Genomic DNA, 72,089 nt, shown 5'->3' on the forward strand with positions numbered 1-72,089 from the left:
ACATTCCTCACCCGTTATCTAGACATGCATGAAAACATTTGAAAACAAAACTTACTGCCATGTAGGTTAATATTTGATAACTGTTTTGCTACTAATTATATTTTACATAATGAATACACACACTCGAAAGTGAAAGTAGGCCTACTATGCGCTCCGTGTCTGTATCTGTCTGTTCACGTCCGCAATCGATTACAACGTTCCTCAAATGGAAAACACATCCATGTTCTCTCGCGTTATAGGCTGTCATGCTTCTGTGTTCGCAAAATTCCTGACGGTTCCTGATCGCTAAACGTTTGTTTTCCTTTCCTGTCGATCGCGGTTGATGTGGAAGCACCTAGGCTATAATTTGACTTCAGCAGTGAGAGAGAGGGAGAGAGAGAGGCAGAGAGAGAGGCACCCGCAAAGTGGTCCTGCGCGTGCGTGTGTGTGCATAGGGTTCAATTGAAGTCAGAGTTGGTCCATCCAGTCAATAGTCAAGCTTTCAGTCCGCTCCATTGTTGGATTAATGTTATCAGACAGCGCTGTAACATGTGTGGGAATTTATGATGGAGTTGGGACTTTTATTATTATGCTCAATACTTAATAACCTATGCGCAATACCCGCAATCCCGCACTGAAATCCCGCACTGAGTTTTTAAATGCGCATATTTTTTTCTCTCGCTCTCTCGGAGGTGGCCAGCCGAGTATTTCTTCTGCTGCCAGCTTGTGCCAATATATCGTCCAAAATGCTTGCTTGCATTGCATTCTCCACATTTTTAGCTAAATTTTCATGTACCACATCAGCATTTTTGTTCAGTGAATCTTTTGTAAATTGCTTTACAATTAGCGCGGGCACTCGTCAGCAGCCTTCGGATTGCCTCTTGCCGCTATTCACTCCTTCGTCTTCATTAACATTCTCAATATTTTTGGCCTCTATGTGTACAGTTACATCTGTCTGTTCTTGGTCTTGGATTTTGTGAAATAAATTTCTAAATATCACCTGCTTGCTGCAGCTTTGGTCTGCACGTCCTATTAAAACCGGTCTGTGCACGTCTTTTTAAAACCGCATCTTTTTCTCTCTCGTGGGCATTTAATCTGCTGCTGGCTTGTCACTCCACATCGCCCAAAATGCTTGATTGTATTGCATTCTCTACATTTTTAGCTAAATATTCATGTACCACATCAACATTTTTGTTCAGTGAATCTTTTGTAAATTGCTTTACTATTACTGTTGGGCCTATAGGCTGATCGCCTGGTTTGCGCTTTGGTCACGTCCTTTTAAAACCGTCTATTTCTCTCTCGTGAGCATTTAATCTGCTGCCAGCTTGTGACTCCACATTGCCCAAAATGCTTGATTGCATTGCATTCTCGACATTGTTAGCTAAATTTTCATGTACTATATCAGCGTTTTTGTTCAGTGAATCTTTTGTAAATTGCTTTACAATTACCTTCGGGCCTATAGGTCTCTGCCTGGCTTGCTTCGGTCACGTCCTTTTAAAACCATCTTTTTCTCTCTCATGAACATTTAATCTGCTGCCAGCTTGTGACTCCACATTGCCCAAAATGCTTGATTGCATTGTATTCTCCACATTTTAGCTAAATGTTGGTGTTCCACATGACATTTTCTTTCAGTGAATCTTTTGCTTTACAATTAGACCTTCCGGCCCTCCTCTTGGCTGCCTTCACTCCTTCGTCTTCATTAACATTAATCTTTTTGGCCTCAATAGTCCAGTTACATAGTCTCTGTTTTTGGTTTTTGTGAAACACATTTCTAAATAAATGCGACTTATAGTCCAGTGTGACTTATATATGATTTTTTCCTGTTCATGAAGCATTTTTTGACTAATGCGACTTATACTCCGGAGCGACTTATAGTCCGGAAAATACGGTATGTCCTTCAGATTGATGATGGTATCACCAGAAGCTCCACCTAAGGCCTGAGCGTAGGTTGTTGAATCCAACCTATACTGTAGGTGTGCCATGCCTGGACAGTCACTGGCTGTTGAGTCTCCTGAAGTCTCTCTCTGCTTCACCTTCCATTCCACTCCTGTTCTTCACTTGGTCCATCATGCCTCTCTTCTCTTTCTGTGTCTCTCTCTCTCTCTTTATTCTCCACTCCACTTCTTGTCATTCCTCTCATTCTCCTGCACTCCCCTCTTCATCCTCAAACACGTGCCTTAAATCGTAATGTTGACCCACTCGTTGCAGCTCAGCTCCCAATCCTTGGGCTCACAGCACGGACTACTGGATTTGTTGCATCGTCTCCTACATGAAGATAATCACAATCACATCAGTCTTCAGGAGCCATATCAAGAGATGTGATGCATAAATGATCATATCAATTTTTTTTTTATATATTTAAGTGATATTCATAATCTAAACCATAACTTAAATAATATTGGTGTTCAATAATGTTGGTAATATCACTTAAACCTAATGCTTTAAAAATGCATTGATAATGCTGCCATTGCAGCAACATTCAGAAGTAATGTACAGTATGTCTGTTCTGTGTGGTCTGACTACCAATATGAAATTGGACTGAGAGATTCTGTGGTTTTTGGAGATGTGATGAACAGACTTAAGAAAATGAACACACCCACTAAATATCAGAGTGCAGTTTGGATGCTTCGAAGATGTTTGTAGTAGATGGATACCTTCCTTCGTCAAGAATCCTAATGCCCCGGCACTGGCAAAACAATAGGGGAGTTTATGAAATTTCACTGTTAACACTAGATGCATTGATGGGAGTGTTCAGGAAAAGCATTAGCATGACTTATATCTGACAGTAATGCTATATCGCCATCTAGTGGCCTTCCACCAACTGTCACCACCAACTGGCATTCAAGAGACACATTCATCATAACCCACAAGCACACAACATACACACTTACACACTTTTACTATGACAGAAAACAACACCAACACACAAAATCAAATATCAACACAGCACAGAAAGACAGACAGACAGACAGACAGAGACAGGCAGTCAGGCAGACAGAGACAGGTCTTACTGTAGTTTCTGAAGCGTGGGACAGGAGTGAATGAGGGAGATGATCCTCTTTGCCCAGGTGGCAGTCAGGAAGTTGACCGTCAGGTGCACCTCCCTCAGCCCAGACACAGAGTGCAGGGAAGACATCAGGGCATCATCATGCTCATCATGCTCTGGCTTTCTACTACACACACACACACACACACACACACACACACACACACACACACACACACACACCCTCAGTAACACTGATATCAGTGATATCAGCCTTTGTTAGGAGTTTGTTGGGCATTATATGAATTTCTTTGGGTTCTTTTGGGTTCTTACGTTTCAACCGGATATTGCAAAAAGTAACAACTTTGGAGGAACTCCTTGAGGCCAAAGCTTTTCACTAGGGACTGTGGCAGCCAGAGTGAAATACGATAGAGCGTGGATTCAGGATTCATCAGTATAATATCTTCAAAAGTTGCTCCTGAACCAAAACTGGTGCTAATTATGACATTTAACCTGGAGAAACAAATTACATGATTAGATGTTATAATCCCTTGTACCAAAATCCAAGGTAAAAAAAAACATTCAGAAGCCCCTACTCAAATTAACAACAAATGAAAAAAACTGCCAACCAATGGTCACAAACACAAGACCAATGGCCCATCCAACAGCAGTATATTGTATGCGGCATGTCATTGGGGTTATCAAGTGGGCACCCTCATTCACCGATGTTTCATTAAGTTAGGCCCACGACACCTCATGAAGGCTTGACAGTGAAACCAGCATCCTGCATCCAATTACCACATTGAAATATCCAAAATACTCTCACCCAACCTAGGCATGGTATAGGTTGGCCTGTCCCGTTGATGCGGACTGAACCATAACCATAAAAACCCTAGCCAACCACCATCAACCTAGGCACAGTCCATCACAAACACAAAACAAATAAGCCAGTTAGTTCACCTTAGCTTAGGCCCCATGTTGCCACCATATTACCACAATAAAATATCCAAATACTCTTAACCAACCTAGGCATGGTCTAGGTTGGTTAGGTTGATCCGTCCCGTTGATGTGGACTGAACCATAACCCTAAAAACCCTAACCAACCACCATCGACCTAAGCACGGTCCGTCACAAACACAAAACAAATGAGCCAGTTAGCTTACCTTAGCTTGCACCCCAGGAAGGGTAACTTCTTACCCACAACCATTCGCTTGCTCGTTCTGCTGCCAAGGACATGTTACTAACCACCTGACTTAGACTTTGTCCACAAATGCCCAATTCAGACAGCAAGCCAATAGCAGATCTGGCCACGAACCCTCGTGCACCGATTTCAATATAATAATCGTGCACTCCAACCTCACTTGGCTGCCTCATCTGCTATTTCAGTGTATTTCGCTCTCTTCAGGTCATTGGCCTCTTCCACTCTGTCATCCCAAGGAACAGTAAGTTCAATGAAGTAAACTATCTTCTCTGAATCCGACCACAGAATTAAGTCGGGTCTTAGTTTAGTACTCACTATATGTGTAGGGTACCGCCATCTGCTGGCCAAGATCAACCTTCATTTTCCAGCCTGCTCCATTTTACGGTTTTACACCTGGCCTTCGCAGAATGAGGTTTATCCCCGATGTACGAAGTTAATTTGAATCTTGAATTTCCCCTAGGGATCAATAAAGTATCTATCTATCTATCTATTTGCCTAACCCCTTTGCTAGCTGCTAATGAATTGACTTCTCTCCTTTTATCCTCAATTGCCGCTGCCACACATTTCAATACCTAGTTATGACACCACGTATACCGCCCCTGGGTGAGACTTACCTTGCACCCTGATATATGGTGGAGGCTGCCCACACTCAAGCATAGTGTGCATTTATCATCCTCACCAAACCATTGACTTAAACAGGCGCGCGGGAACCTATTTTTGACCAGGGGTGCTTTAGCGCTTTGGCTAAAAAGCGTCAGCCAAATGTAATGTAATGTAATGAATAACAAAAATAATGGATGTCCAACGATTTCTCCCCCCTGGACATGTTTGAGATTTTGACTGCTAAATACGTCATTTTAGTGCGGTGTGCGGGTGATAGCGAGAAGTTTTAGAAAAGTCCTGGGCAGCCACAAATTCCAATGTTTCGCGACAGCACTCCGAGTCCACTGCGCACTTGACATCATTAGCCTATTTCAGTATAGCTAAGGAAAATTACTTTTCTGATCGACAAAACCACACCAGAGATGTTAGGCTTTAAATATAGGCTAATAATCAGGCTGCAATGATCTCGCAAATAATTTCTGAATAGCCTAAAGTGTGACGTCTCCACAGCAAGTATGTGTCATAATAATTTCTATCTTAGAGACTAGGATAGTGAAATGATTTCACTAGCTATGCATTTATTATTTTTGCAAAACTGTAAAACACAATTAAAGTTTCTTTCAGCTTATCCATGGTTTTTTTGAACGTGTAAATCACATAGAATATGTAGGCCTATATCAACCGTAGGCCTACACACTTGATCGGTATCACATAGATGAAACCACGCTACGGTTCTTACAGTAACTGACTCACGTTCACGTTGATCTCTATAACTGTTAATTTTTAGTAGCCTATATTCAAACCTATCCATAACCCTTTTTGCTATTTGACTCCTCATTTCACATACAAAAATATAAATAATGTCAGACAGCGAATTAGTAATTATATAAAAATATAATATTCTAAAAATAAAAAAATCTATCTCCTGCCAGAAGGGGGTGCTGCAGCACCCTCAGCACCCCCCTTTCTGCGCCCTTGGACTTAAATTATAAGTAATCAAATAATAAAATAGGTCACAAACTTTATTCAGATGTTCACTTGCCTCATTATAAGGAAACAAAGCAACAAGGACAATGGACAATGTTGGAGTTCTTATGCCACTTTGTACTTTGACTGTGCTTTTGGATTGAACGTCCCCTCATGGCTGGTTTCACTGTCAAGCCTCATGAAGGCTTGACAGTGAAACCAGCATCCTGCATCCAATTACCACATTGAAATATCCAAAATACTCTCACCCAACCTAGGCATGGTATAGGTTGGCCTGTCCCGTTGATGCGGACTGAACCATAACCATAAAAACCCTAGCCAACCACCATCAACCTAGGCACAGTCCATCACAAACACAAAACAAATAAGCCAGTTAGTTCACCTTAGCTTAGGCCCCATGTTGCCACCATATTACCACAATAAAATATCCAAATACTCTTAACCAACCTAGGCATGGTCTAGGTTGGTTAGGTTGATCCGTCCCGTTGATGTGGACTGAACCATAACCCTAAAAACCCTAACCAACCACCATCGACCTAAGCACGGTCCGTCACAAACACAAAACAAATGAGCCAGTTAGCTTACCTTAGCTTGCACCCCAGGAAGGGTAACTTCTTACCCACAACCATTAAACTTGCTGGCTTCTGCTGCCAAGGACATGTTACTAACCACCTGACTTAGACTTTGTCCACAAATGCCCAATTCAGACAGCAAGCCAATAGCAGATCTGGCCCGCGAACCCTCGTGCACCGATTTCAATATAATAATCGTGCACTCCAACCTCACTTGGCTGCCTCATCTGCTATTTCAGTGTATTTAACTCTCTTCAGGTCATTGGCCTCTTCCACTCTGTCATCCCAAGGAACAGTAAGTTCAATGAAGTAAACTATCTTCTCTGAATCCGACCACAGAATTAAGTCGGGTCTTAGTTTAGTACTCACTATATGTGTAGGGTACCGCCATCTGCTGGCCAAGATCAACCTTCATTTTCCAGCCTGCTCCATTTTACGGTTTTACACCTGGCCTTCGCAGAATGAGGTTTATCCCCGATGTACGAAGTTAATTTGAATCTTGAATTTCCCCTAGGGATCAATAAAGTATCTATCTATCTATCTATTTGCCTAACCCCTTTGCTAGCTGCTAATGAATTGACTTCTCTCCTTTTATCCTCAATTGCCGCTGCCACACATTTCAATACCTAGTTATGACACCACGTATACCGCCCCTGGGTGAGACTTACCTTGCACCCTGATATATGGTGGAGGCTGCCCACACTCAAGCATAGTGTGCATTTATCATCCTCACCAAACCATTGACTTAAACAGGCGCGCGGGAACCTATTTTTGACCAGGGGTGCTTTAGCGCTTTGGCTAAAAAGCGTCAGCCAAATGTAATGTAATGTAATGAATAACAAAAAAAATGGATGTCCAACGATTTCTCCCCCCTGGACATGTTTGAGATTTTGACTGCTAAATCGTCATTTTAGTGCGGTTAATCTTGGTGATAGCGAGAAGTTTTAGAAAAGTCCTGGGCAGCCACAAATTCCAATGTTTAGCGACAGCACTCCGAGTCCACTCATGACTTGACATCATTAGCCTATTTCAGTATAGCTAAGGAAAATTACTTTTCTGATCGACAAAACCACACCAGAGATGTTAGGCTTTAAATATAGGCTAATAATCAGGCTGCAATGATCTCGCAAATAATTTCTGAATAGCCTAAAGTGTGACGTCTCCACAGCAAGTATGTGTCATAATAATTTCTATCTTAGAGACTAGGATAGTGAAATGATTTCACTAGCTATGCATTTATTATTTTTGCAAAACTGTAAAACACAATTAAAGTTTCTTTCAGCTTATCCATGGTTTTTTTGAACGTGTAAAATCACATAGAATATGTAGGCCTATATCAACCGTAGGCCTACACACTTGATCGGTATCACATAGATGAAACCACGCCACGGTTCTTACAGTAACTGACTCCACGTTCACGTTGATCTCTATAACTGTTAATTTTTTTAGTAGCCTATATTCAAACCTATCCATAACCCTTTTTTGCTATTTGACTCCTCATTTCACATACAAAAATATAAATAATGTCAGACAGCTTAATTAGTAATTATATAAAAATATAATATTCTAAAAATAAAAAAATCTATCTCCTGCCAGAAGGGGGTGCTGCAGCACCCTCAGCACCCCCCTTTCTGCGCCCTTGGACTTAAATTATAAGTAATCAAATAATAAAATAGGTCACAAACTTTATTCAGATGTTCACTTGCCTCATTATAAGGAAACAAAGCAACAAGGACAATGGACAATGTTGGAGTTCTTATGCCACTTTGTACTTTGACTGTGCTTTTGGATTGAACGTCCCCTGGATACTTCTGCCTGTATAGCCTCCCTGTGTTACTGAACTTGGACTGTGTACTTGAAGTACATTCATTGGATTTTCCCTTTGATCTGTGTCCACCATCTTGTTTTTTAAAGATAAAAAGAGGATATATTTCTATAGAAAACCTTTTTAACTTTAACAACAAACCACAACAACTTGCACATCAATCGGTTGGACTGTCTCCCCCACACCAACACCCTGGCCCTTTTTTAAAAGAGCAACAGTGGGTGTGGCCAGGCTCGGACTGGTAATCTGTACAACCGGGCATTTGGGCCGGTCCACATGTGGGCCGGTGACCTCCGGGATTTTTTATTTTTTTTAAAGTTATTTAGCCTATTAGCGGACCGTCATGTAGGCCTAGGCCTAGCCTATAAATGCAGTTGCATCCATTTGGCTTGGGGGGTGACAGGTCAATCATTTTGGCCTCTTCATGACAGGTTCAGTGTGTGTTACGATCGCGCCTCCCTGCCCCACCCCTCAAGTGTCCAAGCAGCCGCTAGTTCGAGTGCATGGTAGCCTAAGTATAAGTGCCCTCCGCTGGCTGGTGTTCACATTATTGCAGTTTAACCGTAAACAGCAATCAGAGGTCTAGTTTTATTCCATAAATATATTGTTTTTATAGACGTTAGTTGCACGTGCTACCAAGAGCTCATTTAGAGCTCAGTGTAGCACAGGTTAAAGAAAACCCATTCATTTTTGGAGCTGATCCTACTCAAAAGAAACTTCAAAGTATTTCCCATATAGTAGGCCTATCCTTATAGCTCACAACGACAGTGAAAGTGAAACTTGGAAAGTGGTTTCTCCACCGAGTGTTAAGCTACATTAGATGCACAATCAATCGCGAGTCGATGCAGGTAAAAAGTAGGCTATCAACTGGTAGGTTAGTAACGAAGGTATTGCAAAATGTGATGTAGGGCAAAAATGTTTAGTATACACTTGTGGTTATAGCCTACAGTTAATGTGAATCGCAGACTATAACCAAAGTAAAGGAGAAGATTTGCACCAAATAAAGGCTGTGTTTGTGTTTCAACAACATGTTGGCACAAAACATAATTTCTGTCAACTATGACTATGTCCATGTTCAGTAGGCTCGCCTATATTTTTCATTTAGTCAAGCAGTGACATGTGGTTTAATGCATGGGGTAGCATGACATGAGACAGACAGAAGATGAGCTTAGTAGCCTATCCCTGAATCCTGTCCCTCTCAATTTCAAATCACTTTAAAACGGTGTGATTAGCAACCAGATTTTTTTTTAAATCCCGGAGAGACACCCCCGGACCCCCGTGTTATTGTGATTAGGCTATAGGTCCAAATCTAAATGTTTGGGTGTTTGTTATTTATGGGGGGGATTTTTTTTTTTTTTTTTGGGGTCGGTCCAGTGGTGGGCCGGTCCAGGAGAAAATTGCCAGGGCCGAATTTTGCTCCCAGTCCGACCCTGGGTGTGGCCCAATTAATTCAGGTAAGGGACTGTTCCTATTTATTTAAGGGGCTACTGGAGGAGTTTGACCCTCCCTTGCCAGCAAGAAATTGACCCATGATTTTTCTATGATTGAGAAAAAACCCATGACTCTCCCCAACAATTTATTCATCTGTCAATTTGGGAGCTTGGACGCTACCACTCCTTCCTTGAAATACTTTTCTGTCGCTGTCGTTTGCACAATTCACAAATAATCACTGGGAACGAAACATGCCTGTCAACTTATTTCCGGGTTTATCACGTAGGCTATTTTAACATTTAAAAAATATATTTTTAAGAGCTGCAAGGGCGTGCGAGGCCCTGTGCGAATTTGACAGGTGTGAGGCCCTTTTCACTTGCGTGAATAAAATAATGCGATAGCCTACTTTAGACATAACCTACTGTCGGTGCATTTTAATAGTAGGCTATTAGGTTACACCAGCTTGTCTTTAAGAGGGGAAATTGTATTGCCTATAATCAGGGGTGTCAGTCTGGGGGTAAAACCCCTACTGATTATAGGGGCCCAAGGGGAGAGAGGGCCCTAGCAAAGTCTGGAATATATGTTATTTTACCTGGATATTATACTTTCCTAATTAAATTTCATAACATGGGGTTCCATCAGGACTGCCTATGCAGGGGCCCAGGATCTTGTGCTACGCCCCTGCCTATATTAGCTGAGTCAAATATTTGGCTATAAGCCGTTTATTATAGGCTATATCACGAAACCAAACTAGTGTAACAAAGGCAAACACTTTAACAGGGGGAATTAACTGGGCATGAATATTGTGCTGAACGCTATTTGTCAATGAGTGGAAACACACACAACATTCAAACTATTGATACGATTTGAACTATGGAAACTGGTCTATAGGCTAACATTGGACAAATAAATGAATTGACTCGCCATATCCCAGCTCATAAGCTGGCCCAAATCATAGGCAGCTTGCAGGTAGCCTAGCATATTTTTCAATTCATAGAAGGGCGAGCCCACCAGTCTCTCCTGTGACATGGAGGTGCGCAAATAGTTTTTAATAGCCTATTCAATGTTGAAAAGATTCGTTCACCCGATGCCAGTCACTGATCACAATTTAAAAGTTCGGGAAGGTTCGTTCAATCTTTTTAAGTTTTAAGTGCAGTAGCCTATCTGTCCCCCTTGGAATTATATTTCAAGCCTATTATGAGGTCCAGTGCGTTATGTCCTGGAATTTGGACATGCTCAAAAAGAAAAAAAACTTCGGGCTAGATTTTTATGGATGGTTATGAGGAGCAATATGAGATCATTGATCATTGTTTTGGGACGTTAAGCCTTTTCCAAAGGCATCAGTGAAGGAGACAGTGAAGAAACATGCTGTCACGTCAGGTAGCCTAAAGTTCATAGGCCTAATATGACTTCATGCTAAATTTTTTGAAGGGACCGTTCGGTATTTATGGAATGGACCACCAGAGGAAAATAGGGGAGGGTCATGTCTTTTTATTCTTTGTTGATGGGAGGGTCACCCATTTTTTTTATTCTAGGAGGGAGGGTCACCCAACTTTTGTATTCATGAAAACCGCAATATGTGGGCCGCCGCCCATGGCCTCGCGTGATGGGCCTCGCACCTGGCCAAAAATGACATTAAGCGTTTATTCTTTATTAACGCCTATTGTAGCTTAAGCAAAAAGCTTAACATGGCTTAATGTCCTAAAACAACAATCAGTGATCACCAAATTTCTCTCATATTGTTCCTCATAATCACTAGAATCTTTAGGTTACCTGCACGTGACAGCATGTTTCTTCAATCTCCTGACACATATGAAGGCTTAACGTCCCAAAACAACGATCAATGATCATCAAATTTCTTTCTCAAATTTCTCCTCATAACCATCTATAAAAATCTATCCCGAAGTTTTTTTTGTCTTTTGGAGCACATCTGAATCCCAGGACATAACGCACTAATAGGCTCGAGATATAATTCAAAAGGGGACAGATAGGCCTAGGCTACTGCACTTAAAACTTAAAAAGATGAACCTTCCCGAACTTTTAAATTGCAATCAGTGACTGGCATCGGGTGAATGAAGCTTTTCGAAGTTGAACAGGCTATTAAAAACTATTTGTGTACCTCCATGTCACAGGAGACTAGTGGGCTCGCCCTTCTATGAATTCAAAAAGACGTTAGGCTATACCTGCAAGCTGGCCTATGATTTCATGGCTGAGTTTGCGGCAAAGTAGCCTGAGCAAGAAAATGTTTTTTTACTCTGAGTCAGGATATGGCGAGTTGATGTCATTTATTTGTCAAATGTTAGCCTACAGACCAATTTCCATAGTGCACATCATATCTAAGTTTGTTTGTCGAGTGTGTTTCTGCTCATTGACAAATAGTGTCCAGCACAATGATTCATGCCCAATTAATTCCCCCTGTTAAAGTGCTTTGTTACACTAGTTTGGTTTTGTGATGTAGCCTATGATAAACGGCTTATGGCCAAATAGCCTATGTGACTCAGCTAATGTTACAGTGGGCATCGCTTTCAAATGGCCACTTCAGTCGCGCATTACGAGGCGTGAAGCTGCGTGAAGCTTTAGTACCACTTTCAGCCACTGTCGTCGGCTCTGCCACTGTACATCGCTCTGCCTGCAGCCCCCCCTTCTGAAAAAAGCTCGATTTACCTTGATTTAGGCTATTTGGGTATGGCTTAAGGCTTGACTACACGGTGGTAACGGAAATCGAAATTTGCTGTCTACATTATTGTCAGTGTTGGGTTAACGCAACTACGCAAATCAAAACAGTGGTGTGATAATTGAGCCAGTAGAGAAATAAATGTTCAGAATTAATCTGTAGCCTTGGGTAGGCTTCTGCAACGTTTTTAACAGGCTACGCTATAGAGGCTTAGACAACTATGACCCACGTTTTGGTTTCGTAAATGAATTTGCCCTACTTCTTGACTGCAATGTAGTCAATTGACTGCTTGACATGTCATTTTTATTTTTCTGTACAATAAACAAATACATCTGCTTTATGCCGTAGAATTACATTCATATTTGGAACTTACATAGTCCAATGCATCGTTATTACACTACGTTAGTGTTTCCCAAAACCATAGTAGCAACGAAGCGTTAACCCACTATCGTAAAGTTGTGTAGTTACAACTACACCTCTCGAACTGTGGTAAAATGCTAGTAGAAGCATAGTTCCAGGGATCTTAATGTCAAAGACGTCACTGACGCCAGTTATTTGTTTGCAAATTAATAATTATAAATATATTTAGGTTTCTAATTTATATTTACACTTCTAACCACCATACATCCATATTTTAAAATGCCCAAGGCAGAAAATACATAAATTAAAAGTCAATTTGCTGCCATGTGCACGTAAGTAAGTCACACACCTGCAGATAATAATAAGGTGGTGCGCACTTTTTGACGAGTCAGCTGAGAATATGTAGCCTTTGATTTTCATGGAGGGGGGTCCTTGTTAGTTCACATAAACCAAGCCAAGAAGGCTGATTCTGATTTTGATAATATGATCTGCACAAAAGATAAACTTAGGTAAACAACGATGTCAATATTGTTGTCAAAATCTTAACCCAGATTCGAACTCTTGGACAGGGGACTGGTAACTGCTGTGCAATGGCGGCTGTCATCTGCCGTATAACATAATCGCCACAGAAGTAGTAGGTGCCCGTTCACGTGCTACTAAACATCATTAACCACCTTAGTCCAGACTACTGAAGTTTGGAAACTATCATGGTCCAAATTTACAGTACTATGTAAGTACGACAGTTTTGGGAAACAGTCGTAACTTACATGTTGGTTAGTTGAACGATGCATCCTGTTAATAAAAAGCTAACCTCCGTGGTTGTGCGGGGAAAGCGCACCCCAGATCAGCTTGTAGGCCATTAGCAATCTGTTTATTTTATTTTATGAAGCCTACACAGTAGATCACATGCCACATTCTCACTTTCAATAGACAGATGCAATAGCCATTGGTCAAGTATTGAGTATAAAGCAATTAAGATAGGCTAGTACCCTATACAAAAAGTACTTCATACTATCATAAAAATTCGTTAAAACGAATAGCATTTTGCAACTTGACAAAACACTGGATTAAATATCATAGGCACAGGAGAAAACTTGTACATCTATTGGCCCGTGGGGAGATCACATGCCAGTTGCCTCTCCCTTCAGTGCTATGACTCGTTCGGCTGTGAGCTTGTTTCGCCAAAAAAAAACTATTGTCTTTGTTCATAGGTTTGGCCTCACAGCAGAGGCTTAGACAACTATGACCCACGTTTTGGTTTCATAATTTGCCCTACTTATTGACTGCAATGTAGTCAATTGACTGCTTGACAGGTTATTTTTATTTTTCTGTACAATAAACAAATACATCTGCTTTATGCCGCAGAATTACGCACTTGGCCAGCCTATAGAACGGGCACATTTTGGAGAGAATAGAGAATGTACGCACGCAAGAATCTGTAGGGTATTTGTGGCTGGTTACCAGCAAACAATGTTTAATGCTTAATGCTCAAGACGTCAAACATTTTCTAAACAGAAAGGATGCAGCAGGCAGCCAATGTAGAAGAGTCATTTCCAGTGGATGAACAAAATGCTGAATGAAGCCCAAAGATATGAAGGCATATCTGGCAAGCTGTTATTTTTTGAAGACTAAATGGTTGGGCTATAGGCCTAGTTTGCAAGAAGAAGACATAAAGCGTGAGCATGCCACACTATCCACAGCTGTGGTAGCAGGGAGTAGGAGGATTACTGTTAGCTCAGGATTTATATAAAATTCTTCAACAGAAGGCCTGCCGCGAATGCAGGCTTGCCCAAAAAAAGGCCTGTGGTTTGCGCAGCCTACAGTAAGTAGGTCTTAGTGAGTTAGGAGTCCTCTAGACTTCTTTTCAGCTGTCTCAGAGGTGGAAAGTTGCGTTCGTTGGGGGCAGGGCCGGATTAACAATTCATAGACCCTTGGGAACAAATGTCTGATGGCCCCCCCTGCCCCCCCAGCCATTGTGAATTGGGCGGTCAGTTAATAGGTCTATCGTGAAGATTTGTATTGCCATTTAAGGCACGAGCGCATCTGTGAGGCCAAGCCTCACCAAGTAGCCCGTTTGTTTACAACTAACATTAGGCCTACATTTAATTAAACTGCTTATAGGCAATGCCGAAATAGTTTCAACATTTTGAATATCAGTGTCGGGTGAATTAGGAAATGCCTTATGGCTGAAAGCTGCTTGGGATCCCCCCCTGTCAAGCAATAACCATAGAAAAAGTAAAAAACAGATGACATGATGCACGTCACTGGCATAATGCGCAAATAATATAGCCTAGATATTTCAATATATTCGAATACATGTGTTTATTTTAGAGGGGATATTCAAACGTCATTTTTGAGCAATTTGACAGCCCTAGTCCACTGTAGGCTACACCTTCCACCTAACCCCGGTGAGTGGGGGTCGCTATAATGCGTGTGAAATAGCACCATTGAGTAGCCTATGCGAAATAGCCTTAAAATCGTTCCGGTGTTGTGTGCCTTCTGGTTTCTCCACCTACTGGTTTCCTTGCGCGTGCATGCGCTGCAGCAGTTGTCAGACATTCACAATCAAGTTGTTTTAGGCGGTTTGAAGTCGCCAAGTTTCATACGCCATGAGCGCTCGGCTACATTACAGCCAAAAGACATGTAAAAAATATATGTTTTGAAAACTAGCATTAAACTGGATTCGATCCCGCAAAAGCAACACACGCGTGACTCTCTACATCCTGATTCCCTACTCTTTGAGCCAACTAATATGTTACGCAAATCAATTCACTATTGTAGGCTACCATTAATTAATAACGTAGGCAACACCCAGGTAACATGTTGTCCAGGCTATCTGAAACAAGGGGTTGCCTCTCATCTACAACAACTGGTTACCTTGGGCTGCTACAGTCGTCAGTGCACTGTGCACAGTATGCCTATGCTACTCTTTGTGGTTGATAAACTAAAAATAAAAGGTGTATTTGGTGATGACGTTATTGTAGGCCTAGTAGACCTAAATTCTAAGAAATTAAATGGTACGAGAAACTATCTACATAGCGCACCAGACCGCGATGTCTTCAAGGGTTGAATGAAGGGAGTGTATTTGTCAAGTCAATAAACATTCTTAATTTTCGAATGTCTTTGTCAGGGAACATCTGACTTTTAAAAACCATAGGCCTGGTAGTCACTCAGACAAGGAGTTATAAGATAAAGGCAATACCATTTGTGTCACCTAATGCAGTTCAGTGAATTAGCAAGATACCATCAGAAGGCAACAATCATAAAGCACAATGCGCGCGCTCTCTCCCCTGCGCATAAAGGTGTCTGCGTGTTGTAGGCTAGATTTGCGTGAGTTCTTTCTATCTGCTTTACTTTTGTGAGTTGCGACCACCTAGGCTATGTTATAGACGCTCTATGAGGTACCAGTGTTTAGCTGTGTCACAAAACAATAAGCTTTGTCAGACTACTTTTAAAATGATATTCAGGGCTATATACATTTTAAACATTCGGGGCTGAAGACCCGACAAAGCCTTGCGTTAATTCTTCAGGTGGGAAGTGTCAGGAATTTTCATACGAGAGACACTCTCATTGGTGGTTAGTATATGAAGTAGCCTAGGGAATTGACAGCAACATATCCAATCACATTATGAGAGATGCTGAATTTAACATAAACTGCGATGTTTGATTTTAAATGAATGTAAATTTAGCCGGGACTGTAAGCTGGCACACGTGGGTGCTCGATGTTTTCAGTGGGTGCCCGAGAGACGGAGCACCCACGGTATCGGCACCTATGACAAGCGTATCTCTCGGTTGCATCCATTACAAACAAACATGCAATGTGAACATCTGGGATTGGGAAGAGCACTAAATGCTCTTCTGAATAAGCACGAAGTCAAGCCTTTAAATGAAAAACACAAGAAATAAACGCTAATGAAGTAAACTTCAAAAAATAGTTTATCGCCTGTAACTCCGTGATAACAGGACGTAACAGGAAGGCATTTGGCTGAGCAACGGAGGTTAATATGCTCTATATTTTGTCCAAATGATGTCTGTCTATCATCGTTGCACTCGGAGAAAACCAGAATGTTCAAGTCCTGCGTTTCTTCTACGGTTGCAAACGGGATTCACTCGCCGTTAACCAAATATTTCTTTATTAGGGCAGGGCAGGCATATTTCTGGCTATTAAATTATTTCTAAACCAGTCTGCCAAAGTCTGTAGTGAAGTCTGTGTAGGGTTTCCAGCTCCATTTCTTTTTACGAGACACCCTGCTCACTTGAGACCTCTGCCGGTTGTTGCAGCGTCGTTGCAGCGTCCCTGGAAAAATACAAATTAAAGTCGCGTGATGCCGCGTGATCCCGCGCGCGGACCGCGAGGGAAGCTGGCCAAGTCGAAGCACTGCCCACTGTATAGGCTATACAATTCCCCCTCTTAGACAAGCTGGTGTAGCCTATAAAATGCACCGACAGGTAGGCTACGTGTACGTGATTCCATGCAAGTGAAAAGGGCCTTGCACCTCTCAAGTTCGCGACGGCCCAGCAGCTCCTCCTAAGACAGCGGAAAAAAATTCAAATACGTGATAAACCCGGTGATTAGTGATCGTTGTTTTAGGCCTTGTTAAGCTTTTTGCTAAGGCTACAATAGGCGTCAATGAAGAATAAACGCTTAATGTCATCTTTGGCAAGGTGCGAGGCCCTGTGCGACGGCCCACATTTTGCTCTTTTCATGAATACAAAAGTTGGGTGACCCTCCTAGACTAAAAAAAGTTGGGTGACCCTCCCCTCAACAAAGAATAAAAATACATGACCCTCCCCAATTTTCCTCCAGTGGTCTATTCCATAAATACCGAACGGTCCCTAACAATTAAATACCCACACCTGCAGACAGTTAGTCAGCTAATATGCTGATAGGAACATGTGCAAAAGTGCATTCAATTAAAAACAGTGTCCTAAAACAGGGAAGATGTAGTCAGCACTGCCCTGTACACCAGCACTAACAGCACCTGTTGTTGTTTGGCTATGATCATTGGTTTTGTGTGTATGGATGAACCCTTGTGTCTGTTTCCAATTTGTGTGCCAGGGCAGTATAAATCATCAAATATATTTTTCATTAGACACACAACATGGACAGCTAGCGGATTGTGAGGATAGATTCACAGAATAGGGGAATAAAAACGACTCAGAATCATTACACTTTCCCCATTAATAATGGTTGTGCCAGCTCACCCGGGGCTGATGGCATCCTTTTCCACAGACAGAGATGAGAAGCTGTCCTTAATCCTGCCAAGTACAGCACAGTCAGCGTGATCAGATCAATACTCAATCTAAACCCATGGATATTGGTACTGCAAACTATATACTTTTGGGCCCCCACCGTCGACTTCAAGGTAGCGCTGCCTGAGAGGCACTAAGGTTAGGGTTAGGTATGGCACCGCTGCCTTGAAGTCGATGTTAGGGGCCCAGAAGACCATCAAGCACTGCAAATACACACACTTATTTATGACAGACAGACAGACAGCTCTTACTCTAGTGTCTTCAGGGCGGGGCAGGTTTGGATGAGGGACAGACTCTCTGTAGCCCAGCTCACAGTCATGGTGCACACCACAAGAACCAACAACGTCAGACCAGGCACAGATTGCATGGATTCAATCACAGCATTCACATGTTCACAATCATGCCTTGAGTTGTTACAATAACGCAGACAAAAAGAAAAGCACACACAAAGATGGAGTAAACCCATGAATTTACACTCTCTCTCTCGCGCGTGCACACACACACACACACACACACACACACACACACACACACACACATACACACACAAACAAATACAAAATCAAATATACATGTCATGTTCTGTAACATTGGTTGCTAGCATTGTCTTGTCTCTTGTAAATGGTTAGGGAAAAAATCTCATTCTTACTCTTTTCCTAACAGAAAGTTCTGAAGGAATTCTTGAAAGTTGATATCTAATTCTGAGGCCAGGGGCAGAGTCGCACCTGTGGTCCCATCTCTACCTCTGACCGAGAAACTGTGCAGATAGAAGATTCATTTGTAACTTACATAGTATAGTCAAAGTGCACAGTAGACTGTTGAAATATCTAATAGTCTGTAAGAGATTCACCTGAAGTCTTTGAAGTCTTTTTTCACAGACAGTCCAGAGCACAAACCCTCTGCATCACCATCTGTCTCATTGGTGAGCTGGTTCCAATCACATTTTTCGTCAATGCTGTCAACCAGAGAATAGGCTCTGACCAGAGAACTCAGTGTGAATTCTAAAACATATTTACCTTCATCTCTTTCTCTCTCTCGCACACACACCCTTCCAGAATTCCAAAGGCAGACAAATATAAATTAAACTGCACACACACAATCTGGCACACAGTGCACTTTCTCAGTCATTTTCTCCACAAATAATTAAAGAAACACACACACGATACCATAATCAACCTGTTCTTGGGTAGTAGACATATGAGTAGGGTTATGGTTATGGTTTTTAGCAGATGCTTTTGTCCAAAGCGACATACAAATAACAACAATACAAAGTTAAATTTAACAGTAAACTATTTAAAGAATTGGTAAGACTACATTAAGGAGAATAGCAATAATAAACAACAATGTAAATTCAATCAATAGCCTAATGAAAATAAATAAATACTATACAAACTATAACACATAAGAAACGCTTAATAAAATAAGTGCATGTTGAACAGATATGCCCCCTATTTAGACCCCTCTTGAAAGACTATCACAGGAATGGAGAGCACCGGGCAACTCATTCCAACAACAACTTTATAACAGTAAATCAATGTTGCACTGCAATATGGCAGTGAAGTTACAGGAGTTTCTCACCACAGGTATTTATAGGACTGTGACATCTCTAGGATTTGGAGGAGATGTAGGCGCATGGCATCAATGTGGAGGGTGATGGTGTTCACTTGGAGGTCAACCATACCCACACATTTCTGCTTCTGTAGAGTCCTGAGGATACACTCCACACTCTCAGTTGACAGACTGCCCGTTAACCTGAAATATAAAAACGAACGTCTTTAGATTTATTTCACACACATACACACAGACACTGAGAGATAGCTGATGGAAAAGTTAATATATGAAATTACAGTTGTAGGGTCTACCACCATACCTCAGTTCCTTTATCTTCTTTCCTTCTCCCAAGGCTGAGATCAGATCACCAACATCAGAATCTGATACGTCCTCCAGACTGAGCGTTCATAGAGATCATTAGAACATGCCGTACATGGCCATCAGAAAGAAAAAAAAACAAAACATTTAAGAAAACCTGGATGAAATTATCCTTCTGCTTATGAGACAGGCGTTCTAACTTGAGAGCGCCATTAGTAACATTTCACTTGGATAGTCCACCTACAGAGACCTCACAGATGGCAGATTGAAATTCAAGTTCAGTTTTAAAAATGGTTGACTGAATTGTTACTGAACATCACCAAACCCAACTAATAACCATAAATTGTTGTTAACAGTGTCGACGGATAGTTTGTTTATACTGTAATCTGAGTCCGACATTTTTTCCCCATAATGCTTGTCTACAATTCTTTCATTTACAGGGCGTAATTAAATGTGCAAATTCTTTCATTTACAGGGTGTACTTAAATGTGCCTGATTGGCCACTCGAAAATCCAATTATAGTATAAGTATAGTATAATAATCGTTGCTAGATTACGGGGACGCTGGCGAGACACGCCGCTCCGTCTGGCATCATGTTTTTGTTTGTTTTTATGTAATGTTCGTAAATGTCATGTTTATTTTTTGTATTGATTTGTCTAGTTAAATGTTTTCTCTCTTTATTTACGCTATTTTGATTTTTTCGTTATTCTCTTAGTCCTTTTTACTGCTTTCAAGTCGGCTGATGTTGTTAACGTCTGTCCATTGGGAGCTTGCTATGGCTAGCTTTTGCCCTGGGCCTCTTACATCCTTCCCATCCATCTGTGAGCCGGTGCTGCACTTCGCTGCCTGGTCGAGGGGATTTCTCGGGACAGCAGCTGGAGCTACTCTGCGAAAGATTTGCCGAGGCCGCCAAGCTGTTTCTGACCTGTGAGCTGCCATGCCAACTGCCTGGAGTCTGGATTGAGCAGACTAACGTTAACGTTAACATTGAAGAACTCATGCTAGTAGTCCATCTCTCCAAGTATGTGGCTTAGTGCTGAAACAAATGTACTACTTCTACCACCAAACCTCTACACCCTGTATTGTGATGTTTGATATAACAATTAGGGGAAAACAGCTACATTTGAGGTAAATATTTACTTGAGGCTTCTGAAACTGAAAACAATGAATACAGCATGACTGAAAACATGCTAATGTTAAAGGGACACCAGGCAACGTTTTCGTGTTAATTACTCATCTTCTTAAGGAGGTATATGGTTAAATGACTCATTACATGGCGAATGAAGACTTTCTCGCTCGCCGCTACTGCCTGTAGGAAGAATATCCCGCTTGCATGTTCAGTGTATCGTACCCGCCGACCGAAGCAGGATCAGTTTACATCCTGCATCCACAGCACAGAGGCAGGCTAACGTAAACGCTTAGCGATTGTTGCAAACGTGTGTATAATGGCAGAGCCGGGCGTAAGAAGCAGCGAAAACCCTTGACGGAAGATGCAAAGAAAAGGAAAAGAGCTTCAGACCGAGCAAGGGGGAGTTTCGTAGAGAAAAAGCATCAGGCTTGCCTGATGTCCATTTAAACATGCTGACCAGGGGCCTCATGTACAAAAAGCATCGCGACGACAAAAAATGCTGCGCACACCATTTCTCACGCCACGTCCGAGGTACAGTACGATGACTGACTTGAACGTGAGAGAATGTGCGGTCCTCCGCAAACTTCTTTGTCTGGCGACGCGACATTTCCAATGTGTATCGCCAGTTGGCTTACACTTAGAGGCAATGCAGCTGCACAACATTAGTTGATCGCGAAGTTAGGCCTTTATTTGCACAGTATATTGTGAAATGTGGGTTATTAAAAATGATAACACTTCGAAAGTAGGCCTATTTTCTATATTTTGACATGCAACATACGCAAATTCTACTAAGTTATGCAACAACCTATCTATAATGACAACTGTAGACTTATTAGAGGATCAGAATTAAAAGGTAATGTGAAACCTAGCCTACACAGCGCCGATATTTGGTTACACGATTGTTGATGACTGGCTTATCAAACATTTCAGATTTTGAAGAGCTTTCCACAAAACCTTTGATAAATTGGGTCGGCTTCACGCATTTGCCCATGCCTTAACATTTGCTGAGTGTTTTCCCTTCATATCTTTGATAGTTTTCATTTTAAAAGAAATACATATGGGACAGGATGCATGTGAATAGATAGGCTGACTAATAAGCGCAAATGCATTGTCACACTTGTGTGCAAATATATTGACCCAGAAATCGTAATGTTGTGGCGTGTCGGCCTGGATCAACTTAGTTTATTCCATTCGGGTGCATGATGCGTGGTAGACTACTTGGACACGATTGATTTAATGATTTTTTAATAAATGCAGTTATGCTGTAATGGTCCAAATGCATTCAAACCCAGTTATGCGAACCCTGTCACCTACTTGCAGACTGGCCAATAGTTCTGCCACGGTCTCCTATAGCCTAGCCACTGCCATGCTCTGCCACTACGTTTTTTTTTGTTATTAATTACAGATGATAAAGACGTAAGCTTCTTGCCATTTCATCAGATAAGCACTTGGAATGGAATGGAATGGAATGGAAATCTATTTATTTGAATCAGGGACAATGCACAAAATAACATTTATCCTGGGATCCAGGAAAATATGTCTTGAGCCAGGTTGTAGCAGCAATTGCTAATTTGCACCTGTAGTCCCTGGTCTACCTCGCATTCGCTGGAAATAAACTTTTTTTATTCATTTGATGATTTCAATTATTAAACATTGCAACAGGTTTGAGTATGAATGGAGTTTTCATTGTTATTAATATTGTGGGATAGGCCATTTTGTCTTCGCGCAGGTCTGCGCTCTTGAATGTACTTCTAGTTAGCATATTAAAATAAGTGTGATTGAGGGAGGAGAAAGGGTGGAGTGTAATGCTCGTGCATGTGCGCTTAATTTCACGTTAATTGGGATGTACAAAGAAAAGCTGCGTGGAATGCTGTGTACGCACAGTTTCATACATCAGGATTTTTTTTGTGCGTACGCTACTTTTCAGGTTTGCGCGTACGCAATGATTTAGTATGAAATCCACACAAGTCTTTGTACATGAGGCCCCTTATCATGATAAATGAGCCAGCACATGCATTTCTTTGACACAAAACAATTCACCCAGTCAGTTTTGGTAGCCATCTTGAAATATGGCAGCTTTCTTGGATTTTCAAGTGTGCCCTAGAGCAGTGTTTCCCAAAGTCTGGGTCGCAGGAGATATTATTTGGGTCGCCAGCACAATTTATGTTGTGTTATAGGCCTAACTGATACCATTTGTCATTTGATACCAGGAAAGCTAACAGTTTTCTATTAGGATGTAGTTTGTTAACTACCACAGTCACGGTTTTGTCATAAAAGCTCATGAAACTGGCGCATGAAACTGGGGGACGAACGCATCGCAGAGGGGGTGCCAGAGCATGGATATCTACCTCTCAAAATGAAACCGTTCTGTGGGGCGCCTGCCATGTACCTCACAGTTGCAAACTACAAGGGACATTCATACAAGGGACATTCACATTCACACTATTCCTCTCGTTTTCTACCTTGCTCACTCCAAAGTAAAGGCACATTCTTTTGGCTATTGCGCAAAAGCCTCTTGTTCTGATATAACGACTATACAATATAATATAATACAACAATACAATATAACGACTTGAGTTATTTGCTGTTTAGATCGGAATTGACGTCCACAGTGTTATGGACCTCATTTGTCTGCAACGCAACGTAGCCTACAACATTTTTTTAGAAATACAGGAACAGCTTACTATGCTAACGAATGACGACTGCGCAACATGCGAGAATTACCCCAAACTCTCGGATGCGCATTAAAATCTTTTCAGTAGTCATTTCCAACTTTTCACGCTGATGGTGCTCAAAATGCGACACAACCGTGTTCAAAGCAGGATCTATCTATCTAGATCCTATAGGGTCATTCCACGTCAATTCAACCAGGGCCCACGCAGTTAGGTCTCAAAAAATTCCAAATCCAATACCCAGGAGACACACTGTAAAATTACTCTTATGTAAGATCAATACTTTCCAAGATACAGCCAGTTTTACAGGGGGAGGGGGGTGTCGATTTTGTTCGGCCTCTTTTTAAAATGGTGCAGATGGCACCATTTTAATCCAACAATCTACCAACAGTGTTGTGCAACATCTCACAGGTTTTATGATGGGCTGTCATATGATCTGCTGTCACCTCACCTGAGGCTGATGGCATCCTTTGACACAGATGTAGTAGGTGAGGACCTTCTCTTACTGATCCTGCCAAAATCAAGCACAAAGTCAGCTGGATCTGACAGCTCAATAGACATGGGTATTGTTACCGCAAATACACACACTTGTTTATGATCTAATCCAGACAAGGAGACAGAGATAGTTCTTACTGTAGTTTCTGCAGGCTGGGGCAGGTCTGTATGAGGGAGAGGCCCCTTACAGCCCAGAACACAGTAAGGAGGTGCACCCTCAGTTTAACCTCCCTCAGACCAAGCATGGGGCAAAGGGAGGAGAGCAGAGCAAATGCCAGCTCATCACTGCCGGCAGAACTAGGAAGGAAGGAAAACGTAGAGTATAAGGCAGGAATCACATTAGCCAGCGACAAGCAGCAGCGACAAGCGTAACACAATGCTCAGATCATAATAAGTTCTATATCGTTCCTATGGTAACACAAACGGTTAACCTTGAATACGCTCACATTGCACTTTGAAAGTTGAACCAAGTTCAACGCTCAGCTTCTTCAACGCTAGCGTTACGCCAGCGTTGCCACCACTGTCGAACCATAGAGAACAATAGGAAACCTGCCGCTTGCCGCTGGCTAATGTGATCCCTGCCTAAGGCACAAAAGAAATGTGCTCAACACATACATACACACACATACACAAACACACACACACACACCTCTTACCTCTCTGTCAGTTGAATGGCCATGCCTGAAGAGTCTAACATCATGTCAAAGTTTTTCGATTCCAAACTCATTTTCACATCCAGCCTGAAGAAACCTATTTCATCCAGTCTATGGAAGAAACACATACTGTACGCCTTCTTAAGATGGTTATTGGCCATTGTGTTTTGGTAAACATTCTTTTGACAAGGGTTCTAACTTGAGAGCAATCTATTTATTATTATGTTCCAAAATGCACCAAAGGATAGATCAGTTGTGTTGAATGATTAATTATTGTCTGCAATTGGTTAAGTGTACAACTTTCCCAAAACACGGTCACCTATTCAGCTAGGCTGATGTCACACTCTGCTACTATTTAAATGTGTAACAGGATGGACTGTGAGCATGGGGTGTAGTATTGGGACCAGTGCTTTGGGGGGAAGCCAATGCACTCAGACAGGAAGTGCCTAAGCCATTTGGGGAGAAGAAGATAGCCCTATAATGGTGGCAACAATGGCCCCACCCTCTCTTGTTGGTCTCCTATGTGTTCTGTGGGTAAGGTGGATGGCGTGCAGTTGGTTTTGTTTGTTTGTTAAGCTGTGTTGTTTGATTGCTGTTGTACCATGTGTTGTGCTGTCAATGTGTGACTTTAGTTCTTGGTTGATGTCTAATAATAGAACAAGTCCACCATAATAGTCTAGTAACTGTGGATGTTTAGTGTTTGCTCAGAGTTAACTTCCAGTACATGCGGTAGCCAAATGTAACAGTCTTAAAATTAGTGCTCGACTCTTGATTTTGTTTGTGTAATTAACTTTAGCCCCAGTCAGGGCAGCCGACCTGTGCTGAGACTCTGCTCGCCATCAGAGACTTTCTAATGCGGAGACACAGCACTCCAAAAAATACTCCATAGAAATGCATGGGGCTAGTTTGTCACGCCAATATGGCCGTTGTCTACACATAGCCCACCCCTTCCTCGGCAAAACGTCGACATGTAAATACATTGAGCCAATCATGTGGTGTGATGTGAATACATTGAGCCAATCATATGGTGTGTTGTGAAGACATCGTGCCAATCATGTGTTGTGATCTCGCCGCTGGAGCAAGATTGGTGTCGCGGAAGCCTTGCGCACGCGCAGTTCGACCCAAAGACTGTGCTCGATGAGTGCCCATAAAACGTTGGTATATGGCCGCCGAGTGGAGGGACTTGCCTAGCCTAAAAGGACTTAGACACGCTATCTACCTCTTCCAGGTGGCTCAGCCAGCGGTCTAGCATAGCTGAATGTATTAGACGTGTAGTAACACTGATTTTTTTTATCCATTCAATTTAAAAGTAAAAACTTGTTGTAATATTTAAATAAAGAACCATTTTATCCTATTTATTAAGCCAATGATGAGATAATCATTAAGGACCACTGGCTGTATGACTGTTTGCTTCCAGGCTTGTTCTGAGTTGCTGTGATCAGAGTGGGTTTGGATCTTGATTACCTGACTCTTTTCATGCTGGTAGTGTCTTTGTGGTGTATTCACTGTGTGCTCAAGTTCGAGTGTGCCTTAAACCCTGGAAGTGAGCAGCCACCCCCAACTCCCCCTTTGATTCTGATAACTGACAAATTCAATAAAACTGTAACTGATTAATCTCCCCCTGATTCTTCTTTGGTGTCTGGCAACTGGTTGGTCTGTAAGAACATGTTACAATCAATGTAATGCCCAGAGTATGCTTTGAATACTCTGAGAACAGTCTGTGAATGTCATGATCTGATCCAGGATCTTGTGATCCTGTCCATGTTTTCCTTGTTCCTAATTGAGTTAATTGAGTTATTACCTGCACACCTGCTCCCAGTCTACCAATCACTCTCTTTATTAAACCCTGTCTCTGCTTGTGTTCTTTGCTGGATTAATTTGAGTCTGTCAGTCATTTCACATAAGTCCTTTTTATGCTCAAGTCAAGTCTGTATCACCAGTGGTAGTTTGTGTCAAGTCTTGTTTTTCTGTGCTGACCTCTTCTTCTGGGTGTTGGGACTGTTTTTGCCCTGCCTTTTGTGAAGTTTAATCCTGCCCTGTCTGTGGTTGCTTGTTTTGAACTGCCTTTTTGAGTTTAAAGGAAAATTCCTGTTTTTAGCACTTTAAGGCCCTTTTCTGGTTTGTTTTGGATGAACTAGAGTGGTGGACACCGAAATTTTGACGATTGGTCCTGTCTCGACTTTTCTGACTCGTTTTGAATCGCCTCAGACTGCTCATGCAACTTACCGAGTGGTTAGTGGAGTTTGTTGACTATTAAAAGCAAATATATCGGTACCAGAAAAGGGCCTTAAAGTGCTAAAAAACGGAATTTTCCTTTAAACTCAAAAAATGACGGTATTTAGCACTTTGGGACCCTTTTCTGGTTTGTTTTGGATGAACTAGAGTGGTGGACACTGAAACTTTGACGATTGGTCCTGTCTCGACTTTTCTGACTCGTTTTGAATCGCCTTTGACTATTGATTATTAAAGGCAAATATATCGGCGCAATGTATGATTTCCAGCTGTCTTATTTGCTATTGTGGAACTATTTATTCAGACACCTCACAACCGCGTATAAACTTCCGCTCAATATTTGAGCCTGAAGCATAGACCGTGGCGCAGTAATATCAACGTGCAATGAGTCTTCCAAGAGAAATCAATGGGATTTTACAAAATGGCAAATAAAACACGACAGAAACTGTATTTCGCTACACTACTTGTTTTAGAACATCAACGAACACCACTAACCACTCGGTGATGCACAGTTTTGAAAACGAACGTTGTGAAGGGTTGTTTTAGGACATGTTTGAGTAGCCTACAGTATGCCTGTTGCCAGCCATTCTGAGTAGTCAAAGGCGATTCAAAACAAGTCAGAAAGGTTGAGACAGGACCAATCGTCCACCACTCTAGTTCATCCCAAACAAACCAGAAAAGGGACTCAAAGTGCTAAATACCGTAATTTTCCTTTTAAGTTTTGACATTAAAGTCCCTTTTCTTCTATTCTTGTTTTGGTCTCTGCCTACCTACAGGCATGCAATTGGGCTATGGGTTTTCTACAGGAATAGTATGTTTGAATTATCAGTTTTTGAAAAACTCAAATATTAAAATACCGGTAGGTAGGTTATCTATGACGGAGTATTAGGGCCACACATGAAGAAAAAAAATATAGTTCCATACAGATAACTTGTCTTTGTTGTATTGTTTTCTTTGTTTGTTATTGTGTTTCCCTGCCTTCCTACTATGTAAAGCGACCTTGGGTTTGAGAAAGGCGCTATATAAAATAAACGTATTATTATTATTTTTGCCATGGCGAGATTAAACTCGACATGTTGACTTTAAAGTCGCCATGTCGACATTAAACTCGACATTTCGAGAATAAAGTTGAAATATCATATCTACTCAACATGATATTTTGACAGATATCATTTATCATGTCGATATAGTCGACATTTAAGTTTAATGTCGACATGGCGAGTTTAATCTCGTCATGGCAAAAAAAAAATGTTTCTTCATGTGTGGCACTATACTCCGTCGTAGTTATCAGCCTTCAAAATCCCTTAGCGGTCATTCATTCCTTAACACACAGTTACAGTAGATACACAATATACTAAGGATTTCAATATTTGCACTAGTTCTACTCTATGGACATTAAAATGCTTTGTAATGTTCCTTATTGTGAATAAAACCAAGTGGTATAGCACCATTAAAAAGGAACCTTGAAATGATATATGATTGTTTAAAGCAAAACTGTCAAAAAAGACATTTACTTGCCAAATACAATGTTTACAAAAAAAGCATTATCATTTACCAGTGTGTCAGGATGATCACTTCTGATATGTGTAACCATGTAGCAAACACATAATGAGGGATAAACAGACAGACTACCTACATCTACTGTGTTAAAGACTTACCGGTACCTGTTCATGGCATTCTTTGTCACAAACAGATGACCACTTGGAAATGAACACCTGTTAATCCTGCAAACACAAACCAAAGTCTGCCTGAAAAGTTGTGGTTTCTACCATTGTGCCCCAATGGTAGAATGGCCCTAATATAACTGATATACGTAAGCCGCTTTGGATAAAAGTGTCTGCTAAATGAATGTAAATATAAATTGGATAGGGGAACAGTCAGTGAACAGATCTAGTCAATGCAAACCCATGATATCGGTCACACAAATACATTACATACATGTGCAGACGTAGAGAGGGAGAAAGCTTACTGTAGTCTCTGCAGACTGGGACAAGTTTGGAAGATGGATAGACTCCCAGTAACCCAGCTGACAGTCAATGGGCTCAGTGTGAGGTCCACTTGCTCCAGACCAGGCAGAGTGTTCAAGGAGGAAATCAGAGCATCCACATGCTCATCACACCCTGAGCTGCTATGATAACAGAAATCACAGATACATATCAGTGACTGTCTGTAGTAACACTGTACAGTAGCATAGTCTAGTCTCTTGTTAATATGTGCTTTTTATTATTATTTCATTCTCACTTTTTTCTTAAGACACTTAATGTGTGAAACTTCTGAAGAAAATTGTGAAAGTTGATAGCTGAATTTGAGACATATGCCAGGGTGAGTGTTGCATCTAGGGTTCCATCTCTACATTTGACCGAGAACCTGTGCAGACAAAAGACTCCTTTGTAACTCTCATACTACTGAAAAAGCTGTAGTCGACACTGTGAATGTTATAGATATCTTCAGATTCAAGTAAGAGCATCACTTGAGCTTTGGGTCCAACTGTTTGCTGAAATCTTTTTCCACAGAGAGTACAGAGCAGAAACTCTTTAAATCACTGTTTGTCCCATTCGTAAACCAGTCCGACCAATGTGGAGGTTCTTTCTTAATCCTGTTAACAAGAGAACAGAAGTACTGACCAGAAAACTGAGTATGAATTCAAAAATACATTCGTTCATTTTAAAGTTTACTTTTGGTCTTAATGTCTTTATTCAGATGGGACAGTGAAGAGTGACAGAAAGTGGAAGAAATGGGGTGGGATCAAGTGATCGTTGCAGAACCACCTAGGTCCAGCGAGGAGGAGCCGCTATAGGTCAAACCCCACCTCTCTGACCCCCGACTGACGTGAATAAAGAAGGCACTCCACACATGAGCGAATGTGGTATGAAAACTACAGCCACTTGCCCCCCAAAATACACTGAACCCCCAAAATACATCACATTTACAGTACCTCCATATCTTTCTTTATCATACACAAAGCCTACTACAGTTCAAAAGATACAAATACACAGATAAGAGAATAAACAAAAACACAATCCGGTACACATCCCAATGCTCAGTTTACACATGCACTGTCATCATTCCATCAATTTAAAAGTGCACGCAAACTCGTCATGTTTGTGTGTACCATGCTATCATGATTGCCCTTTTCTTGAGTAGTACATAGACCAACAGGTCAAAAATATCTACTGTTTAGCTGTGCTCTGTGTACACACACACACACACACACACACACACTACTAGAATATAACTAGAATATATAATATATTAGAATATAACTTCCCATAATCACATTCAACTGGGATCTGTTCATCCTCGTCAATGCGTACTGCACGTCCGAAATAACACAAACAAAGATACTTACACACATACTACACAAACTAATAGATAGATTGCCTTTTTCACAGACAGGCAGAGAGATCTTACTGCAACTTATTTAGATTGGGGCAGGTGTTGATGGATGAGAGGATGTCCACAGCCAAACCCTCAGTCACACGGTCCACCGTCAACTCCACCTCTCTCAGACCAGGAAGTGACCGCAGGACGGAAAGCAGAGCATTCATATGCTTCTCCCACGCTGGTCTACACACACACACCATACATACAAACACACCACACTGTGTGTGACAGATGCTGACATTGAGTAACTGACTTATAAAGGCTAATAAAAAATACATTTACTTTTCTCTTAACCCTCTTAGTATGTGAAGCTCCTGAACAAAGTCCTTGAAGTCAATAATGGCTGTCTTCGGGGAATGTAAAAATGTGAGAGCAATTCTCGAGATGACAGTTTCTGGAACCATTACCGGATCAATGGTAATATACAGTCTAAAAACAGACATAAAAGACATTACATATTTGACACATGTTGATGCAAATCACAGACATAAATCAATAAATCAAAGATGTAAGAGTATTTAACTGAAATATGTACAAAGAAGGATCAAAGAGAGATGTTCACCTGAGACTGTTGGCATATTTTTGAAAATAGAGAGATGAGCAATGACCCTCCATATTAGGCCAATTAATGCTGCCAGTCACAGAAATAAACAGTCACATGCCTCAGCAGAGTGTACACATGCAAATATGTGAAAAGGGTGAGTGAAAGGGGAGGGGGGTCCTCACCGCAGAAGGTTCCTGTCGAACTTTGAGATCTCTGTGGTTTGGATGAGACGTAGGGACATGGTTATAATATCATGGTTGATCATGTTTACATAGAGTGAAACAGTAGGTAAATATTTAATTTTCTGTAGAGCCTTGAGGATGTGTTCCACACTCTCAGCTGACAGGGTGCTCATTATTCTGAAATGGAAAAAGGAATGTGTATATTTGTATTACAAACACACACACACACAATAGAGAGAGAGAGAGATGCTACTAGAGAAATGTTACATTGAAAATAAAGATGGGGGTTGTGCTATAATATATAAAATGACTATTTTTAGGATCCATTAATATTACCTCAATGCATCCATCCTCTGGTTTCCCCCCAGGGCTGAGATAAGATCATCAACATCGGAATCTGACAGAACCTCTAGATTGAACCTTCATAACCATAAGAACATACAGTAACACTTTACTTGACGGGTGAATTCATAACACATTCATAGCAGCTGTCATAAACTGCACATAAAGCATTAATGACCGTTTCATGAGACATGACTCAACATTCATACCAAACCTTTCATGAATGTGGAAGACAGAACGACGACAACTTGTCAAAATAGAAGTCCAACAATTGCAAAACAACATTGCCGTTTTTGTTCCAAACCTCTTACCTGATCACGTCACATCTGAGTCAATGGGCTACTCCAGTGCCAAAAAGACAGAACATGGTCAAGCAAATAATTTTTGTTTCATAAACATGTATTTGTTTTATGATGTAACCTTTGCAGATGATTTCTCATCTTTTGCTACTGGGAATATCCAACCATTACAGGTTACATAAATACGGGTCAGCTGAGCTGAATGTAGGCTAGTTTACCTCCCAGTGTTAAACTCAGTGATTACGAATACTTCACAACTTGTAAAGTGACATTTGATGTAGACTTCATAAGATATTCATGAAATATTTACAAAGGCTGGAAATATTAAATTAATGGTATCCTTTATGAAATATTGGAGGCAAATTTAAAACAAAGCTGCTTTGTGATTGTTGGACTTTTATTTTGACAAGTTGTCGTCATTCTGTCTTCCACATTCATGAAAGGTTTGGTATGAATGTTTTTCTTTATGTGCAGTTTATGACAGCTGCTATGAATGTGTTATGAATCCACCCGTCAAAAAGCATTAAAAAGAACTTTGATGACAGTAGCTTTCTGCTCCGAAGGTAGTGTGTCTTAGCCTAGAAATCTAGACGCACCCTAGCGGCACCAAATGTAATTTGCAGCCAGGGTAGTCTAGCAACTCTCAGTTGGCTTGTGAGCCTGAAAAATCAAACGTCGATCAGGCCAATTACATTGTGTTTAGAGTCGGTGGGCAGGCTTAACATAATGACGGCAGAGTTACGACGGTTCCGCGTGAATTCCCTGCTACTTGAAAACAAAGAAGATGAATGCTGCTGCTGGCGAACAGCATGATGCAAGTTAAGCTTTTATTAAGTTTGATCAAGTTTGATCAACTTACTAGTCAACTAGCTCCGCTGGTGGGAAAACGCATGGGACTCATGAGTTGTAGTGCTATCCTATTGGGTGCAGAGGGAATTTGAAAGACAACCGTTTATCACGCCCCTCGGATTGAGCACTGCCAATGGTAAGTTCCCAGACCCTACATCTTGATGTGGGTCTGGCTCGTCAGGCTCTATGGTCAGGCTAAGTGTGTCTGATATTTACACCAAACATTTAGGAATAGCCCGGCTTAAAGATATACTAAAAATCAGCTACTTGTTAATACCTAACATCTCATTTTTGACTTCTGAAGCTTTTAAATGTTTACAAGTTTTTAAAATATCCAGTCCTCAATTAGCCTAGAAATCTAGACGCGCCCCTAGCGTCTATTACATTTGCTGCCAGGGCTAGTCTAGCAACTCTCCGTTGGCTTGAGAGCTCCAGAAATCGAAACTTAGGAATCAGGGCATTGAAATCGTGTATAGAGTCGTTTGGTGGGCTTAACATAATGATTGATGACAGAGTTGCAACGGTTTGGCTTGAATTTCCTGCTACTTGAAAGCAAATATCCTATTGCGTCCTATTGCGTGCAGAGGGAATTTGAACAACTGATTATCCCGCCCCTCAGACTGAGCACTGCGAACGGTGAGTGCCCAGACCCTACATTTTAATGTGGCTAGTCCTCAATAACAATCCAATAGTAATTTTGGCATATTCAGTTATTTCTTTCCTTGAGCTGACTTTCTAATGTCCACAATCATGGCTCTGTAATAATGAACAAAGTGGCGCAGATCCACCAATGCACAATTACAGTAATTTCCTGTGTACTAGCTGCATTGTGTATTAACCACAGGACAGTGTTTTATGCAAGTTAAAAAAACAAAACCATATTAATATCCTATCAACTGTGTAATAACTCTATTACACCCCATGTATTAACTTCACAGCTGAAGAAATCTGGCAAAATAAATGTATAAACCTCAGCTAATAGTTGGGAAATTACATTACAGCCAATCAACAACATTGGTAGAGCAGTAAAAAGGTTGGTGTATTTGATTAAGAAAATACATTTTAAGGTTTTTGTTATATCTTTCATTTGAACATTTACTACTTCAGGGCAAAATCCCTAGTAGACAATGAAACACATTGCAACAGATAATCAGACAGGATATTACATCATACAGCATTCATTGTAACCCAACATATCATAATTCACTTTTATTTCATGATACTCACCCAAGCTCATCACATTTATCCAGTGCAGGCTGTAGCATCCTCAGGTTATCCGCGGTTAGGCCATACAGGATCATCTGTCTGATGCTCGGACAGCATTGTAGGCAGTACAGCAGCACCCAGCAATTTATCCTCTTCTGATTTACGTTGAGGCTAATCTCTCCCCAGCTCCCAATGACTTGCATGACAAATTCTTCCTCATGGATCTCATAGAGGCAATGCAGAACAAACAATGGTATATCTGTATGCAGTCTCACCGTTTTAATTAGATTCAACAGCCACTCTTTCACCTGGGCTCGTACAGCCACCCAAGAGTGAGTCTTCACAAGTGAATGCACATTGTTGTTTGACAGCCCAAATAGAAACTGAACAACATGACTCCTATTTTCTTTGAATAGCCTAAAAGAATCCACTCCATTTGGAAACTGAACAACATGATTCCTATTTTCTTTGAATAGTCTGAAAGAATCCACTTCATCTGGAAACTGAAGCAACATCTGAAGTTTTCTACCAGCCTCTTTCTCATCGTCTATCAGAATGTAGTAGAGTGCCGCAAAGAACTCCTGAAAGCTCAGGTGCATGAAACTGTACATGGTTTCTCGGTAGACCTTCTTCTTCATCAGGAATTTGCACAGGAAAGGATTACCCTTGTTGAAATCTGGAAACTCTTCCGACACTGTCCTCTCATTAAACAGGACCTGATGTTCCCGAATTCCTCGTTCTGCCAACTGGCTAAGGCTCCTCAAGAGTGTGCGGTCAAGCTGACTCAAACCTTCACAGTGATATTCCATCAGAGTGTTAATGAAGTGCACAAATATTGAACTCGTTGTCTCAAAATTTCCCTGTTTATCTACTGCCTCTTGGAAATGCTCTCTGAAAACAGTGCACACAATCCAACAGATGACGGGGGTGAAACAGGAAGTGAAGAGTGTCTCATTTGAACGCACGTGCTCGTAAACTTTGTTAGAGAGCTCTGTATTATCAAAGAACCTCTGGAAGTATTCCTTCACTCCGTCCTCAGAGAAACCTAGGATCTCTGTAAAGCGGCGTGGGGTTTTGAGCTGCTCGCTTAGTTTGTCGGAGACAGTGGACCTGGTGGTGACCAGAACAACACTCTGCCTCAAAACAATCCCCTTCAGCAGAGCACTCAGTGTGGCCTCGATTGGAGCAGGCACAGATGGACCACTAGGAAGTACTGAGGTAATTTCATTCAATGAGAACCTCAGCTCATCAAAGCCATCTATAACAAAGAGCACCTTTCCTGGGGAGTCTCGCAGTATCCTTAAAATCACTGGAGTAAATTCCTCATCACACCTCAGCAGATCTACCACACTGTGCTCTCCAGAGAGGAGATTAAGTTCTTTGCAGTTAAGATGAAAGACAAGAATAAAATCTTTGAAGAGTTCAGATGCCCAGTCGTGCATGATTTTTTTGACAGTAAATGATTTGCCATGACCGGAATGACCCTGGAGAATGACCGCTCTCGGCACCGATCCACAGTCTTTGGGCTTGAACAGCTGGTCGAGATGAATGCGGCTGTGTGTCTCACTGGCCCTGGTCTTGAAGACCTGCTGGAGGGTGTCACCTCTGGAACGGAGCTCCTCCTCTCTCTCACTTTGATTCCTGTGTTTTTGAATGATCAGGAGTTCTGTGTACCGGTCTGCTAGAAGCACATCCTGGCCCGGAAGGGCGTTATACTCCTCTACAGTCTCATAGGCGGTGAGGATAGATGTTTTGTATTCAGCGATTAAATGTTGATCTGCAAAAAAGCAAAAAAAAAAGATTTCAAATAAGGCAGTTTAATTACATACTACATTTCATCATTCTGTCAGTATTCTGAAGTCTGTTATTAACTCACCAGAGTCCCGCATTGGTGGTGCTGGTTGGGTACCACCTACATTAAGGGGGTATTAGGGGGCATATTTTAAAGCACTGAAGAGTAATAATATACTGTGATTTAACATGTAGTTAACATTTTAGTACTACATTTTCCTACAAAACATTGCAAACATGGATTCATATGACTGCACCTATACATGGATTACTATGCAACGTCGCGAAAACATGCGTGCACAACTATGGGGCACAAAGCACTATAGAACAGCATAGAGCAGTCCTCTTCATGAAACGATTACAATGAGTTTTGTGCTGAAAACCGCACCATTCGAAATCACGATGGTTAGACAATGGAATGCAGGTCTTTGCCAAAAACAGCAAAAGACAATGTTATATTTATAATGCAAATGAACGAGAAACTCTGAAATAAACTCTAAAATGAGATGTTATTATCATTGAAACAGCAGGGGTATACAAAAAATGTTGATTGTAGCTTACAGCAGCAGACTATTAGGTTAAGTTTATAACACTGCGGTCGGCCACCGAGCGTCTTCTTCCCCAAGGCTGTGCGCGCATCTAGTTTTGTTGGTAAATGGAAAACCTATCTATTACAGGATTGGATAGTATTGAATAGTATAATCATATATTCTTGTCATAGTATTACTGACCTGAGTAGTAGTTTGAAATGCTAACATTCCCATAAACATGTTGTAGCACTGGTGCAGACACTTGGCTTCCTCCATCAGCTGAAATGTTGACATCAACTGCTTCAGGTAATGGGCCCTCCATTGGGCAGCCTATTTAGTAGCCTGGACATAAGATGGGCAGGAAAACAAACAAATCCTAATAGTTAATTAAGGATTAATTAAGGATTGTGCATGCTTGTTGATGATATTGCCTTGGTCTGCCCTTCAACAAAGCCTATGCGATAAGATATCCAAATACAAACATTCAACTAAACTGCTGATGGTGTGAATTTACGGGACATAAATATACAGAGGAATCAAAGAGTTTTGTCTATAATTACTGAGCTAAAATAATTTCTCACAGTCTACCAATTTAACAATGTGAAATGTCTCTGTAGTATTTCTGCATGAATAATAGCACACGGAGACATGGAGCCACGGTAAGTGCAGTTTACTTTGTGCTTCAGTTCTGATACAGAAATGCACAAGGCGAGAGTGGCCAATACCATTACCATATTTACTCTAGTACTGCTTTCATTACCATACACTGTATGAACTACTACACTCCTCCCCCCTAGATTGTAACCTATGACAACAAGACTAAATAACTGTACTGTTATCATTATTCCTGTAAACATAATATGCAGTGCTAAAGTTATACCACATATACAAACTTCATTAACATAGCAGTAAGCACTCTGAACATGAATAATATATTCATAACTCATCTCTACATGAACACTTAGAGATTCAGTCTAGTTGGTGCTGACCGCTGCCTTTCTGGATAGCTGCGCTCTTGCTGCCCTTCCTGAGATGGACCAGCAGCAACATTTTCTCGCTCTGTGCTTTCTGCTGGATCCTCACAGCCTGCTGAGTACTCCAAGAAATCATCATCATCCCTTCTGCTTGGTGAATATGATGCTTTAGATGCACGCAGGTGATCCACATGCACCTTGACTTGACGGTGACCAACTTGTACCTCATAGGTCAGAGGTTCTCTTTGTTGCAGAATCGTGCAAGCTTGTTTGGATGTCTGAAATACCGAACTAACACCCTCTCTCCCAGTTTAAACGTCCGGAGTGGCTTTGCTCGCTTGTCATGGGCCTTTTTCTGCTGTAGCTGATGCTTGAGCACTACTTTCGACATGTCAGGCTTCAATAATGACAGGCGAGTGCGTGGTCTCTTCAGAAACATTTCAGCCGGGGTGCGCTCAGTGACTGTGTGAGGAGTGTTTCTGTATGTAAACAGGAACCGAGCAAGCCGTTGATGGGGTGACAGACTGTGCTTCCAATCGAGTCCAGGCTTTCTTGAATGTCTGCCCAGCTCGCTCAACTGCTCCATTGGATGCAGGATGGTAGGGTGGTGATAGAACATGGTGGACTCCATTATTCTTCAGAAACTGCTCAAACTCTGCTGATGTAAATGGAGGGCCATTGTCTGACACCATCTCTGGCAGGCCATATGATGCAAATAGGTGTCTGAGAAGATGTGCAGTCTTCTCAGCTGTTGTCTGCAGTGTAGGCAGGACTTCTAGCCACTTTGAATAGACATCCACTACAAGCAAGTAGTGCTGCTTATTGATCTCAGCGAAATCAACATGAATTCTTTCCCACGGTGACGTAGCCCATGACCAAGGATGGAGGGGTGCTACTGTAGGCTTGTTCAGTATAATCTCACATGCAAGTGTGTCGATCTGTGATTGGGAAATACGAGGCTGGCTTTTAAGTCCTTAATATCTGCGTGCAGATGTTCCAGTATTGCAAGTTTGTTGTTTATGGATTGTAGTAAACTGACCTCGATGGATGTAGAAGTAGCGCAAGCGGTAGGTGATTCTGGTTCAGTCTCTGTTGAGTAGTCACGGGTGCGTTTCTTGCTGGGTTCAGATGACATAACGTCCAGAATGAAGAGGTTGCCGTTGGAAAAGGTGGAGAATATAATCCGGTTTTTGATGAGAGTTGTAGAGAGGTAGTGGTTGTTTTTAGTAGAAGAAAAATAAAGTTTTGTATTTCTGTTTACAAGCGTCAGTGTTCAGTGCGCTGCCATTTTGGATCTCACCCAAAGTCTCGCGATGTTCAGTCAGATGACATTCTGGGCTCACCTCGCTCGACACACTCGCATTAGAAAACCGTGAACTCAAAGGAAATATTACAAACTTATCCGACCATGTTAATCAACTCACCAGCGAAAATCGGATCATGAAAGAAACAATCCTAGACCTCCAGTGCCGCAGCATGCGCGATAACCTCATTTTTTCCGGAATTCCCCTGCCAACTTCTAAAGATACACCCGACGACCCAGAGAAAGCAGTTAAAGAATTCTTGCAGTCATCTCTCAAACTACCGCCAGAAACAGTTGACAAGATTACCTTCCACCGTGTACACCGTCTCACTTCCAAAGACAATAAAAACCTCCTCAATTATCGCCAAGTTCGAACACTTCAAACACAAAGAACTCATCAAAAGCAAAGGGAAAGAACTGAAAGGCACTTCATTCGGACTAAACGACCAATTCCCACAAGTAATACAGGAAAGAAGAAGAGCCCTCTTGCCCATAATGAAACAACTCAGGCAAGAGGGCAAACGAGCAGCACTGTCAGTCGATAAACTGTATGTCAATGGAACTCTGTATCGCAACCCCAATATCACCACCTGGCTATAGCACATCATACATCATGCCAACATACATCTTGATTATAACATTGTCACCCTCAACTCTCTCTAACCCACTGCCTACTGATGCTTGGATCACCTCTCTCTTCTCTTCTTATGTTTCATTCCTTTTGCTCCCCTACCCACCCATTCTCTTTTGCTCTCTCAATGTTTAATGTTATTCATGGTGTTTTGTCTATACATGTTTGCTTGTGTGTCCTGTCTGTTTTGTTTATTATGTCTATAGGCTAAAGTCAAATTATGATCTGTATGTTTTCAATGCTAAACAGGAAATGTTCATGCTGTCACCACTCCAGAACCAAATTCCTACCTCTTTATGCTCTATATTCTTCTCAGCCCCTACCCTTTACATCTCATTCGCACACCACATTACACACCTATTCCTCCACCCCCTTCCCCTCTCCTATCTAACTGACACCTGCACACACTCTCACACACACAATACCCACCTTATCAAACATTTTCATAACTGTACAATCACAACATGGTAACACTTACATTCCTGACCTGGAACATCCGTGGGATTGGATCTCAGGCAAAGAGGCTGAAAATCTTAAATCATTTGGATAGTTTAAAAGCTGACATATGTCTCCTACAAGAAACTCATCTCTCAGAATTAGACTACACCCAAGATCAAATCAAGACAATTCAATCACATTTTCTCATCTCATTACAATACAAAACAAAGGGGAGTTTGCATTCTGATTAACAAAAGAATCTCATTCATCCATAACGCCACCATCACAGACCCAGAAGGACGTTTTGTCATCATAAACATCTCAATTCACAATACCCCTGTAACAATTGTTAATGTTTATGGCCCTAAGACAGACAACCCAGTTTTCTTTCAGAACCTCTTCACCTCCATCTCAACTCTATCGGGCTGTCCCATCATAATTGCAGGCTGACTTTAATACAGTGTTAGACCCCACATTTGACAGATCTGATCACTCTAAAAGCAAACGAATCTGGCAATCCACAAAAACAATAAAACAGTTCATGAGCGATTCTGGCCTTGGCGATTGTTGGCGGCTTCAGCACCCAGACTCCAAATGCTACTCTTTTTCTCTCCGGTCCACCACTCCTATTCCCGGTATTGATTATTTTCTAACCAGCAACTCTGTAATGAAAAATATCTCTGATTCAACTATTCATCCAATAGGCATTAGCGATCATGCCCCAGTTACAATTAAATGGAACATAACGAACCAACAGCGACCAATTAGCAAATGGCGTTTTAATACATCCCTCTTACAAGACCCAAATTCATCAGTTTTGTTGGGAGAGAGTGGGCATTCTTTCTAGAAATGAACGGCTCCCTGAATCATCTCCTTCCCTTCTGTGGGAAACAGGAAAAGCAGTACTCAGAGGAAGAATCATCTCATATTCAGTATACAAAAAAAAAAGGAAAAAGAACAGGAAGTAGAACTCAACAATAAAATTAAACAGTTAGAAGAAACCAATGCAAGCAACCCAACTGAAGAAACACAGGCAAAACTTAGGAAACATAAATTCAAACTCAATGAAATACTCAATAAACACACTCAATTTATGATTCACCGTCTAAGGCAGGAAAACTTCCACCATAGCAATAAATCAGGTAAATACTTAGCAAATCAAATCCAACGTAACAAAGAAAAATCAACAATCCGGTCATAAAGAACTCAGCAGGGAAGCTAACCAGCTCACCTGAAGAAATAAATCATGTTTTTACCAGTTTTACAATAAACTATATTCTTCAGAAATAAACCCCAACCAGGAATTCATAGACTCTTTCCTAAACAGCATCAATTACCACAACTCAATGAGACCGAAATAAAAAACCTAGAATCACCTATAACTCAACAAGAACTGTTTGATGCTCTGAAACAGATGCCCGATAATAAAGCACCAGGTCCGATGGCTTTCCTGCTGAGTTCTACAAACAATTTTGGACCATCTTAGCTCCACTTTTCATCAGAATGATTAATGAATCAAAACAGAAAGGACGTCTTCCAACTAGTTCCACCACAGCCTCAATTTCACTGCTCCTCAAGCCCAATAAGGACCCAACATTGCCATCCAGCTACCGACCAATTTCTCTCCTCAATGTGGACAATAAGATAATCGCAAAAATGCTAGCACACAGATTAGCAGAGGTCACCCCATCCATTATCCACCCAGACCAAACAGGCTTCATTAAAGGTAGAATTTCATCCACCAACACCCGCAGACTGTTAAATATAATGTATCACTCTACAAATTTTCAAGATAATACCATCATAGCAACTCTGGGCGAGAAAAAGCTTTTGATAGGGTGAACTGGAATTTCCTGTTTTTTCCACATTAGGGAGGTTTGGCTTCGGGAGTCGCTCATTAACTGGATTAAACTTCTATATACCTCTCCTTCAGCCACAGTAATCACCAATGGACTAACATCACAAAGTTTCACTCTTCACGGGGAACTAGACAGGGGTGCCCACTCTCCCCCTCACTATTTACAATCTTCATTGAACCCCTAGCAGCTGCCATCCGTCAGAACCCCCTCATCAAAGGTGTCCAGACTCCATATATGCATCACAAAATCAGCCTTTATGCTGACGACATTCTTCTTTTCTTCAAGACCCCACAACATCAGTAGAAGAAACCATCAAACTCATTGACACATTCTCTAAAATTTCTGAATACTCAATCAATTGGAATAAATCTGCAGTTCTCCCATTACATCCCAACAGCTGGGATGTGACAGCCAACTCTTCACCTATCCCACTCTGCACTAACTATATCACTTACTTAGGGATAAAAGTCTCCCCCAGGCTGTCAGACTTATTTAGCCTAAATTATTCCCCTCTACTCACTTCAATAGATGATGACCTTCAACGCTGGAAGAACCTCCCATTATCCATCATGGGCAGAATCTCAGTAATCAAAATGACAATACTGCCCAAAAATAAACTATCTATTCTCTATGATTCCAACCCAGCCCACCACCCTCTGGTTTAAGTCTCTCGATTCATTAATCACTAAATTCTACTGGAAAGATAAGACCCCAAGGATCAAACTCGCCACTCTCCAAAAACCAAAAGCAATGGGAGGACTAGAGGCCCCACACTTCCAGCACTATGCCCTGGCCAACCAGCTCCACTTCATCCACAAATGGCTACACCCCACCCCCTCAGACAACACCTGGTTAGACCTAGAACAAACAATCTGTAAAGAAATTAAAATCTCAGATCTCCCTTTCTGCAGTCAGTCGGTCAAAAACATCCATCCTTCAAAGCCCCAACAATTTCAGCTACTCTGACAGCCTGGTGGAGATTCTACCACATCACTGATTCACCTATAGCACCATCAATTCGCACTCGATTTGGAATAACCCAGATTTCACCGTCAATAAAAAAACACTTAACTTTCACACATGGATGGGAAAGGGCATCACTCACCTTCAACACATTCTTCAAGACAATAATCTGGCCTCATTTTCCTGTTTGGTCCAGAAGCACGGCATCGAGAGTAAACACTTCTTACAATACCTGCAAATTAAATCATCTATCCTAGGAAAAATTAACATCCAGACAGCTAACCTTGACATTCCCCACCAATCTCAGAGCTGCTTAATATTCCCTCTCCCAAAAAAAAAATACTCTCCCAAATTTACAAAATTATATCTTGTTCAGAAAAAACAATTGGCCTGCCATATCACAAATGGGAATCAGACTTATCAATTACTCCCCGTGCCGACTTCTGGACCAAAATGTGCAAAAACATCTACCTCATGACAAAGAATAGTAATCTACAACTAATACAATACAAGGTTCTTCACAGATTCCACTACACTGCACATAAATTGGCAAAATGGGGTTTGGCTCGATCTTTGCACTCACTGCACACAAAATAACCCAGATACATACATTCATGCGGTTTGGCATTGCACTCCAATCAACCACTTCTGGGTGAGTGTCACAAAATCTCTCTTTCCATCTTTGGCTGTCACATCCCAGCATCCCTTCCTTATGCATACTTGGTGATACATCCACAGTCAATTTAAGCAACTCCGCAATAAAACACTACTGGTAGCGCTTGACTATCGCCAAGAAAACAATCCTCATGAACTGGAAATCTAGGAAAAAAAGCTCACATCACTCATTGGAAAAACTTGTTAACAGACTATATATCATTAGAAAACCTATCAACTACAAACTTAATCAATACTCAGGATACAACCTCTCCTTGGTACCCCTTTATCACCTACTTACAGTCCTGACCCTCTTTGCCTGAGTTCCATCTCCACACGATCATAACACACTTCATCAACAGATACACATATCATCGAACACTAGGCAGGGAGGGTAGCTGAACTATTATTGTTATTATTATTATTATTATTATTATTAGTAGTAATATAAATAGCATCCCCTTCTTTTCCCTCCCCTTTTATTTACATTCTCTGATAACTTTACTAATTTCACTCTTTCTCTCTGCCTCTCCCATCGTTATTCTGCCGGGGCCCCATTGGATGGCTTGGGAGACTCGGTCCTGGCGGGTCGCTGTGTGGTTTTGGCATTGGTTGGGTCCTGTGGGTTATCTATTGGCCCTGGGCCCCCGGTGTGCACCCTCCTCATACGCTCATGCACACACCTTGTCCTGGAAGCACACAGCACGCTTTACTCTCTTTTAATCGCACTACATGTTAGGTGACATACATAAACAAAAACTACAAAACAGGCTAGGGTAAGAGTGGAGTGCAGGTAGATGCCTCATCAGGTGTCTATCTGCATGCCTCACTTATTTTAATGCACACATTGTTGAGGCATACATCTTACACAGGGTAAGTGTGGTGTGCATGGGGAAATCCTGACAGATATTCACCATGCATGCCCACTTCTTTTAATGCTACATTCTAGATAGACCCCTCAACCTAGCCATTCACATACTGTACATATTTAGGTCAAGAGTGGCGGTTGGGTGAAGGTCTGGGGGGCAGGTGTGGTTGGTCGTGGTAGTGGGGGATGTGTGCATATGCTGGGGGCCTGGGGCGATGGGTGGCACGCAGGTCCTCCCCTCTGTCAGCTCGTCGCAGTATAACTGCAGGGGCTGGGTGGAACTGTGGCCATTAATGGGTGCCCAGGTTGGCAATCAGTCAGGCAATCAACCAGGCAATCAGTTATTCCTATTATTATACTTATCATTAATAGAATAATTACAACTCCTCTCCTGAAACCCTCCCTCTCTATGTTCCAGCTTCTCTCCTCCTGGCCCAACAGCAAACCAGCCTTATACATATGCGCCCACACACACACACACACACACACACACATACATCCTCACATACTCACTACCCCTCACCCCCATCCCCACCCCCATCCCAACACCACCTCATTCACACTCTTAGAGCTACCATCCGCACTCCCCATCCCCCTTCTTTTCATTCCGGTCATCAATTTCATCCCTGATAATCATATCTGTAATCATCCTGGACGAAATCATCCTTAGCCTTTCTGTTATTAATGTTATGTTGTGTTATGTTTGTAAGCCAAGTCAATGTGATGTCTTGTTAAGTTACAGTATGTGTTTATGTAATGTACGCCTGTTTGTCGTATGTAGTATTCATGTGCATGTCGTAGTGTTGCATTTTCTGTAATGTCAATGATGTTTGCAAATAAAAAAAAAAGTTCCTTCGGGCTAACTCTTTCATTTCTGCTGCAGCAGGTCGTGCGCAACAGAGTAGACGGACATAAGATACAGTCTGCAGCTTTAGTTGCAGCTTTATTCAGTTACCCGCAGTTAAACTAAACTAAACCTAAGTTTCCCTCACAAACTCTGATTTGGTTGCTATACTGTAGCTTATTCCAAGCAAAAAAAAAAAAATTATCTCACATGCAGCACACTGACCAACAAAGTTCTCTATCTCTTGATCTAGTCCCGGCCACCACAGGAAACTTCGGGCTAATGCCTTCATTCGTGTTATTCCAGGATGTCATCATGTACATCCGACAACAGTCTTTGTCTGAACTTTGGTGGTATAATGACCCTTGACCCTTGACCCCCAGATAATATATCCCTGGTCTGTAGACAACTGGTCCTTTTTCAGATAGAATGGTTTAAGGTCTGGATTTGCCACAAACTTTGGCCATCCTGACAATGTCAGATCAAGAACTTTGGAAAGGATTGGGTCATGTCTTGTCTCTTCTGCAATGTCTTTTGCTGAAACAGGCAGCTCATCAACATGTGAGACACAGAGTACTCCACCATCTTCTGAAACGTCATCAGTGTCGTGCTTACATGGGAGACGTGACAATGCATCTGCATTGTCGTGGTCACTGGATCGTCTGTACTGAATGTGATAATCATACGCCAACAGGATTAAGGCCCAGCGTTGCATGCGGAGCGCAGCGAGAGTTGGAACTGCAGATTTGAACAATTTGAACAAAATTTCTACCATATAGGTATTTATGGAACTTCTTCACACAGAAAATTATGCTCAATGCTTCTTTCTCAATTTGAGCGTAATTCTTCTCACTTGGTGAGAGAGTTCTTGATGCAAAACCAATTGGTTGCTCTTCACCAGATGTAAGAACATGAGATATTACTGCTCCGACACCATATGGACTTGCATCACAAGCAAGCCTGAGAGGCTTCTCTGGATCATAGTGTGCAAGGCATTTGCTATTTAGGAGACTCTGTTTACAGCCCTTGAATGCATCTTCACATTGTGATGACCACTTCCATGGTGTTTCAGTTTGTAGCAGCTGCTGAAGTGGGTGCAGCAATGTGGAGAGATTTGCCAAACATTTCCCATAGTAATTAAGCATCCCCAAAAATGATCTTAACTCTGTAACATTTTGTGGAGCTGGTGCGTTTACTATGGCCTCGACCTTGCTTGTGGTTAGGTGCAGTCCCTGTGCATCTATTCTGTACCCTATGTACTCCACTGAGTCTTGCAGGAATGCACACTTGGAAAGCTTGATTCTCACACCATACTTTTCCAGTCTTGCCATCACGTGATCTAAGATTGCTAGGTGTTCTTCCTCTGTGCTGACACCAGAATGTCATCCATAAAGCACACAACCTTCTCCATTCCATGCAGTATTTGGTCCATTGTGTGTTGAAACACTGCTGGAGCTGTGGAAACTCCATAGGCAAGGCGATGGTATCTGAAGAGGCCTTTGTGTGTGTTTACTGTAAGATACTGCTCTGACTCTGGATCTAATTGCAGTTGTTGATAAGCGAAGGACTACTCACTCACGCATTGCCTATACATGCGTGAGTGAGACGCATGTTTATTTTTGTTTTAAGTGCGTGCAGGGTGTGAGAGGGGAATCGATGTGCTTTGATTACAGCTTGGTAGTTGTAGTCTGTGAAATTAAAAAGCACGTGTGTGTGAAGTATCCAAACAATGACACCTTCATTTCATTATGGCTGCTTTAGCAACACACCTTAAGCTACTGTGTAGTGGGTCCCATTTAGAAGTGGCTACTTCATTCGCGCTTTCCTTGACATGGAGCTGCGTGAATTTTCTTACAACTTTTCACCACGATATGGCAATTTAAGTCCGCTTGATACTGTAAGGCGTAAGCCATTAGTTTCCAAAGGAGATTTTATTTGTGTTGCCAGCATAGCCTATTGACAACTTATGTTGTAAATAGGCCTACCTTATAAGCCTACCTGTAGCTTAGGGAAGTTAACAGCTTTCTATTAGGATCTAGTTTGTTAGTTACAGTTTTGTCATAACTCCCTAATGCATTTTTGCATTTCGAATAGCCAGAGCGTGGACATCTCAATCGGAAAATTAAACAATATCGGGTGCCTATGGACTAGGCTGGGTGAACCCAGCCTGATCTGCCCGCTATTTATTTTTTGATTTCTTAAAAGATTGAGCTTGGTCTGGTGAAAGCCAGACTAGCCATGGACCTCAGTTACACAATGCAAGGGAACATGAGTCAGCCTATATTTGCACGAACAATAATGGACAACAGCTCTTCAACTTTGGGCCGTTAAAATGTGTATGAACAGTCTAGCGACGCATTTCATCAAGGCCCATTTGGACATGTCAGTTATTTGCACCACTGGTTAGATGTAAAACAGCATTTCGTTTCAGACTACTGTTACTTAATTTGTGCATTAACAATAACGTTTCAGACTACTGTTACTTAATTTGTGCATTGACAATAAAGTATTACATGAACTAAAAATGACTAAAATCTTATGTAGAAGAAGAAACATTCACAAAAAATCCATCCATCCAAAAATGACCTTTGTTTTTGATAGCTGTTGAAAATGGCATGGAACTGACAGAGATGTTTTTGTTTATAAATAAATAAATACATAAATAAATAACATTATGCTGATACCTTTTGCTTTTCCCAAATACAATGTAGGTGTAAGTGACCTTTCATCAATCCAGTTGCAATGGATGAACTGTGATGAACTGCCCTACTTGTGATTGTTTAGAGATTTTAAAGGTTTTATAACAATGCTACATCTTCTTTGGCTATTCTACAATCTATTAACCTTTTTAGCACCAGTAGGCTACTTTCTGTGCAGCCGCACACACACACTCAGGCATGCCAAACAAGCATACGCAAAAGTTTCAAGAGTGGGGGATGGAGTAAAATATGGAGACAAATTGAAGTGTGATTTATTTTCGCGGAACGGATGTACAGGACTGAGCGGCGGTCATATTTTGTACCGCTATGCGGTACATCTAGTTTGTCCTGCTATAAATAGAATCAATCCCAGGCATAATTTGAGGATTTATGGTAGCCTAGTGCTCAACTCCTCCTGCTCAACATGACATTAGCTGTTTTGTTTCTTGATAACAAACTCAACTAGTCTACTTATCAACTCGTTTTCACTAGCCTAAATATAAAATACAAGTCTATCAATGTTTTTGTTCTAAGACATTTATTTCAAACATAATTTCAAGACACAAATTGGATACTTCAGTTACCTTGGTGCATAAATCCCAGAGAGTAGGCTACCACACCCCAGAGTGATGGGCCTAGCGTTCTTATGCGGTCAGTGTGGGGTATATACAAGCTGAGAATTTAGCGGTGTCACGTCTGCCTGTCACTGTTTGAAGCTTGGGATAATGTGATACAGTTACTACAGTAACAGTATTTTATTTTACTTCTTATGTATTTATTTTTTCAGTTTTATAAATGCTTTGTTTAAATGCTGTTGGAACAAATAGTTGATTATAAAGGCAACTTTCTGTTGCAATTTTCTGTGTGTTCTGGACTGGTAACTTGTTAAGCCAACACTTGTTAAGTTCTAACATTGCATAAATATTAACTGCAAACACACAGTGGAGAGTTGATTTGGTTTATACCAGACAATTTAAGTAGGCCTAACTAGGCTATTTGATCATGTAGTCTATGTTTGGATCATAGGCATGATGATTCATTCATGGCTTCATAAAATATCAACATCCGATGTTGGTTTTTTCAACCATTCAAGGGCACTTCAGCCGCGGCTGAAGTGCCCTTGAGGGCACTGGTCGGGGCTCGAACCAGGACAGGACTGGGCCATATGTGACCTACAGCTAAGAATTATCAAAGCACGCAGGAAACGAGTTGAGACTGATACAAATATTTATTATCCAAATTGTCAAATGTCACCAGCAGTCTCTAGAACAAGACTAATAAAAACATTCAAAATGTATTAATTCAATATCCTAAAAGTTCTGTATACATATAAGTCTTTAAAAAACAATGATGACAGTTTGGTAGGGCACTCAACATAGGCTTCAAGTTTACAAAGAGCCTCCACAAAGATCAACCCGGACGGGGTCTCCTCACAATAAATAGTGGCACACAGGACACAAAAGAAAACAAAAGAAAGGGAAATGTATGATTTACAGCACAGCAAAATGGCCTGAGCCAAGGTAAGGTGCACTACAAGCTGAGCAAACAAGGTGACCACAGCAAACACTTAGGAGTGAGGAGCCCTGCTTAAGATTATTACCTTCTGGGGATTAATGTAGAACTTAAAGCTTAGGTCTGAGGGTACCACAGATACTGTAAGAGTCTGATAAATGTTCACAGTGTAAGTGTACTAAGTACAGAGTTTTAGCAAATCTAATTCAACCTATACAACGAGTCATAGAACCCTATGGCTCAGGAGTACCAGTTTCCAGTATGGATGCGCTAAGTCAATGGGTAAACCCGTTAGTAAATCTATGAACTAATACCGCCGGGAGCATATAGACCCTATGCCCCGGAGTAACAGTCTCCCGTATGGAAATACCGTGTATATACACGAAGCAGCAGTCAGTGATTCTATGAACTAATACAGCCGGAAGCCTAGACACTATGCCCCGGAGTAACAGTCTCCCATATGGAAATACCGTGTGAATGCACTAAGCAGCCGTCAGTAACTCTATGAACTAATACAGCCGGAAGCATAGACACTATGCCCCAGAGTAACGGCCTCCCGTATACTTACGGTAGTATGGTACTTATCTATGATTTCAAGGTTTAGTTTCAACATTGGCCCGTTGCAAGGGATTGCGCTGTAGCCTAACATAGGCCTTCAAACACCAGTATGGACAAAATCAGTGTGGTTTTCTTTTGTGTCCTGTGTGCCACTATTTATTGTAAGGAGACCCCGTCCTGGTCGGGGCTCGAACCGGCAACCCTCCGATTACAAGTCCAGAGTGCTAACCAGTGGGCCACGGTTTCTACCATTGGCCCAAATAGTGTGAAATAAATCTAAAAAAAATAAAATAAAAGTAGAATTGCACATAGCAAGAAGCTGGTGTCATCTCACAGTTTTCACCATTTGTATCAAAAAATATTTTGAAAACAATCAATGGTATTATCTTAATATTCTGGCAAGTTTAAAATATGATAGTCGAAAGTGGGCCAGAGGTGGCGATCCGATATCTGGAAATCTGATCTCACTGTGGGTTTGTGTTCACAATTTGGACCCAAGACACTCAGAAACACGTCTGCTTTCTTCCCAGCATCAATCTCATTTGCTGACAATCAAAAAAGTTTGACATCAAAATCTTCTTTTTTACTCTCAAATTCTGGGACTCTTACTATCAATGCCATTTCTTGAAGTGTTTTATTTATGTAAGTTCCACTCTTTCAGCACAATTCTTTCCCTGGCTCTTCCTGTTTATCTCAGTTTTTCTTGCTTTGTCTTACAAGACGATTTTTTTTTCACGGTATATTCACTCACCACAGGAGGGCGTTCTTGCGCTTTCAGGGATCTCTCCCTTTCCTAGCTCTGATGGCAAGCTTAGCCGTTTCAGCAGCTAGCAGTTTCGGTTTCTTTTAAACCAGAAAAACAGGCGGAATGTTGCCTTTTCAAGGACTTTCACTCGTCAGATATCTTCACTGATGTAGATTCTTTAACTTTGTTACCTCGTCGCCACTGTAGTATTTGTGCATGAATAATAGCACACGGAGACACGTGGTAAGTGTAGTCTACTTCATGCTCTGATACAGAAATGCCCAAGGCGAGTGACCACAGAGAATGTCTAATAAACGGGCCATTACCGTATTTCCTCTAGTACTGCTTTCATTAACGTACACTGTATGAACTACTACAGACTCCTTGCCCACTTATTTATTGGTACTGCATACGTCACTAGTTGAACTAGAGTTCAAGAGTAATTGGAGTTTATTAGGGTCCCCAGAATTGTTTTAATTTCTATTTGCTAGCCAGGCTAATTTGATGTGCAATTTCACACTTAACTATCTACATATTTGTAAGGACATGATCTTTGCAGGCAGTCATGATTATTCACCTATAGGCTACCCTTATTAGAAACACTAGGCCTACGTACCCATCAACAGAAGGAATTGCAGTCTTAAATTGTAGTTATGGCTCATGCAAATCCCTCTCTAGTAACTTCAGTATGACCCAAATCCACTGGATACCCTGAATCTGAAGTTCTTAGAGCTGTGAGTCCAAGTTAGAGCATGACTTCCTATCACACACACATCAGGTGTTCTACAACATGCGGAGTTAATATTAAACCAGAACACAAAGGTGCGCTGTGAAGTGTTATAAATGCTGATCATGACAAGAGAGAAAAGGTGTTGTACAGTGTTTTGGCATCCGGGTTGGCAACCTTGAGTCAGGGGGGAAGGGGATACACCTCTCAGTAATTTGAAAGTGATTGCAGCCCCAGTTTTCGCCACAATCTTACATATGGTTCCTTTAAGTGTGTATTATATCTGTATCAGTGACGGAATGGCTGTCTGGATTTTGGGCCATGCGTCACATGTGCCGCTAGTGAACGTAGCATTTTATCGGCCTCAAATCGGCGTGGTGCAGGATCTCATAACATCCAGCTGTGGACAGGCCATCTTTATTTCATACTTTACCTGCCAACACTCCCTTTTTTCCCTGGTTTCTCCCGTATTTCAATGTCATCTCCCGGCGCCCTCCCATTTTTCTCCCCAGAAAGCTCCCGTAATTTGCATGACCATCAAACTTACTTTCAATTTAAGCCTCTTTGTCATAAAACCTGGCAACCCAAAACCCAAGGAAGCGGGTGCACACTACGCAGCCACGGAGTCTCTCAAGCAAGCGGGATAGCTGAATAGCCTACTTCACAACTAGCTGTTGTGAGACAATGCATAGATACATTTATTGTGCAATGGATTTAAACATTTAGCCACAACTGCTTTTTTAAAGGGATTTAATGGTTCAGTTCAATCATTTTATTTGGATCAAGTGGACACAATAAGAGACAACAAAAACAACTCAAATAAAACACAGAAATCTTTCCTGTCACAAATTACAAAGACTGTACAAAAGTCAACAACTGAATCTCTAAACTTACTGTGGAATTACATTTATTGGTTAGAGGGGGAAGGACACATTTTGAGATTAAACATATAATTTCCCCATGAAGTACAAACTTGTACAAACTCAATGACCCTTCCAAGATATTTATACTGTTTAATAAATTCATTGTCATTTCCTCCGATGAAAGCAACCAACAACAGGTGATGGGCGAAATTAATTCCTTCTAAAATCTGTGGTCATACGGTATCATTGGTCTTCAGGTCAAGTCTAGTACTGACTGCATCCCCTCAGGCCAATCAAATTTAGCTACTTTTTTCTAGTGCAAAGATAATAATTAGTAATTGCCATTACTTTGTGCATAATTATCTAACAATCAAACTTATGTATTACAAGTATAATTCTTTTCATAATTGAGGGTACTGTACAGTACAGGAAAATTAAACTGTACATTTGAAAACTTCTGGAGGAACCAACAGAGTTACAGTAAGTTCCTCAATGGTATCATGATGCCTTCATGATAAGTGGCCACATACAGAGATCTTGATCCTTCTGTTGGAGTGACTTGTTCTTGTAGTGCAGAATCTCCTATAAAGTGCTTACACTCTATGAGCACTGAATAACATAGGTACACTTTTTCTTTTTTTTAGATTATATTCAACTGTATTGTCATTGTGCAGAGTATAAATACAAAGACAACAAAATGCAGTTATAATTAGGCTCGTGCTTGGCAGTGCAACGGCTTCTCCATTGATGCGCAGTCGACACTTCCTCCAGATCTGTAATCATCATCCAGTGTTTACCACACTGCCAGGGTCGGACTGGGAGCAAAAATCAGCCCTCAGCCACCCCCATAAATAACAAACACACAGTATTATGCTGTAGCAACACTTCATAAACTGAACCCAAACATTTAGATTTGGACCTATAGCCTAATCACAATAACACGGGGGTCCGGGTGTCTCTCCGGGAAAAAAAAAATTCTGGTTGCTATCACACCCTTTTAAAGTGACTTGAAATTGAGAGGGACAGGATTCAGGGATAGGCTTCTAAAGACAGGCTCATCTTCTGTCTGTCTCACATCATGTTACCCCATGCATTAAACCACATATCACTGCTTGACTAAATTAAAAATATAGGCTACTGAACATGGACATCGTCATAGTTGACAGAAATTACGTTTTGTGCCAACATGTTGTAGAAACACAAACAGCCTTTAGGCTGTTTGGTGCAAATCTTCTCCTTTACTTTGGTTATAGTCCGCGATTCACATTAACTGTAGGCTATCACCACAAGTGTATACTAAACATTTTTGCCCTAGTTTGTGTGCCGTACATCACATTTTGCAATACCTTCGTTACTAACCTACCAGTTGATACCCTACTTTTTACCTGCATTGACTCGCGATTGATTGTGCATCTAATGTAACACTCGGTGGAGAGACCACTTTCCAAGTTTCACTTTCACTGTCGTTGTGAGCTAAAAGGATAGGCCTACTATATATAATATAGGAAATACTTTGAAGTTCCTTTTGAGTATGATCAGCTCCAAAAATGAATGGGTTTTCTTTAACCTGTGCTACACTTTTCCACCAAGTTGTGCAAAAATTGTAGGCTACCCATAGTTTTTTTTATGTTGACAGAACCGCACTACAGTAGCTTACAGTACATGGTGCAGTAAATGAGCTCTTGGTAGCGCGTGCAACTAACGTCTATAAAAACAATATATTTATGGAATAAAACTAAACCTCTGATTGCTGTTTACGGTTAAACTGCAATAATGTGAACACCAGCCAGAGGATGGCACTTACACAGCCTAGGCTACCATGCACTCAAACTAGCGGCTGCTTGGACAAATCCACTTGAGGGGTGGGGCAGGGGGGTGCGATCGTAACACACACTGAACCTGTCATGAAGAGGCCAAAATGATTGACCTGTCACCCCCCAAGCCAAATGCATTTATAGGCTAGGCCTAGGCCTACATGACGGGCCGCAAATAGGCTAAATAACTTTTTTTTTTTAAATCCCGGAGGTCACCGGCCCACATACAGTATGGACCGGCCCACCAGGCATTTGCCCGGTTGTACAGATTACCGGTCCGAGCCTGCACACTGCCCTCCATAATCAGCAACTGTCTCACTCACTTGTCCTCCTCACCCTCTTCATCTGAACAGTTGTGTTCTTCACTCTGTCCATCACGCCTCCCTGCTCTCTTTCTCCGTCTCCTCACGTTTATCTGCATAGTCATCCCCTTCCAAGACCTCTTAAATGTCTTCATCCGGGAAGAATTCTCTTTTATTGAAATCTCCACCATCTGGTTGCATTTCCGGTGCCTGTACTTGGCTGTTCTGCACTGCCAGGTGGCGTTGTGGCACCAAGTCCTTCATAAGAAAAATCAGAGTTGCATAGTAATCACACTCACCACTCTTCACAAACCATATCAAAAAGCTGTTTAGCATGAATTGTAACATTGTGTTAATTATGTTAAAGTGATATCAATAATGTAACCCATAATTAAACAGTAATGTTAATGCTAAAAGATAGTTCAATAATGTTTGATAACAGCAATATCACCCAAAACTGATGCATTTGAAGTTAGAAATGAATTTAAAACATTGCCATTATTGCATCCAAAAGTGCATACATCTGTTGTTGTTGTTCTCTGTGTTCTGACCACCTACAGTGTGTTGAAGACAGAGTGTTTTTTTGGTAATGTGATGGACTGATTTAGCAAATCAAACACACCCATGAAGTATCAGAGTACAGTCTGGCCGCTTCGGTGCCATCTGAAGTAGACGGATACTTTCCTTTGTCAAGAAGCTACCTGCCGGGATAAACCCACTGCGAGTCCACCGCAAACCAGTAGCATAGACACTGAAAGCAAGACAAATGTTAGCCAACCACTCATATTTTTCCTTGGTCTGCAATGTGTTTTTAACTAGGCTGTGGCATCTCAGTGGAAAATCCAATATAGGGGATGTCTGCTCTCCATTCTCAAATCCACACACTGTTCTCAAACCTCTGCACTGACTTACCTGTTTACTTTACGTGTATCTGGAAATGTGTTTCATGGTTGGTTGTAAACCCATAATGTTTTACACTGAGCTTTCACTATTACTGCTTACTAGCCCAGAAATCTAGACGCACCATAGCGGCAGCAAAATTTGCTGCCCGGGCTAGTCTAGCAACTCTCTGTTGGCTTGCGAGCTAGAAAAATTAAGCTTTGATTGGGCCAATCACATTGTGTATAGTCGGTAGGCGGGCTTAGCAATGATTGATGGCAGAGTTGCAACGGTTCGTCGTGAATTCCCTGCTACTTGAAAACAAAGAAGATGGAAGATGTTGCTGTTGGCGAACAGCATGACACGAGTTAAACACATGGGACTCATGCGCTATCCTATTGCGTGCAGAGGGAATTTGAAAGACAACCGATTATTGCCGCTCGGCCTGAGCACTGCGAACGGTGAGTCCCCAGACCCTACAGTACATTTTAATGTGGATCTGGCTCGTCAGGCTAACTGGTTACAGCTTTGATATTAGTAAATGCTCTTAGCAAGTGCCTATGAATTATGTAGGTTTAATTTGTAATGACCTGATAAATAAATATACCATCGGAATTTTGATTAGTTAAAGGACAAATCCAGCAATCTTTAAAATAAGAAAAAAAAATCTGATGCATGACATAAGGAAGATATGTTTACCATGGTTTGAAATATTGTTTAAAAAGGCTCAAGGCTATAGCTGCCACTACAATACACACTATTATTGGAATCTTCAGTTCTTCCCAATGCTATATGCTTGAGCAAGGACACTAATAAAAACAACATTAGCATACACACACAAACACAAAAACAGGCAGAAGTCTTACTGTAGTCTCTGAAGAGTGGTACAGGAGTGAATGAGGGAGAGGATTCTCTTTGCCCAGCGGACAGTCAGGCTGCCCACCTGCAGCTTCATCTCCCTCAGACCAGGCAGAGAGTGCAGGGACATCAGGGCATCATCATGCCCATCAAGCTGTGGACTTCTACGGCACACATCAGTATCACATCAGTAACAATACATCAGTCAAATCTGTATTAAATTATATAAAATGGGGCCTTACGGTTCATCCAAATGTTCCAAAGAATGGAATTTTAAGAGAAAGTCCTTAAGATCAAAGCTCTTCACTGAGGACCGTGACAAGAAGAGTGACATATGCTGGACTGGGGCATCATGCTTTTCTGTGGCAATTCCAATGCCCAGGCTAAAAAGCAAATGGATGAAAGAAGATGTAAATAGATGAAAGAAGATCTAAAACATTACTAACTGATAAACATAAATAACTTTATTCACCCGGCGGCCAGAACAAGGCTACAGGGTACACTTGCCATCACACTTCAGTCCAACAGATGGTGGTAAAGCACTCTGTTTGCAAACTGCCAAAAAAACTCCGATGCTACGCGAGCTGCCACTAGGGGGTACGAGAGATGAAAAGGGCAATGTCGGAAAGGTGTTAAAAATGATTAATCAATTAATAATCTTATTAATTAATAAATAATAATAATAATTTCGAATCAGGTTATAATTATATGGAAACGTGAAATTAAAGGAAATCATTTGTAAACTACAGTAGGCTATGTTTTCATTAAAAAAAATAAGCTACCCACAATGCACGTGATTTTCTTGCGGGCAGACAGAATATCTGGCTCGTTAGTTTCGTGGAAGTATAGATAGGTAGAAGGCTACGCAAACACTGTCCAAAAGGCCTAATCAAAGCGATCGAAGAGGAGAAGCGAGAGAAACAGAGCAGGAGACAGGTAACAATGGGATGGGGGGCAGAAAGATGAAGGCTGAGGTGGCTCCGGAGCGCAGGGGGATGACAGAGACAGAAAAGACTCCGCGAAGAAAATGAAAGTATGATGAGGCATATAGGCCTAAGCTTCACGTGGATTTATCTAACCAGTCTAATGTTTTCTCCACACTATTTTTAGCATGAGAGCTCATAGACCAGTTGAACATTTTGATTTTGTTATTTGTTATCATGTAGGGTGGCTAATTAAACATTATGCCTGGAATGCGTCAATAGAATGTGTTACGTTATTATGTGTCGGATGGTGGGGGGGTAGACACTGAACTGAAACTGAGACGCGAGCCGAGTCAGGATGTAAAAAGGTGGTCCGCAGGAAAAAAAAGTTTGGGAACCACTGCTCTAGGCCAGCGAATCCTTCTTTTTCTGTGAGCTTTTTTTTGGTAATGTGCAAACGAAGTGCATTACGACCATCTGTTGGACTGAAGTGTGATGGCAAGTGTACCCTGTAGCCTCGTTCTGGCCGCCGGGTGAATAAGGCGAATTTTCACATGCATTCAGTTTTGGGAAAGTTACTTTGCACTATAAAATTGAATAGCTACAGTACCACAATAATATAACACACTGTATTCTTACTTAAAATGTTTAGTTAGTATAACACAGTTTTTGTCTTCTGTTGATTATGTTGATTTTGGAGATTACTTGGCTAAAAGGAGTAATTTAATGTTAAGGTGGAAAAGTGAACATGATCATTTAAATCAAGTAAACTATACTTGAATTGCTTAAGTTTTGCTACACTGTGAAGTTAGTTAGTTAGTTAGTTAACCTTACTTAACCTGTTAGTTAACCTTAGTTTAAAAAAAACCTGCAAACTAATTGCCTTGAAATTACAGACTAATCTGGAATAGGAATTCCAAGTTGTGCAAAAAAAATTTTTACTTTGTGTAGTACACTTACACTAAGGAGAATTCTTATTTAAAGGATAAATCCGGTGTGATTTTGACCTAAAGTGTGTGGAAACATGATACCGAGTGTGAACCTATGTTTCATAGCTCACCTCGGCTTGTCCCCTGCACTCAATAATCTGGTGCTAGTTAGCCAATGCTACCAACACAGTGTTTCGTTGTGGTGCCTCGGGCATCGGCCTAGCCATGCAAATAAATCACTGTTTTACACCATTTACGAGGCTCAAAGTAGCTCCATACTTTATTGGTAGACTTCCGAAGGCCTTGACATTTAAAACGAGACATAGAGAACTTTGAAAAAGCACTGGTAGTTTATTTACAAGACGATTTATCCAGACAGTACCTTAAGGAATTTTACCGTTCGACGCCATCTTGAATTTAGTCACGATAAGTCGAGCGACGAGTACGAACAAACAGGTATGATAAGGGATCAGATTCCAAAAATAATTCCGTAAAAATGAATGGATTCCAGTTGCTGCTACTGGAAGCAACCGAATCCATGCATTCCCACTGAATTATTTTTTTTAGATTAATATGTGATCCCTTTAACAATCTGTAGGCCGGGTCTGTGGTATTCTGGAAATGCATTTTTGTCATATCAGTTAGCTGAACTGTGACATTAGTTAGCACAACTTCAATACACCTGTTGTGTTTAATAAACATAAAGTATACTTTACTTGTAATTGTAATGACCAAGTTAGTTGAAATAGCAATTATGTGTACTGTAAGTGCACTACACTAAGTGAGCATTTGTTTGCACAACTTGACATTACAGACAAATCTGGAATGGGATCAAGGACAAACAGTTTGCATGCTTTTCAAAACGAACAGGTAAGTAAGATTATAAACTAATTTTACAGTGTAGTACAAACTTCAGCAATTCAAGTATAGTTTACTTGATTGTTCACTTTTCTACCTCAAAATGAAATAACACTCATTTCATGCAAGTAATCTCAACAAAAGACAAAACCTGAATTCTACTTACTAGAACATTTTAAGTAAGTAAAACTATTATGTTTTACAGTGTGGAAATATAATTTGTTACTGTTTTAAGTTACAAGTCGTGTGCTTAATGCTATCATATCTGGCATATACTGTGAGGCTTCATTGTTTAACACTACCCTTAAATTATGTAAATGAATTTCTTCGAATTTCATTGAATTTCAATTCTACTTCCTTTAATTCAAATTCGAATTGTAATTCTACATCCTGTTTTTGACTTTAATTCAAATTCAATTCAAATTCAAGAATTGAATTGGAATTTAGGAGTCATTCGCAATTCAATTCTGAATTGTGCACAAGCCTGATTCTTACTACAGGCAGTAGGGGCGGGCAAGAGTGTCTTCATTTGCCCTGTAATGAGTCATTTAACCATATACCGACTTACGAAGATGATTAATTAACACGAAAACGTTGCCTGGTGTCCCTTTAAAGGAGTTGGCTCATATGTGGAGCTTTACCTCTGGGTGCTGGAATCCTTAGTAAAACACAGAGATGAGCAGTGGTAACTTTTCTCTTTAGTGGAAGTGGAAGGTAGAAATCGAACAATTCTGTAAGTCAAAGGACAGATCAGTTATTCTCTATTCTTCAACGTGTGCACCTGATCACTTCAGGATACAGGACTGTACAGCAAAAAATCTACAAGAAAAAATAGTTTGTGCCATTACTTATTTAGCACAGTCCCACCCTTGCAATACAGTTTTGGGGTTGGAAGGCTATTAGAGGGATTAAACAATAGGTTTAGGCTATTAGAGGGATTAAACAAAGGACATTTTCTGTGCCTGAAGTTAGGCTATCAGACATGTGTAAAGATCTAATATTAAATAGGTTGATTATCTACTTTCAAATCTCACCCCTCGCCTGAATTCAGGCACAGTGTTTTTAACAGTTACCGGTAGCCTTTATATCTAATTTGTTATGCAGAAAAAAGCTTATGCTATTGTGATACCTACCTAGCCTGGCGGGCCATCCTATATCATTGAAATGTATAGTCTGGCATCGAACCATTCACCTCGCTTAATCCAAGGGGCGGGCAGAGAATTGTCTTTCAAACTGCCTAGGCATGCAATAGGTCAGCGCTACGACCATATCCGTATCCTATCGGCAAAACGGCAAATACATCCTTCTTCGAAAGGAATGACTTAAGTGCATTGTGTTGCTCAACTTTCAAAGAAAAGCACAAGTCCAACTTCTCCAAAGTTGACGCCAACGCCGATTCAAACAACCGCTCTTCGTTCGCCATAGCCACCTTCCTTGTTGTTCACCGTCGCAGGACTGTCGTTATCCTGTTAAGCCCGCCTTAAGACTCTCTAACAAAATAGAGCGCTGTGATTGGATGAGGTCCACGGCGTCAGCCAATAGAAATCCCTATGGTTTGATACTAGACGTACAGGCTGAGCAAATTAATTTGCCGCCGCTAGGGTGCGTCTAGATTTCTAGGCTAATACCTACCATAAATCAATTTGTAAAGGTAATGTCATTTTTAACAGAACATTATTAACCGTTATTAATCGTATTAATCTATAACGCTTTAACCACTGGAACGGGAACAAAAAATAAAGTAAAATCATTTTGTTTTTAGTCCCTAGTACAAACCTGCAGAGAAATATACATGCATGCAAACAAATGACTTACAGTAGAACTGTATTACCAGGTAATCACCCTAATATCATAATGACTATCATTCTGAAGACTGTTAAGCCTATATCTATCAGTAGGCAATATGTTCCATTTAGGTTCTTACTCACAACAAATCATTTCAACAAGTCATTTCAAACAAAAAATAAACTGATTTGTAACCCGAAAACCTGGTTCACGACTGAAGGCTGGAACAAATCACAAACAGACAGACAAACACACATATAGCGACAGTAGCCAACTCTTACTTAATTTCCTCAACACTAGGATGGGTTTGGATGAGGCAGAGGCTCCTAGCAGCCAAGCTCAGAGTCATGGAGTTCACCTCCACCTCCACCCTCTTCAGACCAGGCACAGAGCAAAGGAAAGAGAGTGGAGCCTCCACATCTCCATCAGCATGGCTAAAGGATAGAACACATATCCGGTATGAGGCATAGACAAAACATGGCCATTACACAGAGAGAGAGAGAGAAAGAGAGAGAGAGCGAGAGAGAGAGCGAGAGAGAGAGAGAGAAAGAGAGAGAGAGAGAGAGAGAAAGAGAGCTCTTACTTCATCCCTGAACGTCCCATCACATATGCGTCAAATGTCAGGATGAAGTCAGTGAAGTCACACGTGGTCATGTCTGAAGAGGCTGACAGCCGAATTGAGACATATGAGTCAGATGCTTTTGGACCAAAACTAATTATGGAGTCCATCCTAAAAACACAGAAAAAAATCCCAAAAGTCACAGACTTCCTTCTGATGTTTGCATCCTCACTCTATGTAACTTGAGAGCTGCTTATTTGGCGCCAATGATCCAAAAAGCATTAGTGCCATTATTTGGAAAATAAATGTCTGTTAACATCCAGAACAGGTAACACTCCATAATAAGGTGCCATAACAAATAGCAAACTAGTAATTACCTAACCCTTTGTTGATATTTGTTAATTGTTACTAAAATATCTATTTGGTACAAGTTAATAGTTTTTTCATCATTAATTAAATATTAGTTGTTTGCATAAAATCTGTATGTTAATGTTTTAACAAATCTATTAACTAATATTGTATTCATATTTGTTAATAGTTAACTAAATGTCTTTTTAGCACTAATTAACAGTTATTTCTTACATCATTTAAATGTTTATTTACAAAATATATACTAATATAAAAGTTAATGACATATTATTATTTATCTAGCTTTTCTAATTAGCTTTGTGGAGAATTTATGGAATTTATAGTTTATGGCTTTATGGTCTTGTGGGGTGTATAAGGCACCCTACTGCCAGTGGTTGGTTGTGTGAGAATTTGCACACTTCTTCTCCCACGTCATCCTTATTGGATACCTTTGTTGTTGGCTGTCCTGTAATTGGTGACCCTCTATCTAGTGTTTGAAAGTAGTGTACTCTTTGCCTTTGGAAGTACTATTTGGTTGCTGCTTGAATTTGGTGAAATTCAGGGGAGGGGGTGTAACAGAGTTAGAAATGTAGTTTAGTGTTTGCATGTGATTTTCGCCGTAGTTAAGCAGCTTTTGTGCACAGCACTATGTTGTTGCACATGTGAATAGTAGATGTAGAGCACTGTTACAGTGACTCAATTAATTCCAAAGGGTGAAATGTTGATGGTGTTTTCTTAAAAACACAATTGAAAAATTGCTCACATTTGCTGTGAAATAGACTGTTATTTTTCCATGCTGAGATACTTACTGCCATATTGTTCTTCTTGGCATCAGAGTTCTTTGCCTTGTTACAGTTACCAAAAAATAAAAAAACATGCTCTGTTATCACCTGCTCTGGTTGTACAGTTGTATTTTAGATAGGCAAGTTGGTGCACGGCTCTGTCAGTCCTGATGCTGTTGCATAGATTTCTAAGATTAATTTAGCCCTTCCAGGGTTTGTAGTCTTTGTACATACATGTAGTTCATTTGTGAAACACTGAATCTCAGTTATGTGCCTTTTTGCTTGATTTTTGCTTGATTGATTGAATTTCCAATGACTTCATCATAGAAGGAAACAGAAATGTAGTGAATGTTAACATTGATTTGGGCCACATCTGCTAAATTCATTGCAATTAATGAAGTTCTAGTGTCTTATTTGGTGGCCATCTTTAAAAATGGCTGCCATATTACATTTTCAAGTTGCAAATGAGGTGGATTTGATTATATTGCTCTTTAGCACAAACACACAAAATTACATACTTATATCATCATTTTCTTGCTCACTTCTGTGCTAAATTCAGTCTTTTGGCGGCCATATTGTAAAATGGCTTCCATTTCAAGTGGCGAGTCAGGTAGATTTGATTGTATTGTTTTTTTAGCACATTCATGGCAAAATTCATGCTTGTATAATAACTTTCTTGATCAATTCTGTGCAACAAATCCATTTCTATGGTATTTTTTGGCGGCCATCTTAGAAAATGGCCGTCATTTAAACTGGAAAATCAGTTAGAATGTATTGTGTTGGTCTTAAGCACATACCTGCCAAATTTCATGGCTGTATCATAATTTCCTTTGTCAATTCTGTACAACAAATCAATTTTTAGAGTTTTTCATGGTAAATCAGGCAGATTTTATTGGTCTTGAGCACATACATGCCTAATTTCATGCTTGTATCATAATATCTTTGGTCAATTCTGAGCAATAAATCAATTTCTGGGGTCTTATTTGGTGGCGTCCATCTTGGAAAATGGCCACCATTTCAAGTGGCCAATCAGGTAGATTTGATTGTATTGGTCTTGAGCACATACCTGCCGAATTCCACGCTTGTATCATAATTTGCACGATTTTTCCTGTAGCCGCTCTACTAATACACACAAGTCTAACATGACTGTGTAAGGCTGTAAACTCCGCTAGCAGCTTTCCATGCATTCAGTGTAGTTTAGCTTAGTGCTCATGGAAAGTGCAATTCAGTCTAGCAGGAAATTAATGTACATTTAGTTTAGCATTATGTTTATGCATTACCTCCGTATGGTCTACGTCTGTGAGTGTTTAGTGAGTCTCACAATATTAATAAACTCGTTCTGTGCACCTGAACATTCCATGTCGCACGTCTCCCTTGCTAGTAGGGCTGACAGTGATGGTATAGGAATCATGCATATAATATAGCCCATTCAACTACTTCTTTTTATTTTGCTTCTGCAGATGCTGTTTTATGTATGCCAGTGCCTGAAGGCATGTTTTGTTTTAACTTTTCCTAAAGGAATAAATGTGATAAGCCAGTTTTGGTCTCAGTCCCTTCACCGTCTGACTAATAGTTAGATATTACTAATATATTAATAAAGCTTAACCAACTTTATTATAAGGGTCCCCCATACTGATAGTTATATATTACTAATATATTAATTAAGCTTAATCAACTTTATTGGAAGCGTTTCTGGCGCCGACAAGAGTGGCGGCATGTACAAGGTAGCTCCGTGTTTTTTTCTTGAATTTCCCCTTTGGGATCAATAAAGTATCTATCTATCTATTGTAAGGGTCCTATGGGGAGTGGTTCATATTGGGATAGGCAGAAGCACAGTATAATAACAATTAGTTAAATAATAAGTCATTAACTTTTCTATTAACATATAGTTTGTAAATAAACATTTAACATTTAAATTATGTAAGAAATAACTGTTAGTTAGTGCCAAAAAGACATTTAGTTAACTATTAACACATATTAATACCATATTAGTTAATAGATTTGCTAAAACATTAACATACAGATTTTATGCAAACAACAAATATTTAATTGATGATGAAAAAACTATTAACTTGTGCCAAATAAATATGTTAGTAACACTTAACAAATATTAACAAAGGGTTAGGTAATTACTTGTTTGCTATTTATTATGGCGCCTTATTATGGAGTGTTACCCAAGAACATTTTCAAACATGCCTATAGTATCAGGTGGTACCAATCTGAGAGTGTTGTGCAGCAGTATGCCATAGTTATACTGATCAGAGACTGTTCTAAGTGCTTGATCAATCAATCACATATTAGTAGCCAATATTTTACAGAAATATGGACAGGGAGGGTTTACAGTAAAATTTGATGTTCACCTGCGACTGTTGGCTCTTTCAAAAGAGAGAGCTGAGCACTCAATCCCCAGTTTCAACTCACGGATCCTGCCAACCAGAGCAAAACACATTCACATGATAGGCCTACTACAGCAGTGCACACATTAGACATATGTAACAGTCTGTATGCTACACAATCAGTATGACATCGAGTTTTGAAGTTTTGTTTCGAAAACCTTGAATCCATTTCATAAGATGATTCCTCACATTACACAACATCACAACATTACACACTATGTGCACACATGTGCAGGCCAATGTTTTACGGATTGCTTTTTTTTTTGCGGCGATGAAGATGATGAGCTCAGACCCACGTCTAGGCGGCACATGACTGTGGTATTGCAAGGCGAAAAAGCTAGATTTAGTGCTAGCTACCAAGGTAATATTTCTGATCTAGAAAACATGATTAGGCAGATTAGGAGCGAAACTGATCAGGAACTGAATCGTGATGTTAATACAGTGGCCCCGCTACCTACATGTAGGCTACTCTTGAATTAAGTGCACCTGAAAGTGAGGAAGTGGATGAATGTGTTGTAACAGATGTTGAACAATGTCTTGGACTACTTGGCCAGATTGCTCTGAACTCAGAAATACTTGATGATTATTGAATGTGAATAAAGAATGGATATGGATTTATAACTGCATACGGTGATCTCATAGTGATAAACCGTGAGATGTTTGAATTAACGTGAGAACAAGGTTAAACTGTGAGATTGCATGAATGTGTGACGAATAAAATGTATCAAGTCAAGTATTACTTTAGTAACTTTGTAATGCTCAAGGAATTATGTAGCCTAGCCTACGCAAGAAACTGTATGTCTTAAAACTCTGTGAAATGTGTAAAGTGCTTAACTGTTTTAAATGATTGCATCCAGATTACATTGTGAGATAACGAGTCAATGCAATAAATGTCTGTAACCTGTTAAGCTTCAACTGTCTGATCTCTCCCGATGACTGTAAAAGTGTACAATGTTAAATGTAATGTGTCAAAGTGTGACGATCGAATGTAAACTGTTTGTGTACCTGTTGAAACTACCTGTAAACCGTCAGTATCGAATGTAATGTCAGCATCTCTGAAATGTGGATCTCTGGAGCCAGAGCCCATGCAGCCAGCCACCCTGTTTCGAAAATGGAAGATAACGCACAGAACGGCCAGCCTGAGCAGACAATTACGTCCACAACTCATCTAAAATGTGGTGTCTGGAAATACTTTGGGTTCTACACCATAGATGGTAAAGTAACCGTTAAAGATAATGTTAAAGAATCTGTATCTGTGGATTGTGGCTTTATATCGGTCGAAGTTGACTCCATGTCGTGGTGTTTCACGTAACTCGATAGCCAGGCAAGCTGAGGACAGGCGCTCTGCTCCATCGTCGTTATGGTAACCAAACAAGTCTTCTTCTGTCTAGGTTTGTCTAGATTTGTTTCTAGGTTTCAAGTGTTGTTCTTCTATGTGGTGCACCTACTGGAGGGGAGTGTTTACAGCAGTTCCGTTTCACACATGCAAGCCCAGTCACGCTACGTCAAAGTGACGCCAGGGTCTTAAATTTCGGTCGACTCAAAAACGTGACGCATGCCATAAAAATGACGCAATTCTCGTAACGCGATCACCAGTGCCGCGTGTGTGGGACGCAGATGTGGGACCATATCAGCCCTGAGAGTGACTGCTGAACAACAATCGGTCAACCTTTTTCTCTATTTTGTGGATTTACTATTTTGATTATTTTTCTCCATTCTCCATTTGTAGATTTACTCTTTTTATTTTTCTTTATCTGTATCATTCTGGGATGTACCCAATTTGTCTACAACATTTTAACGCAAGTTTTTATGCAAGTGGATATTGCGCCACATTTTTGTGAACATCTCCAAAGTTTGTTTAAAAGTTAATTTAACTTGACATCCAACTCTCCAATCAGTAATTTTTGTCTCTTTTTGGGTCTTCTACGATTTCCAAACAGGAGGGTAAGATAACCTATCTCTTCTGTGTTTCTTTACCTGTCTTTTCTAAGACTTGGGTTAGCTGGACTATATGGACCTATAGGAGCCTGACCAACTTTCAAGGGGAATATGGATGAAACTAGGAGTATTTGGTTATATGCACTGCAGAGGGAAAGTGCTCAGCTTTGCCTGACAGTTGGTCCCTGCTACCTGCAATTACCAGAAGGTATCGTAGATTGACAGATTGATAGCAGACTGACGAAACAAATTAAAAAATCTTACGTTACATTCTTTAAATTGAGAAAAGTTTGAAGAGAGAGTCTCCCAAGAGTCTGACCCAGAGTCAAGCATCTCACTCTCTGCTTCAGAATCTGGTGCTTCAGATCAGAGGGTAGGGAAGAATGCGGGACATCCACACGCTCATCATTTGCAGGAGGACTAAACACATACAAAACACACACAGATAAAGATAAACATTTTATATTGACACAAGTTATACACAACAGTGTATAAGTCAGACAGTGTATTATTCAGTCAGACAGATAGACAAAGAGAAAAAATACTTTTCATGTAGATCATGGCATTTTTGAAGATATTCTTTGAGGTTGATGATGTCCATGTTCGGCAGGGTGTGTCAAAACAAGAGAGAGGTCTGAGTTATCCGTAGCTGGACGCCAACCTAGAGTCAAGCTGAAATGCAGACAGATCACATGTTACATTTTCTGAAAGTATTTTCCGACTATTGACTGAATTAAACACTATAATGATGTAAAGAGTTTTGAGATGTGCTGTACTGCCATGTGTACTGAGAAATCGTTAAAGCTACAACGCTACACTCTGGGGGCATGTAGGCCTACGTGGGAGCTCACGGACATGCCCCCAAAGTAACGTTGTAGCTGCCTGACTACGTTAGCTGCTGGCTGTAGCAACTTTAGCTAGAACTCGTTTTTTTCTGTACGGACAGTACTTAGTGATACTAATACTAATACAGTACTATGTGAAAACTTGCCATATTTCTCCTTTAAAAGGAACATCTTTAATGCAATGGTAATTTGCTTGTAATTCATTTCAAATACGTAACTATGTCCTGGTCTAGCATTACTGCATTTTAACTTTCTATGTGAGAGTGACATCCGGCATTCCCTATAAAAGCAAGGACCTCAAAATCCCATGGCACATTTGTATGTTGGTGACGAGTGAGCGCATCTCTGCAGAAGGAATCTGCCTGCACACACAACTGTCTATGCAACAGTAGGATTCCAGCAAAGTTTACTTTGCTAACAGAGGTGTGTGTATGACAAGCAGAGTATATACACGTCTTTACTTGCCAAGTAATTGAATTAGCTGGCAACGACAAAGCAAAGTCTTTCACAGATATTAACTTTCACAGTATTGACTGAAAAGGGGGTTACAATCGAAAACATACCCTGAAAGAAAGCAACATTTACCCCGATAACATTTAAATGGCTGATTAAAGTCCTAAGGACATTCATGCAAGCACACCAGCACTTTGCATTGTGTTGTCAGGGACTCGTTGCTAAGGTCTCGCCACTAGGCAGTTAGACAGTGCCACCTTAAAATGACAACGAAATACTGCATATTTCACTTTAGACCAGGTTTTTCGTTGTCAGTGGTGTTATCATTCTCAGTGGTGTCAAAATAACAATTTGTGATCATGTGTCCGACCACACTCCATTTTTTTTCATCAACACACCCATGGGTGCGAAAGATTAAATAATGTGGGCGTCTGGTGGAATAATGATAATTGCACTGGCCACATCTGGCGTCACAATGCACCGGGTGTAACACAGAGCCCCATGTCTTATGGTGTCATATTGTGTATTGTTTCTCATCACTTCATGAGTTACGCCCTCTCGACCTTTCAGCTGTCATTTGCTCATTATCATCAAGATGTTGCTTCCATTCAAAAGTTGTCACCAACACATGAGGTTATATAGCCAAATATATATACTGTAGGGCAAACATCACCTGAGGTTTTTGACATTTTTACTCACAGACACAAACAGACAGAAGCTGTCTTTTTGTCTGGGTGTCTTGTAATCTTCCTCAATCCTATAAAGCATAGAAGAGAGAGGAGTAATCAGCCTTAAAGAATCACAACAACCTTTTGGGGAATCAGCTTGCTGTCTACCCAGAATTAGATAAGACCCTTCACTGAAGCTCCACTACTTTATCTACCATGTGAAGTAAACTATCCTAGAATTTTGAGTTCATTATGTGACAGACCTTGACTAATTTCCTTTTTCCCTGACCCCAATGAGACATGTCATGTCCTCAGAAAACTGTATGGTAGGAGCAGGCTTCACTCAGTCTCTTATTCGTTTTTTAAAGTGCTAGGCCACACTTATAACTGATAAGAAAGAAAGAAAAAGGCTCCTGAAGCACACTGAAGAAGGCACTATCTCGAAACGTGTCTGTGCAATAAACACTTTTGTATGCAAAGTGTAGCCTTTTTCCTTCTTTCATGTCATGTGTCACAAGGTCGGTTCGTTCGCCGCTCACAGGCCTCGAACCCGCCATCTTGACACACACACCGGCATGGGAGACGAACGCTCTAACCACTGAGCTAAAAGCCCAGGCTCCCAACTTAGCGGTTAGAAGCATTCTTAAGGTTAGGGCTGTGAGGATTTACACGGGCAACTAGCACGCTAGCTCAGTCTGCCTCCGTTACACATGTTCTGTCATAAAACTAAAGGATAGGCATATGCACTAAGATTTGGGACATTTGAGACTGAGCTAATGATAGACTCTTAATGTTGTCCTGTACTGCCTCATCTTCCTCAAACAACATTTGTTGAGCCTCAACAGGGAGGTGAAAAAGTAGGAAGTTTCTCACCACAGATAGTTACACTTTAATTGACCTGTGGTCTGGATGAGATGTACAGACGTGGCTGCAATGTTGAGAGAAACAGCCTTCACACCACATAGAAAAATCCAACCCACACTTTTCTGCTTGTGTAGAGCCCTGAGGATATGCTCCACACTCTCAGCTGACAGACTGCTTTCTATTCTGTAAAGGAAAATATAAATGTATTCATGTTTATCACACAGAGAGAGAGAGAGAGAAAGAGGATGAGGGAGACAGAGAGAGAGAGAGAGAGAGCGCAAATAATGACACAATTGAATGTAAAGGTATATAAAAAATATTTTTCTCCTCCACTGACATTATACCTCAGTTCATGGATAATTTTCTTTTCCCCCAGGGCTGAGATCAGATCATCCACATAAGCATCTGATAGGTTGACTTTAAGCCTTCATAAAAATCATAAGAAAATGTATGACCATCAGAAAAAGAATATGTTAAATAAAAGAATGTACCATGTACTTGACACCTTTTACACAAAGATCAGGCAACATACACTACCAGTCAAAAGTTTGGAGACACTTAGAAATGTCCATTCCACTATAGACAGAATACCAGCTGAGATCATTTGAATATTTTTTTTTACTCAGGACAGCAGTTTTCAGATTACATTATGTGCTTACATAATTGCAACAGGGTTCTCCAATGTTCTCTCAGTTAGCCTTTTAAAATGATATCAGATTAGTAAACAGAATGTGCCTTTGCAACATTGGTTGAATGGTTGCTGATAATGGGCAATGAAGATATTACATTAAAGATCAGCCATTTCTTTCTACAACAGTCAAGAACCATTTAGCAATTATGTAAGCACATAATGTAATCTGAAAACTGCTGCCCTGATTAAAAAAACTATGCAAATGATCTCAGCTGGTATACTGTCTCTAATGGAGTGGAATGGAAATGTCTAAGTGTCTCCAAACTTTTGACGGGTAGTGTGTATTAAAAATATGAAATAATATACAGTATATATATATATATATATAAAATACACTGTGGACCTCAAGCAATTAATAACTCATTAAGCAGTTAATGCCGGCCTTAGCAAACAATTTTCAAGCGATTTCACTATTGCCAACAGTTTTACTGGAGACGGTGGCTACACCATATGTGAAAGCAATTGTGCATTGTGAACAGAACACTTCAGGTGTAGCCTCCCTGTTAGTCTAACAGTGACCTTGGTACTGTAGGCCCTTTCACACTGGCAAAATCGCCGCGATTTTATGTACCAGAATCGCGGAACGACTGTCCCTTTCACATAGACCGAGGCGGAACGCCGGGACAAAGTGTCTCGCCAAATTTACTACCAAGCCCCCTAGACATTTTGCCGAGTTTTTTCGTTCCGCCACCAGTGTGAATGGGTCAAGGCGGAAAGGGGAATCTGGGCGGTCATTTCAATGCTATGTCCAGCCCACCACAGGAGATTGCAAATAAATCTAACTGATCAAAAGCAGCAATCGCAGAGACAGCACATTATGTCAATCTATAAATTCACAAAGTCTCCAGTCATTAAATGCCTGCTAGAGTTGACTGTAGCTTGGAATGCAATCAGTTGCCATAATAGGCTATCTTAAAATCCAGCGATAAAACAAAGCATGAACTCATGAGCGTCTGTCTGCCCTATATGTATATCCTCTGATTGTAATGCTTATCTAGGCAATATTTGTAACATTTATTTTGTATTTGGCCTGTTATAAAATCATGTAGACTTATTGAACAATTGAAACACATTAGGAACCGCAAAGTTGGAGACATGCATAAAGACATTGCTGCAAATTTAAAACTGGATTACTCTGGAATGGCTAACTGTGCAGGGGAATGCTTTACACCTTTATGTTCGGCAAGGTCTGCTGTTTATTCTGATATATGGTTTGTCATGTGTTGAGGGAAAGTTCGCGAAGTATTCCACCAAGATGAATGGGTAGGGAGACGGGCGCAAAAAAATATGATTAAATTAAAGTGACTTTTCTCGCGAACCGTTTACCACAACAACTAACCACTAACATCGTTTAAAGGCTGAGAAAAAGCTCTTTCGTGTGATACATGTGATGTCTGTGATGAATAGGCTAGGCCTACTTCAGTAGTTCAGCAAATTTGGGCGGGACAGAAATACCTTTACAGAGCAGCAGTTCTGGCCATATTGGCTCTGGCTCACATTATGTAGGCTACTGCTTTAAATGCATTATCGCTTCACTACCCAACACGCGAACAAGAAAGAAAAGAAAAAAGAAACCAATGTGCTTATGTCTCGATTTCCGATAGGCCCAGTCCTAGAGAAAAGACAGCTATGGTAACCTAACAATTAGGATTTGCTTTGCCTACACTGCTGTTTGGTTGTCCCAAACTTTTGAGACGATCCATACTGGCATTAACTGAATCTTATCAACCCGAACTGCGATGTTGAGTGACAGGATGCAATGCCAAATAAGGATGCAATGCCATAACTGCTAACAGTGCGCCTAGGCCTACTGTTAAACACCTGAAAAATATTAAGCTGCTGTTTTCTTTTCATGACGAGCACTAGGCCTACGCTTGAATGATTTATGACTGAATGGAACGCTGCGTTTTTAAAGAACTGCTCATGTCGTGTGACAAAGTTTACACTAATCTTGATCTTCTAATGGATCCTTATGATGAGATGTCCATTCTCTTTGCCCTAGGCTATCATTTGTGCGCGAAGCATGTTTCAATTAAGACAGTACACAAGCTATTTTTATTGTTGTAGGCTAATATTGAACGATTTCATGAATACATTGTACGCACAGTACATTGTACGGCCAAGGCAAGGGGCAACTCTTCTCTTCAATTTCCCTTCCAAATTACGTTTTATTGTCTCAAGTCATCTATCGCAAGAAGTTAACATTCTAACAGCAACAGCAAAGCAAATGCAAGCTAACCAAAATGCAGTCGGTTCTCCCGCCATGGTTTTTGAAATCCCACACCTGCTGTATCTAAAAGCCCACGCACATAGGCCTATGTATATGACTATCACTCTACACGCCTCCTGTTGCACGTCACAATTTAATTTACTATAGCTGATCCTGCCTCCTGGCTCCCCAAAATGCCGCATCATGTGAACAGATCAGCAGGCCGGCAAATTTTCACCTCGCTTTCAGACACAAAAAGACGGCAAAAAGACGTCTCCTTTTCCCGCAAATTTAGCGTGATC

At 40.8% G+C, this 72,089-nt stretch overlaps 2 protein-coding genes across 5 annotated transcripts; both read right to left on the bottom strand.

The window, feature by feature from the left end:
* Positions 1-1,759: 1,759 nt before the first annotated feature.
* LOC125299543 (NACHT, LRR and PYD domains-containing protein 1 homolog) lies at positions 1,760-50,368 on the bottom strand. 4 transcript variants are annotated; one of them, XM_048250859.1, is made up of 26 exons: positions 50,103-50,368; positions 36,250-36,390; positions 35,604-35,639; positions 33,749-35,504; positions 31,368-31,451; positions 31,032-31,208; positions 30,868-30,936; positions 30,588-30,734; positions 30,333-30,488; positions 29,392-29,517; positions 29,163-29,288; positions 28,891-29,049; positions 28,580-28,645; positions 24,693-24,800; positions 24,175-24,333; positions 23,993-24,052; positions 19,742-19,819; positions 19,450-19,623; positions 18,722-18,826; positions 18,521-18,628; positions 18,123-18,275; positions 17,824-17,877; positions 3,299-3,478; positions 2,991-3,152; positions 2,576-2,665; positions 1,760-2,244 (listed from the first exon to the last, which is right to left on the bottom strand). In XM_048250859.1, exons 2-26 carry the CDS (start codon positions 36,368-36,370, stop codon positions 2,157-2,159), a joined length of 4,542 nt encoding a protein of 1,513 aa, XP_048106816.1. In that variant the 5' UTR covers positions 36,371-36,390; positions 50,103-50,368; the 3' UTR covers positions 1,760-2,156. The 4 variants fall into 4 exon arrangements, with proteins under 4 accessions (XP_048106816.1, XP_048106818.1, XP_048106817.1 ...); XM_048250861.1 differs by lacking the exon at positions 50,103-50,368 and adding an exon at positions 37,002-38,351; XM_048250860.1 differs by lacking the exon at positions 50,103-50,368 and adding an exon at positions 36,992-38,351.
* A 3,338-nt stretch (positions 50,369-53,706) lies between these two features.
* On the bottom strand, positions 53,707-68,107 carry LOC125299592. Its single transcript, XM_048250922.1, has 11 exons — positions 68,029-68,107; positions 66,603-66,729; positions 66,322-66,477; positions 64,084-64,149; positions 60,618-60,764; positions 60,316-60,468; positions 58,891-58,980; positions 55,782-55,922; positions 55,548-55,703; positions 54,425-54,553; positions 53,707-54,060 (listed from the first exon to the last, which is right to left on the bottom strand). Exons 2-11 carry the CDS (start codon positions 66,656-66,658, stop codon positions 53,820-53,822), a joined length of 1,335 nt encoding a protein of 444 aa, XP_048106879.1. The 5' UTR covers positions 66,659-66,729; positions 68,029-68,107; the 3' UTR covers positions 53,707-53,819.
* Between the last annotated feature and the right edge of the window lie 3,982 nt (positions 68,108-72,089).

Source organism: Alosa alosa, chromosome 8 (genome assembly GCF_017589495.1).
Source record: "Alosa alosa isolate M-15738 ecotype Scorff River chromosome 8, AALO_Geno_1.1, whole genome shotgun sequence".
NCBI classification, from domain to species: domain Eukaryota; kingdom Metazoa; phylum Chordata; class Actinopteri; order Clupeiformes; family Clupeidae; genus Alosa; species Alosa alosa.

Bases quoted from the DNA above. Each gene is read 5' to 3' on its own strand.
- LOC125299543 (XM_048250859.1), bottom strand. From the start codon at position 36,370: ATGGAGGGCCCATTACCTGAAGCAGTTGATGTCAACATTTCAGCTGAT. The intron at 35,505-35,603 runs GTGAGTTAATAA...GCTTTTTTGCAG, and splicing joins ACCACCAATGCGGGACTCTG to ATCAACATTTAATCGCTGAA. The intron at 3,479-17,823 runs GTGAGCTGGCAC...TTGTTTCTCCAG, and splicing joins AAGGATGCCATCAGCCCCGG to GTTAAATGTCATAATTAGCA.
- LOC125299592 (XM_048250922.1), bottom strand. From the start codon at position 66,658: ATGGACATCATCAACCTCAAAGAATATCTTCAAAAATGCCATGATCTA. The intron at 66,478-66,602 runs GTATTTTTTCTC...GTATGTGTTTAG, and splicing joins TGCCATGATCTACATGAAAA to TCCTCCTGCAAATGATGAGC. The intron at 54,554-55,547 runs GTAAGACTTCTG...TCTTGCTTTCAG, and splicing joins ACCACTCTTCAGAGACTACA to TGTCTATGCTACTGGTTTGC.